Source organism: Acomys russatus, chromosome 8 (genome assembly GCF_903995435.1).
Source record: "Acomys russatus chromosome 8, mAcoRus1.1, whole genome shotgun sequence".
Lineage (NCBI taxonomy): Eukaryota > Metazoa > Chordata > Mammalia > Rodentia > Muridae > Acomys > Acomys russatus.
Window position 1 is genome coordinate 46,203,963 of NC_067144.1, and position 72,089 is coordinate 46,276,051.

At 39.0% G+C, this 72,089-nt stretch overlaps 2 protein-coding genes across 3 annotated transcripts in view; one reads left to right on the plus strand and one right to left on the minus strand.

Moving 5' to 3' along the window:
• Positions 1–2,931, plus strand: part of Pou1f1 (POU class 1 homeobox 1) — a 12,983-nt gene extending 10,052 nt beyond the window's left edge. For both annotated transcript variants that reach the window (XM_051150469.1, XM_051150468.1), the window contains exons 4-6: positions 857–1,021; positions 1,809–1,869; positions 2,721–2,931. In XM_051150469.1, coding sequence (XP_051006426.1) covers positions 857–1,021; positions 1,809–1,869; positions 2,721–2,931 — 437 coding nt within the window. The remainder of the gene's footprint in view (positions 1–856; positions 1,022–1,808; positions 1,870–2,720) is intronic.
• Positions 2,932–7,311: 4,380 nt separating this feature from the next.
• Positions 7,312–38,406, minus strand: Chmp2b (charged multivesicular body protein 2B). The gene is made up of 6 exons (XM_051150124.1): positions 38,100–38,406; positions 24,727–24,818; positions 17,546–17,740; positions 16,144–16,246; positions 8,944–9,050; positions 7,312–8,785 (listed from the first exon to the last, which is right to left on the minus strand). Exons 1-6 carry the CDS (start codon positions 38,380–38,382, stop codon positions 8,675–8,677), a joined length of 891 nt encoding a protein of 296 aa, XP_051006081.1. The 5' UTR covers positions 38,383–38,406; the 3' UTR covers positions 7,312–8,674.
• Positions 38,407–72,089: the final 33,683 nt, after the last annotated feature.

Below are 72,089 nucleotides of genomic sequence, written 5' to 3' on the forward strand. Positions count from 1 at the left end.
CATGAAAAAATGCATTTTAATGGGTTGAAATGATAGACCTCTGAACTTCTGAATCAGCCACATAGGTAATTTATACCGACATTTATTGATGTACATTCTATGCTATTATATTATACACATAGGTATATAGCCGTAGGCCCTGAAATAATATGTACTGACTACATGCAATAAACAGCAGGAGACATCATTATCATACTTATTTTCAGTTCTGTTTCTATTGCTATGCATGTTTAAAATTATATGTTGATAGCTTATTTTACCTTAGATTCCAGAAATGTTTGTGCCAATTCATTCGGAAGTTTTTGTTGTTGTTGTTGTTGGGAAATAGATGTTACCAAGTAATATAGTAACTGTGTGTGGAGGTATGCTTAAAATGTGGGACCAACGCTAGCCCTCTTGAATGAAATGTTTTTCGGTAAAGTAAGCCTCAATCTTAGTTTTATTTGGTAGTAACAATATATTGTTGACGTTTTTTAGTCACATAAGAATATGCTTCATCAATCACTGGGCATTTTGGATACTATATCTGATGGATCAAATGTTTTGAGGATGTATCATATTCGATAATCATAAGAAGACCAAGAATTTCTAAGTTCATTATCTAGTGTTATGATATGTTCATGGTATCTCTGTTCAATGCTAGTATTATGTTTACATGTGAGCCCAAGTGATTTATTCACTTGAAGGCACATTTTTATGTACTTTACAACTCTATCCTAAACCTACATAATACTAAATTGTCAAATGATGGCAGAATTTTTAATGAGTAAGTCATGGAGAGCCAGTGTGTGTGCTGATGGCCCCACACTGATCTTCCTGGTGAAGTTGGAGGTAAAACCGTCTCACCTTTTCACAGGATACACCCAGACAAATGTGGGCGAAGCTCTGGCCGCGGTGCACGGCTCAGAATTCAGTCAAACAACCATCTGTCGCTTTGAAAACTTGCAGCTCAGTTTCAAAAATGCATGTAAACTGAAAGCCATTTTATCCAAGTGGCTGGAGGAAGCTGAGCAGGTTGGAGGTACCGAAGCAAATCTCTGCAGCAATGACTAGGATTGGCAGAATGCATGCTGAGGCGGGAGGTTGGGGGGGCCCTTTACTCTCTTTAAAATGAAAAGTAAATGTCTTGGTGGATAAGGGGGGCACCTGATGCAATGCAATTGCAGAAATATATCTGCTGAGGAAAGCACAGCTGTATGGGGATGCTTTCTAGATAACAAAGCATTGTCATGAAATGCTGAATATTCTCTACACACACACACACACACACAATACACTCACTTGCACACAGAGAGGGGGGAGAAGGGAAAGAGAACAAGAGCGAGAGTGAGGGAGAGAGAGACATATCAGGTATCCAGAGCACACATTACTCTAGCAGAGGACTAGAATCTAGTTCCCAGCACCCACATCCTGCCTCTCATACCAACCAGGAGGAATCTGATGCCATCTGTCCTCCATGGGTACCTGCAGTCATATGCCCATACCTATACACAACACACACACACACACACACACACACACACACACACACACACACACTTAAAAATATAGAAGCACAAAATTTGGAAGCATTTTCAATGAGTGGTCTAAGAGGAGATGAAGATAGGTTTTGGAGAAAAGTCATCTTTATGAGATTTATTCATTTTTATTTAATGCTTATGCAATATAAAATGACCTAGTTTGCAAACGTTTAAGACAGAAAGTCATAGTAATTATAGTTTGCATTATTTTATATGGAAAAGTTGAAACCAAGAAATATTAGCTTAAATTTACTATCTATTTATTATTATCTCCTTTCCATATTACAGCTTTGTACAATGAAAAAGTGGGAGCAAATGAAAGGAAAAGGAAGCGGAGAACAACTATCAGGTATTCTTTTGAGATAATAAATTTACTAGAGAAAAAAAAATAGTGTTCACACGGAATCAACAGTTAAGTATCGTATCAGAGCAACATAGCATACGAGGTGAATATAAATAATTGAAGGAAAATGTTTTAAAAACAAATTCATGAGAAATGGGGATGGCATTTTTAAACATTTGGTGGACAAACCTGTATTGCCTGATTCACTATTTAGACAGACATTTTGGTTACCAGTGGAATAGTTCGCTGCTGTCGTTGCCCTACTCAGGCAGTGCGTTAACTAAGAAAACAATGGTGTCATCAGGATGTCATTGTCAAGGTCTAATACGACCCCGATCTTTTCAACCAGGAAGCATAATTTAGTGATATTTTGGTTCTGTGCAGTACCAATATGAAATAGTAAAAGGTTTTTATCTCGGGTAGTTGTCAATTACACATTTTCTGCATTATACAATTACACATTTTCTGCATTATAAATAATGGGGATGCCTTGGGTCCTTGATGAGCAGGAGGGAAGCGTTGTACTTAGGCCCACAATTCCTATTCTTTGGCAAGAACTTGGTGCCCCCTTGTGGCATAAAGTGAAATATACAGAAAGGACCTGGGTTCCCTAATTTTTGCTTAAGATTTTGGTAAGGTTATCTAGAATAAGATATGACTCTGTGTAAAAAAAAAAAAAAAGAAGAAGAAGAAGAAGAAGTCGGAGATCCGTCTTTCACGAGTGCTTTTAGAATCTGTAAGTTACTTCTTCGTGGTAATACTTAGAATGTTAGACTTCATTTTATTCTTCCAAGAACTTCACTGAAACATGATCTTATCCCAACCCTCCCCCGTACACCCTATCCCGCTTCCCCCAGTATCGCAGCTAAGGATGCTTTGGAGAGACGCTTTGGAGAGCAGAGCAAGCCTTCCTCTCAGGAGATCATGGGGATGGCTGAAGAACTGAATCTGGAGAAAGAAGTAGTAAGAGTGTGGTTTTGCAACCGAAGGCAGCGAGAAAAACGGGTGAAAACGAGTCTCAATCAAAGTCTATTCTCGATTTCGAAGGAGCATCTTGAGTGCAGATAAGATCGTGCGTGGTAGGCATTTGTGCGGCAGTTTTCCATCCTTTTCTGTTTTCGAGCTAAATCAGAAGTTACTTACTTGGTTAGCTTCAAAAACTAGATTAAATCAATAACTTCTGCAGTTATTTCTGTTTCACATTTTTAAAAACGAGCCAACGGTTTAAAGTGAAACACTGTATTTAATTGTTCTCAGAATTCAGCATTCACTTTAATTCTAAAACACTAACAACCAATCAGGAAGACCTCCAGGTTCCTGCCGGTAACACACACAAAGACAGGGGGAGTGGGGAGAAGCCAGGGCACAAGTGGAGAATTTAGTTTAAGAGTTTCTCTTCTAAGTCAACTTATTGTTTTAAATTTTTTTAACCAATAAGAAAAAAATCTTTATAGAATATTAACCAGGGAAGGTCCAGGTTGAGATTGTATTAACTTGGCTGAGAGATGGCTCAGTGGTTAGGGGCATTCATTGCTCCTCCAAGAACTTGGGTTCCAGACCCAGCACCTGCACGGCTCGCAATTGTCTGTCACACCATTTCCAGGGGAAACCAATGACTCTTCTAGCCTCCATGGGCATCAGGCATGCATGGGGCACACAGGCATACATGTAGGCAAAACAGCCATACACATAAAATATAAATTAATAAATCTAAAAACAAAAGTATATTGCTTTATGTTGAGTATGCCACGAGTCCCAATGTTTTTTTGTTTGTTTGTTTGTTTGTTTTTGAGTAATGTTTGAAGTGCCACAAGTGACTGTCTTCAGTTAGAATCTATTGGCGTCTTTGAAGTTAACACTTAAGGCTTGCTTCTAAGGAAGTGTTTCTAGAAAGCTCTGTAGGAATATTCAGGCATGACATCTGTATTGTTTCACAGACATTAGCTCTCTGCTGCTCTGTTACAGAAAACAATGTAAGCTGTGCACTAAACTCAGCGACAGAGTAGGCCCTAGTTTGTTTTAGGTACTGGGTTTAATCCTGAGCACAGCTGAAATCTAAAAACAAAAAATATGCTTTAGGGATTCCCGAGGCTTCTGTCATTGCTCTGTAAGCTGCAACAAGGCCCAGGCTGTGTGGTTTCTTTGCTGTTATTTTTCCAGTGACTAGAAAAGTGCGTGCACATAGTATGTATAAAATGTGCTAAAGGAATGAGATGCATAGTGGACACCTGCCAACTAGTAAAAGCTAAGGTATTTTTGAAATTTCATTGTAGAAACTCACCTGAGGTCCCTTGACAATGTTTCAATTTTGGTATGATTAGTTACAATATGATTCATTATTAATAAAATTGGAAATACTGAACTTTTCATTTCTGGGAATATAGCAAGGAAGATACTTGTTGAATCTCAGAAAATAAACTCTTTTGAAACTATACATAGAAGTGCCCTATACTGTGATGCAAATGTAGCGTAGCAGCTTAGGTATTTTGAATGAACGGCCAGCAATATTCATCTAACCTATTCTCCATAAGACAAGTTGAAATTAGATGAGACCTTGTTAGTTAAGAATACTTACAACAACAAAAACCCAATTCTTTGGGTTGGAGAGATGGCTCAGTGATTAAGAGCACAATCTGCTCTTCCAGAGGTTTTGAGTTCAATTCCCAGCAACCACATGATGGCTCATAACCATCTATACTGGAATCTGATGCCCTCTTCTGGCATGTAGGTGTACATGTAGATAGAGCACTCATGCATTAAATAAGTAGATTAATCTTTAAAAAAAAAAAGAATACTTACTAAATAAATTATACCATCCAGTTTTTTTTTTTTTTTTTTTTAATATTACTAAACAGAACTAAAGTTGGGCCTGCTGGCAACAAGCTTGTAATCCCAGATGCTCTCAAGATATCTTGGATCACAAACTCCAAGTTGGCCTGGCTACAAAGTGAACTCAACCCAATGAGATTGTATCTCAAAATAAAAAGAGAAAAAGGCCAAGGGCATACCTCAGTTTAGTACCATAGATACTATCCAAACTGACGCACAGACATAACATGTAATATATATTGGACAATTTAAGAATTCCAAATGACAATCTCTCATATGTAAATATCTCTAAATAATAGGTATTTAAAAGCTGATTAAAACACATACTAATTTGTAAATGGCAGTATCATTGCATACATATGCAAAAACTCACACTGGATTTTGAAACCTGTAAATAGAAGCAGTGTTCAATGCAATATAAACCTAGACCAGTTGCTTTCTTTGTATTTTAAATATGGATATGATGGTATGATTTATATGTCAAATGTATATGATTGGAACATAATTTTGTGACTATAATGCTACCTTTTCAAGTGTAGACACCATCAGCAGACTTATTTGCATTAATGCACCTTGAGACTATTTTCTAGCTATATTTAACATTTTATTAGATTTCAACCTTTAAAACAGAGAGGCTCTATGTCATATACAGTCCTAAACTGCAATTAAGGAAATAAATGCAATTTACTGTTACTATTCTGACTCTGGGGAATAAATACCAAAGACTACTCAGACTTTATATTTTATGTCCTTGTGGGCTACACAATGTACGCTTCCAGGAATCCAGTGGGGGAGATCATTAAAATGGAAAGAACTGATCATCGCTTAAACCGACATTACCGAACAGAAGTGACTGAAAAACACATTTGTACAATGTATCTTGTATCTCCAATGGTAGAAAGGAGGGTTTTTTTTTTTTTTTTTTGAAGTACTTTCAGATTTTAGGGGGTGGGGAATTTGTCTTTCAAGGTCCTGAAAGAGGACAGAGAATATGTGTCCATACTTCATAATCTTTAGGCTTCCCAACCCTTAGGCTTCCTTTACCTTTTTTAAAAGGAATTAAGGTTAAAAGAACCATTTTAAGTCACCTTGTGGACTCGGCTTCAACAAAGACAACATTGAAAAATTAAGCCTTTTATGCTGCTGAAAAACCTTTTTGTAATAAGGAAAAAATAAAAGGTCTCTTTTCAGACCCCGACAAGCCTTGCTAAACAAAGGATGTAGTAAATCAGAGCAGAGTTTTAAATTAGGCACACAAAATCAGGCCAGAAATGTGGACACTGTGCTTGTGGGGAACATGCCTCCGAGAAGGAAGGCTGCTCCTATGAGCATTCAAAGGGGAATAATAAAATATAAATTACTGTGAAAGTCAAATAACATAAAGCCTAGACCTGCCAGACTCTTTCTTCCCTTTGGTTCATATAATTCAGTCTTGGGCTGCTTTAAGCCAGCCCATGCCCACCAGGCACTCCCTTCGAGCATGAAGAACACTGTGTAACACAGCCTGCCACACGGTCATTTTATGCAGCCTAATACCAAGTGTCATCATCGTGTGTATTGGCAGGTCTATGCAACATGACATTCTGTTATCCTGGAATTTCCATGACCTGAAATGGACCCCTTCTCACAGTAGAGACACTGCTGTAGTGGTGCTCCCTGTCCGCTGGCAAGCCCATGCAGTTCTGCTATAAACGTTAAAGAAATCCTATTACCAAAGAGATAGTTTCTAAAAAATCATTTGTTATGCTCAACTAATTTGAAAAATCACTTTATTCTACACTTCAAGGGTCTACAGTGAACTCGTATTTTTAATAAAAAGAATGAAGTTACTGTGATTGGAATGTGCCTCCCAAAACATATACAGTCAAGCCAGAATAATTTTACCATCAATTTTGGGTCAAAAGTTTTGTGTACCTTTGCTTGACTAAAATGGAAGCAATTATTTGATGCTTGTGCATTTGAAAATATGACTCTGAACTGTTCTTGAATACTGCAGGAAAAGACTAATCAGGTCCATTTCACTGGAAACTACTACTTATTGGGTTTGCCCCACTGGCAAAAGCAGATCCAGTAACAATTATCAGTTCTTAAAACAGATTTTTTTCTGCTGTGGTTAAATATTTTAAGTAGCATAGCTATCTAAACTTCCTTACAGAAAAATAACAATTACTGTTTAAACTATTAGATCTATGCAAAGTTTCTATTTTTTTTTCATAACAGGGTTTCTCTGTGTAGCCCTAGCTGTCCTGGACTCACTTTGTAGACCCTGCTGGCTTCAAACTCAGAGATCCACCTACCTCTGCCTTCTGAGTTCTGGGATTAAAAATGTCCTCCACCATACCTGGCAAGTTTTCTAATCTTAACAACAGTCAAAAATAATGTAAAAGAGTTAAAAAAAAATAGATAAGAGCAATAAATTTTTATTGAGGTTTTTTTTTAAAGACAAAATAATCTTAAAACTCAAACTTCCCACATGTAAACACGAAGTAAATTAGGTTAGACAGCATCACTATATACATCCAAAACATGTTTGGGTGAATACCCCACGATACAGTACAATGCTTGGACTCATCCCCGTCCAGGGATGATATGAACTGCGCACTTAGAATGCGGTATGGAAGTCTACTCTCTGAATGCAAAACGGTCATGGATTCGAAAGCAGATGGTGCAGCTTCTGCTCGCTGCACCTACCTGATCCACTCAGGAAGTCGGGAGTATGTGTCCGTCTCTGCTAACCGCAGTCCAAAGGTCTATCCCTCGGGATTAGCCAGGTTACACTCATCGTAATTTCTACACTTTCGTGTTGGGATGTGTTACAATCCATATTTTACAACGCCATTCTTCAAAATTAACCTAACTCTAAAGTCTACTTCTAACTCTGTGGCATCTGTTCCTTTCTCTTGCTCTATGACATAGCTATCTTACATTTAAAAGTACTGCTAAAACAATGGTGCACTTTTGGCAGTAATTTCTGATAAAGTTGCAGTTTATTTACCAAAAACATAACAACAACAACAACAAATGCTTTCACTTTAGAAATCTAGGTCAGGTATTGTCATAGTAGTGGTACTTCACTTAGAAGAATGGCTTTAATTTAGAGGGCCTAACTTGTCTATTAATACAATTCAAAACTCAACACAGACGTAGTTATAATTCATATGGAGAAAATCTCAGTTCTTGGAAGAAAGACCAAAGTGTAGCTTCATTACTATAAAATGTTATTAATTCAGTGTCTTCTTTCTTCATTTCGCTAATTATATCCAATTTGCTTTTTACAAGCTTTACAAGACAGCTTGGGTAACTGTTCTAAGTCTCTATTTTATTTTAAAATGTAATTCTTTTTTGCCAGCTAAAATAATTTAAAGATGTGCACAATATGCTTGTGCTATTTAAGGCAGGTGCCAAGCACATTTTGAAAGGTAATAAACTTACCAACTAGAATGTTCTCCCAAAGGGGGAAAAATGGAAGAAAAGTAAAAGCTCATGACAGTTTTTAAGACAGATGTTTAAATAGCACTCTTCCTCTAGATGGTTTAAAAACAATTTGGCAGCTGCACTGCCTGTGGTCCTAACATAACTGTCTACAAAGGACAAGCGACAGATAGAGAATTAACGATATACCTTTAATATTTTTACAAGTCTCTTTAAGTTGGTGCCTAATAGCATTTAGCAAGAATTTTGATTTCTGTGTAAAAAAGATTCAGAACACAACCCGATACTAAATAATGACACCATTTCTCTATGCCATGCAGAAAAGAACTCAGCTTGCACACATCATCAGACCTTGGTGGTTCTTGTTAAAACCCAAACTGTTCCCATTTTTGCATCACTGGCATTCTTTGGCAAAAGATACAAAATAGCCATGGGTCAGGAAGCAACTGTTCACTCATGGTCTTCATTTTTGCAAAATGAATGTGTTTTGTAAAAGGAATCTACACTGGGCCCACTTTAGAACAAAGTGAGAATAATATGGCTTTTTGATCTAATCCACCCCTAAAGCTTTGAGTTGCCGTTCAATCTCTTCATCGGAGATTGTAGCCTTTGAAGTGGAGGCAGACGGTAAGCTTCGGGCAGCTGATGGAGCTTTGGCCATCTATATTACAGACAAAGATGGGAGGAAAGAGTTAGTCAGCATTTGGATGAGGACAGAGGATGCACATTCTTCTGACACACACAGAAAACCGTGCAGGTAGCATAACGAGCCGAGCAGTGGCTGGGGCCATTTTCATTATGAAGAGCAGCTGTTCTCACCTTTCCAGAGATTTCAATTCCAATTTCGTCAAGAACTTGATTCACAATGTCCTGGCTTTCTTCTTCATCATCAGAGCCATCAAAGATGTCATCAAGGGTGTCATTGACTTTCAGGAAAAAGAAAGTGAACAAAGTGATTACTTTCAAATATGTTACAAGTTAGATTTATATTTTCAGAATATAATCAAACTATACAGACATATTTTTAATGTTTAAGGAACAAGTTTAGGGGAACTACCAAATACAAAACTTAAGTTTCAACCATCAACGATTTATATTGATGAACACACTTCTGAGATAATACCATTTTAAACACATAATCCTGTAATAAAACAAATCTCAGTAACACTGTGATTACGATGCAAAGGGCCCTGAGTTTAAGTTCCAGCACCAGAATAAAAAATTATTTATAAAAGTAGGATCTTGAACAAATCTATGTGACAGTTACAGATATAGGCTTATAGTTTTTAAATATGATTCCACAAATGCTATCCACTAAGCTATTAATCCTATTCATGAACAAGTTTGTAACAATTGAAGTGTCTGTTACCTTCGAGGAGATAACTACCCTTCAGTTTATTTATCATATTTCCAAGATACAGGTAAAATGCATGACTATTTTACTAATTTTGACCAAGCTGCACAAGTTTATTAATGCTATCACCCTCCTTCTTTCTTTCCAACCCCAAATACATATCGAAAGAGTTCTGACTAGAGAACATAAGTTATAGAGGGCAGGTATTCTTGGTTTTGGGAAAAGCTAGGATTACATATTTACATTTGAATCTGTACACACACATGCCTGTGTTTGCCATGGAAGAACAGATGATGAATGACGACTTCTGGTTTATTCCCAAATAGAAAACAAAACAACATATTGTTGTATATGGAATGAACATTCAATGACTTTGAGCAGAAAGAGAGCACATCCCACTGGAAATGAGTAAGACCTGGAGGAAAGAACTAAGACTTGACCTGACAGAGATACACACAGAAGCAACAGGGACAAATTCAAGGTGAAGAACTTATTCTGATTGGTTGTTAACTAAAGGGGTAATGATGGAAAAAGCCAGAAAGGGGTGGTGGGGGGAGAGATATTAGCCTATGATAGGAATTACCCAAAATATTCAGAGGAAATGGAAGGGTACACAAATTACTTTGATCTCCTTATAACCAAAATGCCAGGTGGGAGCCTAGTTATAGACTGAGTATCTGACATAGTATCTACAGGGAGTTCTTAGCATGTCCTCATTCACACTGCAACAGCTAACAGCCTACATTTCACGGGCTTATGAGCTATGACATGGAACAGTGGACCATCTGGGGCATGACCATAGCACAAACACTTTAGAACCTTAATGTTCCTTTCATCATAAGATGGTACGCAACATCACAAGACATCTTATCTAATATCCGAAATCACCGATCTTATATCTGACACAGGAAAAAAAGTTAGACTGATCTGTGACACCAGCAGGCCTCCCTGCTTCGCTGTGCACACTAGCTTTTTGTAGCCTGGTCATTTATAATGAAACTGGATATTGGTTATATTTTTAAAATTTTGCTGGTTAAATAGTAAAAAGTAAATCTAAAAAGGGCTAAAAAGCTTATGATACACATGAAATGTCATAGAATATTATTTCTAAGAAATAAAAGCTCAAATTAAGACAAAAATTAGAACCAAATTAGGATCTCAGTTCTTGTATTTAATACTGAGAAGCTTTAAGAGCAAGTCATTTTGACTTTCTGTGGCTCAGAATTCATACTGGCCTATCAAATCTTCCCTTAAAACCAAAACAAAACAAAACCACACACAAAACGAAAAACCCTGCTTTATTTTTTATTTTTTGTATGTGCTTGTGTTGTTGTTGCCGTTGTTATTGTTGTGACTCTGTGATCAGCAAGAACGCACTGCAAGGATCCCACTGGGATGCTCCAGAAGCAAGCTTCTGCAGTACGATGATGTCAGCAGGGTGTAACCTGAATGGCAATGATAGCAAAGCAGGTGAAAGGCCAGGCCAGGTTTGTGACGGTCTCTGTGAAGAAGTGTTGCAGAACAGGTGAGGGAGGGACAGAAGGTGAGCACCGCAGAAGCACAGTCAGGAAACAGAGGATATGTGACAATGACATAAACATATCCACAGGCCTTGTTCCAAAGCCTGAATGTGGGTATGTTTGGGGAGTGGAGCACAAAAACCTTGTAGAGGTAACCGACCCATATGGGATTTGACTTAAGGCTATTCCACAAGATGGAACCCATACTAGATGTTGCTTGGGTGACCAAGAAAAGACTGCACAGGGACCTAGAATAAAACCAAAGACTAGTGTTCTACTAAGAGAACTTAGCAATCCCATGACTCCTAGTGATATTCTGCTACACTCATAAGAGCTTTGCTCAGCCAACGTCAGAGAAGCTTCCTCCTGCAGCAGGTGGGAATAAATAGAGACCCACAGGGAGAGTGAGAGGATTTGTAGCACTAAGGCTGAAATGATGTCTCCATCAAATCCTTCCCTTTGGAGCTCAGGGAACCCTGTTTAGAATACATGGTGGAAAGAGTGTAAGAGCCAGAGGACACTAAGGAAACAAGCCACTCTAAACAAGATCAACACACAAGTGAGGTCATAGAGACTGAGGCAGCATGCAAAGGTGGGCTCCCAGAGCTCAGAGGAGAAGTGGACATTTACCCCATCACTAACCCAGAAATAGTCTCCAATTGATAACCACTTGCAAATGAAAACTTAATTTCATCCATGGTAGTCTCAATGGGGAAACAAAGTGCATGCCCAGCAGTAGATGCCAACAGAAAACAAATTCAAAGGCATCTTTGGAAGTTCCTTATCTCCTAATGTCATGTCAGGGCTTTTGTCATTTTTTTCAAATTATCTTGTTTAACACACACACACACACACACACACACACACACACACACACACACACACACACAAACACACACACACATAAAAAAAAAACCCTACAGGTCCTTTGTATATATATTATGGCTTCCAGTTTTGTGTTTTTATGGGATTCCTAAATGTGCAAACAAGTGGGTCTTTTTTTTTCCTCCTCTAGGGCTTTTTTCCTTTCCTATTATGATGTGTTAGCTTTGCTTCATGGTATTTTATATTTATTATGTACTCTATTATATTAATTATTATCCATTGGAAGCCCTTTGGTTTTCTAATGAGAGACAAAAAAGGGATGGATCCCGATAGGAAAGGAGGTGGGGAGGGTCTGGGAGGAGTAGAAGAGGAGGAAACTATAATCAGGATATAATATAGGATACAAAAAAGTGCTTTCAATGAAAGAAAAAAAGGATGCTTATTTACACTTTGACTTTATCTGCAATGACAATTTTGTTAATGTACACATTATAAGAGTTTTTTTTAACTAGTGTTATTTTAGATTTAAAAAGTACAGAAAATATAAGTGGCAACAGCTATGACAGACATAATGGCTTCCTGAATAAATGACATCTTACTGAAGTCCTAGCCAGGACAATCTTTCTTTAAAACTGAGTATTTTACTTTGTTGGTTCTTATATCCCCTGACAGTATAAACTACGATTTATTTATGATACCTCAAATTTCTTCCCAACAAACTGATCCCAATATGTATTTTACCAATAATGGCATAGTGACCTGTCAGCACTCTCTGGTCAGGACTGAAACATTTATATGTCAATATTTTGCATCATAGTATCATTTTCTGGCTGTCTGGAGACAAGGCTCTGCCAGCTTAGCTCAGCTCACCGGCCAGCATTTCAGTTTATCATCTAGTACAGCAAACTGGATCACCATAGTGGCTTACAGCCTCCTGTTCCCCATGAGACTGTGGCCTTCCCTTCATGATGATAACATTATGAGTGCCATCAGTGATAATTCAAACCATTGTTTGTTTTCTATTTCATGCCTTACAAAAACAGAGAAAGGCTCTTTCAAACATTATCAGGAAATTTTTCTAACGACAAGAGAATTATCATCTATATAATGATCATTATCTAATATGCTTTGATGGTTTCCAGCTATACAACAGTTGAGATCCACTTTGAAGAATTCAAGTTAAATCTATAAGTTAATCTATAATCAATAAGATGTCATTTATTCAGGAAGCCATTGTGTCTATCATAACTGTTGCCATTTATACTCTTTATATTGTTCTCTTTGTTTCTAATTTATTTATTTCTGCCATGAGTTTGATTATTTCCTGCTTTCCACTCCTCTTGGGTTTGTTTGCTTCCTTTTTTTCTAGAGCTTTCAGGTGAGCTGTTAAGTTACTAGTATGAGTTCTCCCCAATTTCTTTAGAAGGCTATGAACTTTCCTCTTAGCACTGCTTTCACCGGTGTCCCTGAGTTTGGGTATGTTATGCATTCATTTCCATTGGATTTTAGGAAGTCTTTAATTTCCTTATTACATCCTTGACCCAGTAGGCAGTTGTTCACATTCCATGAGTATGCAGGGTTTTTGTTATTTTTATTGTTGTTAAAGACAGATTGTCAAATACACTGGAAATCTGAAGCTAAACCTACTAATGAAAATAAAGAGTTTAATAATGCTCTGTTGATAATCAGTGCTATACTAAAACTAAAACTATGTTTTTCTTTTGGTGTTGGGAAGCAAATAGGGCCTAAGGCACGCTAGGCAAACACAAACTCAGCCCGATAAGAGAGTGCATGCCTATGTTATCCTAGCATGGTAAAGAATGCATTCACAGCTGCATGTGCTCTCAGTTTTATAAATACAGGAATGCACAGAGCAGAAATGTGCAGCAGCATTAGTATCAATAGCTGGGTGGAGGCCACTTTCTTTTTTTTTAAATATATTTTATTAATTTATTCATATTACATCTCAAGTGTTAACCCATCCCTTGTATCCTCCCATTCTTCCCTCCCTCCCATTTTTCCTTTACTCCCTCTCCTATGACTGTGACTAAAGGGGACCTCCTCCTCCTGTATATGCTCATAGGGTATAAAGTCTCTTCTTGGTAGCCTGCTATCTTTCCTCTGAGTGCCACCAGGCCTCCCCATTCAGGGGACTTGGTCAAATATGGAGCACCAGAGTTTGTGTGCAAGTCACTCCCCACTCTCCACTCAACTGTGGAGAATGTCCTGTCCATTGGCTAGATCTGGGTAGGGGTTGGAAGTTTACTGCACATATTGCCTTGGCTGGTGCCATAGTTTGAGCAGGACCCCTGGGTCCTGATCTGCCCATCATAATCTTCTTGTAGGTTTCTAGGACCCTCTGGATCCTTCTATTTCCCCATTCTCCCTTGCTTCTCTCAACTAGAGTCCCAATAGGAAGTCTTTCCCTCTGTCCCACTTTGCTGGTAAGGGAAGACTTTCATGGGACATGCCCCTTGGGCTAGTGTCCAGATATAAGTGAGTATATACCATTTGCCTCTTTCTGCTTCTGGCTGAACTCACTCATTATGATCATTTCTAGTTCAATCCATTTGTCCACAAATTTTGGAAATTCCTTGTTTTTAATAGCTGAGTAGTATTCCATAGTGTAAATGTACCACAGTTTCTTTATCTATTCTTCTACTGAAGGACACTTAGGCTATTTCCAGGTTCTGGCTATTATGAATAAGGCCGCTATGAACATGGTTGAGCACATGTTCTTGTGTGCTGGTGCATCTTCTGGGTATATTCCAAGGAGTGGAATAGCTGAGTCTTGAGGAAGCCTTATTCCCAGTTGTGTGAGATAGAACCAGATATATTTCCAAAGTGGCTGTACTAGTTTGCATTCCCACCAGCAATGAAGGAGTGTTCCTTTCTCTCCACATCCTCACCAGCATGTGGTGTCACTTGAGTTTTTGATCTTAGCCATTCTGATGGCTATAAGATGGAATCTCAGAGTTGTTTTGATTTGCATTTCCCTGATGATTAAGGAAGTTGAGCATTTCTTTAAGTGTTTCTCAGCCATTTGATATTCCTCTGTTGAGAATTCTCATTTTAGTTCTAGCCCCATTTCTCAATTGGGTTATTTGATTTGGTGGTATTTAATTTCTTGAGTTCTTTATATATTTTGGATATTAGACCTTTGTCAGATGTGGGTTTGGTGAAGATCTTTTCCCAGTCTGTAGGCTGTTGCTTTGTTCTGTTGACAGTGTCTCCTGCCTTACAGAAGCTTCTCAGCCTCATGAGGTCCCCTTTGTTAATTGTTGACCCTACAGCCTAGGCTGTTGGTGTTCTGTTCAGGAAGTTGTCTCGTGTGCCAATGTGTTCCAGGCTCTTCCCCACTTTTTCTTCTAACCAGTTTAGTGTCTCTGGTTTTATGTCTTTGATCCACTTGGACTTGAGCTTTGTACATGGTGACGAATATGGGTCTAATTGCATTTTTTTACACGTAGACATCCAGTTAGACCAGCACCATTTGTTGAAGATGCTATCCTTTTTCCACTGAAAAGATTTGAGGCCACTTTCTTTTATTCACTATTTTCTACCATGATTTGCTTAGAAACTAAAACCTATGGTATTTTCTGACATAAAAGCATAAGCAAGAGCTCACTGCCTCTCCTCTAACAGGAATCGGGCTCCACTGTGATACCACATTGAGACTTTAGAAACCACTGCTCTATACTATTCTGGAAAATTAAAAACTGCTAAGTAATGACTATGGTACAACCTTTTTCTTAACTGTTCGGAGTTTCCCCTCCCTCATCCGTCCCAAATCCACCACACATCCCCAGTTTCGTCCAACTCTACTCCATTTTTCTCTCTTTTTAGAAAACAAACAGGCCAGTAAAAAAAGAAAATAGAACACAACAAACTAATAAACAAAGGTGAGAAATAGCTTAAGAATCATACAAACACATACACATATATACATACACATACAAACAAAAAACAAATAAAAACACCAATTGGAATCTATTATATATAAGCAAAAGATTGATTAGTAAGGTGAAAATAATAATAACAAATGCCTAGACAAAGCATTATGACACAAAACCCCTCCAATATTAGCTTTGAATTGGCCCTGTGCACGTTGTCATCGTCTCTGTGTGCTACTGGCAGAGCATATTTTACACGTCCCCTTCAGTTAAAATACTGAAAGAATGTTTAGTCATGGCATGAATGTCTCTCACACTGGTGTAACTTCTGTCTTAATCATCTATGCACTTGACCAGAACATGGGACTGCTATGACATAAACTTGGGTAATTCAAAGAAGAGAACATCACATGTTTCTTAAACTTACTCATTTCTTCAGTCATTTCCATTTTCATGTTTTCCTTCTGGAAATTCTGCATTGTTTGTAGTGTTTTCTGTGGATCCATTTTTTTGTTGACTGCTTGCATTGTCTTTAAGAAATAAAAAGAGCAATTTTAGCTACCTAATTATGAAAGCCGTACTATGGAGTAGGTCTAAAGGCAGCACATCAAACACAGTCTTTCCACTGACCTAGTATTATGTCTAATTAAAGAACTTGTCAATGGGACCAAACAATTAAAATATGCTTTAATAAGACAAACTCATTCTCCACTATAGCTCTGTCCTCATAGTGAACTTATCTTCTTAAATGTCTGCACTGTCCCTGGCACACGACTGTTACATACACTAGTCCCTTGACTGCTCCTTTCTGTTCTAAGCAATTTACATATAGTAAAATTAAAGTTAAATGACAATTAAAACATAAGAACTTCCTGTGCCGATTCCTTCCTTTTCATCCTATACAAATAAAGAGCAAAGTCACAGATGGATCAAAAACTTGCACAAGGTCAGACTATTCTGAGTGTGAGTAAAATTTTAGAGTCCTGTACACACTCCATTGCCTGTGAGCTGCCTCTTAAGGAGACTCTTAAAGCTCCATGCAGGCTACGTCCTAGATTAGCCATTTCATCTGAGCTACTTAAGTACCTGACAAATATTTGCTGACCAAATAATACGTTCTTAAGACACTTAATTAAGAATTCCAATTCAGATACTTATACACAAAACTCATACCCCAAAACACATTAGATATCAGTTCTGAGCTTATCATTTACAGAAAACTATAAGCTCAACACTGATGCAAAGTTACCAGTCTAGCTATATGATTGTCATATGAGCTTGTCCTTAAATTAGTAACTCTTTTAATTCTGTCCACCCATAAGACTATCAGTGTCCTTGAAACTGACAATCAAAGCATTGGTTACACACACACACACACACACACACACATATACACATACATATAATTATATATAAATGTAAGTTTCTAAGCTCCTGAAATGCAAGTTTCCATTTATAATATTCATATTATTTATAGGTGAATCAAGAGGAAATTATTACTCAAAAGTAATCAGAATAATAATAAAGAAACCCCCAAATTTTCTGACAATTTACTGAAAAAAAATAACAAAAGCAAAAACAAAACACTATTCTAAGTCAATTCCATATAAACTTTGAAGCAACATGTGATGTGTGGGAAATAAGAATATCCATCCTTTTTGACACACCTGTAACTAAGCTAGAAGCAATTACTCGGATTTAGTATTATAACTGCTTTTATTAATAACTAAAATCTTCATACCACAAATGTACCAGCAAGTGTTTTACAATCTGACTGGAATATCAGTATTACATGTCCTTGATAAAAAGCTGCAGAAGCTCCCAGATACCTTTGCAGTGGTAGACATGGCACCAGCCATCTTCATCTGGGAGTTCATCACTTTTGTTTGGGTGGACATAGATGTTACTTTGGAGCTCACAGCAAAAGTTCTTGTCTTCTGTTTCCGTAGATGGACAAGCTGCTTAGCTAACACCCTGCAGGCTTCTTTATTACCAATCTTGGCCATCTTCTTAATTTCTAGTTCCTAAGAAAAGGAGCATAAAGTCAGATTATAAGTGGAGCTTGAGAGTCTCTGCCACATGTTCACATAGTGCTACCCTCATCCTTAATAATAAAGCAAGTCTACAAAACAGTGTGTCCCAAGAGTCCAGGAGAAAATATAAAATGAAAATCCAAAATAGGTAAGAAAAGTTAATAATACAGATAGCTGCGTTGAAATAAATAGTTCACCTTATTCCTCAATTAAAAGGAAACTGTTGGAATGAATAAAAGCAAATCTAACTATATGCTATTGCAAAACCAAACTTAAACACAAGAGCAAAGGTGTCTTTAAAAGATGGAAAGCCATTATAAAAATTGCCAAAGTCTGAAAGTGTAGAGTGGTTATATTAATTTCAGAGCAAGTAACCTTAAGAATAAGCAAAAGTGCTGGAAGTCAAAAGGAGCATCTCATAATAACAGAAGTTACAACATAAAACCACCAGCACCTTCCTGAGTGTGTTCATATATGGTTAACCGTGTTTCACAGTATGTTAATCACCACTCCCAAGACGAAAAGGAGAAACAGTCAAATATATAATGCGTCCAAGAGAAACACATCAGCCCCTCTCTTAAACATACTGCTAGGATTGTTTCAAGCATAGTTGTTTTCTCTTATCCATTGTGGTGTGTCAAGATCCCAATGATGCCTGAAACTGCAAAGTCAAACCATCCCTGTACTGTATTTATTTTTTCTATACACATATACCTAAGATAAACTTCTGCCTTCCCTTTAAGGAAAGGAATGCACAGCTTTCCTCTGCAATATCACAGTTCTCAGAGTTCTCTAAGAGTTTGTTGTTAACATATCAAAAGGTTTGCTTGGCCTCAAGCACTGCAGCAACTCATCTGAGAATCAGCGGTCAGTGGGGGGTGGAGCAGTGTCTATAGATTAGAACACTGGAGGAAGAAAGGGAAGATGCACTTCTTGGCTGGGGTGGAGGTGGGTGATAGGACAGTTCAACAGTGTGCAACTTGTAGGTTATTGCGGGGGGGGGGGGGGGGGAAGAGACATGAAGCTGAGACAAAGGCAATCTGAGAGGAGTTAGAGGCATGAGTGTGGCGTGAATACAATCAAACCACATTGTATGAAATTCTCAAACAATTCCTAAAAATATATCATAAAAAGGATCCAAGACAGGAAATGCAGAAATAAAGCCGTCCTTTTTATGAGGATATAATCCATTGATGTAAGATTCTCATGGCTACAGGAATAAATGAGCTGAGGAAGCTGATACGCATAAAAAAATTGGCTCATCTCTATGTATACCAGTCAAGAATAACCAGAAATTCATTTTTTCTTAAAACAATAGCATCCAAAGAAATCCAAGGCCTATATGCTTACAAGTGAGAAAAAATGAAACATTTCAAAGATCTAATAACATCATATATAAAACACTTATGGGCAGTAAGATTTATTGTTAAGATGTTAAGTCTTCCAAATAATTCACAGATTTAGTGTGACTCCAATCAAAATCTAGTCATTTCTGTAGAGGTGACAGGTTTGTTTTAAAGTTACCAGCAGTTATCAATCTGGGAAGTGACTCCTTTGACAATCCTCTATCTCCAAAAATATTTATATTGCAATGCATAACAATAACAAAATTAAGTTATGGAGTAGACCAAGTAGGCTTCATTCCAGGCATGTAGGGATGCTTGAATATATCAATGTAAACCATGATATAAACAAACTGAAAGAAAAAAACCACATGATCATTGCCTTAGATGCTGAAAATTATTTGACAAAATCCAACACTCATTCATGTTATAAGTCTTGTGGAGATCAGGGATACAAGGCACATACCTAAATATAGTAAAGGAAATAATACAGCAAGGCCACCATCAAACTAAATGGAGAGAAACTAAATCAATTCTACTGAAATCAGGAACATGACAAAGTTGTCCACTCTTTTTCTTCAATATAATACTTGAAGTCCTGGTTAGAGCAATAAGACAACTAAAGGAGTTCAAAGGGATACACATTGGAAAAGAAAAAGTTAAATTATCATATTTGCACATGGTTCACACTATTCACACATGAAGTGACCCCATGGAACTCCTACAGTTGATAAGCACCTTCAGTAAGGTGGGTGGACACAAAATCAACTCAAAAAAGATCAGTAGCCCTTTTTTTTATACAAAAGACAAACAGGATGATAAAGAAATTAGGGAAACTACACCCTTCACAGTAGCCACAAAACCCATAAAGTATCTTGGTGTAACTTTAACCAAGCAAGTGAAAGTCTTGTAAGAAAAAAACTTCAAGTCTTTGAAAAAAGAAATGGAAAGATCTCCCAAGCTCATGGATCAGTAGGATTAACTTAGTAAAACTGGCCATCTTAACAAAAGAAATCTACAGATTCAATGCAATTCTGATCAAAATGCCAACACAATTCTTTACACACCTTGAAAGAACAATTCTCAACTTTATATGAAAAAACAAAACAAAACAAAAAAACCAAAAAAACCCTGAATAGACAATCCTATACAATAAAATCTCTTCAGCGGGTGATGGTGGTGCACACCTTTAATCCCAGCACTCGGGAGGGAGAGGCAGGTGGATCTCTATGAGTTTGACACCAGCCTGGTCTACAAAGCGAGTCCAGGATAGCCAAGGCTACACAGAGAAACCCTGTCTTGAAAAACCAAAGAAAAAAAAATCTTCTAGAGGTAGCTCCATCTCTGATGTCAAGCTGTACTATAGAGCAACAGTAAAAAACAAAAACAAAAAACTGCATGATACTGGCATAGACACAAACAGATGGGTCAATGGAATCAAATTGAAGACCCAGAAATAAACCCACACATGTATGGACACTTGACTTTTGACAAAGAAGCCAAAATCATACAATGGAAAATGCAAATAGCCTCTTATCGATTACCCTATACAAAACTAAGTCCAAGTGGATTAAAGACCTCAACATAAAACCAGATACACTAAATCTGTTAGAAGAAAAAATATGAAAGAGCCTTGAGCTCATTGGAACAGGAAAAAACTTCTTGAACAGAATACCAACAACTCATGCTCCAAGGTCAACAATTAATAAATGGGACCTCTTGAAACTGAAAAGCTTCTGTAAGGCAAAGGACACTATCAACAGAACAAAACAACAACCTATAGATTGGGAAAAGATTTCACCAACCTTATATCCAGCAAATAGCTAATATCCAAAATATATAAAGAACTAAAGAAGTTAAACATCATCAAACCAAATAATCCAATTTAAAAGAATGGTGTAAAGAACTAAACAGGGAATTCTCAACCAAGGATTATTGAATGGCCAAGAAATGCTCACATCTGGTCATCAGGGAAATGCAAATCAAAATGACTCTGAGATTCCATCTTCCATCTGTCAGAATGGCTAAGATCAAAAACTCAAGTGACAGCCCATACTGGAATAGATGTGGAGAAAGGGGAATACTTCTCCATTGTTGTTGGGAGTGCAAACTTCTAAAACCACTTTGGAAATCAGTCTTGTGCTTTCTCAGAAAATTGGGAATGGTTCTACCTCAAGATCCAGCCATCCCACTCAAGGGCATATACACAAAAGATGCTCCACCATATAACAAGGGTATTTGCTCAACTATGTTCACAGCAGCTTTATTCATAATAGCCAGAGTTGGGAAACAGCCTATATGCCCCTCAACCAAAGAATGGATAAAGAAACTATGGCACATTTACACAATGGAATACTACTACTCAGGTATTAAAAACAAGGAAATCTTGAAATTTGCAGGCAAATGGGTGGAACTAGAAATGATCTTCCTGAATGAGGTATCCCACACCCAGAAGGACATGCATGGGATATATTCACTTATAAATGGATGTTAGCCAAATAATACATGATAACCACACTACAATACAAAGACCTAATTCTCATTCAGAAGGACAAAGAGAATAGACACTGGAAGCAGCTGAAGTGAAGAAACAGGAAATGAGCCTATCATAGAGGTCCTCTGAAATACTCCATCCAGTGAGGGGCTGGGATTCACAGGCAAATTTTGGGGTAGAGTGCAGGGAATCTTATGGAAGAGTTGGATAGAAGGACCTGGAGGGGACAGGAGCTCCACAAGGAGACCAATGGAGCCAACAAATGTGGACCAGGCTGCAGGGAGGTGGCAGGGGAGAGGCTTTGCTGCAGAGACTGATGCACCAACCAAGGACCATGCATGGTGAGGGCCTGGACCCTCTGCTCAGATGTAGTCGATAGCAGCGCAGTCTCCTTGTGGGTCCCATAATATGGGGAGTAGGGGCTGCCTCTGACATGGACTCTAGTGCACACTTGTTGATCACCTCCCCCCGGCAGGGCGGCCTTGCCAGGCCACAAAGCAAGAAAGAGGATGCAGGCAGTCCAGGAGACAGGATAGGCTGAGGTCAGATGATAGGAGAGGAGGGCCCCCCTTTCTAAGGACTAGAGGAGGGGCGGAGGGGAGATGAGGGAGGGAGAGTGGGACCAGGAAGAGATGAGGGAGGGGGCTAAATCAGGCTGTAAAGTGAACAAATAAAAAAAAACAGTAATTTTATGCTTGGGATCACCACAACATGAGGAACTATATTAAAGGGTCACAGCATTAGGAAGGTTGACAAACACTGCGCTATAAAGGATTCTGAGGGAAAAAAAGCACCAAGGTGAATGATGAAGTTTCTCTAACTTGAAGTCTAACTATAATACAACAGTAATGACAACAGCACTGGCCTGGCTTGAGGACAGTCCTATCAATGCAGCACAGAGTCCAGGGAGAGGCCCATGATTGAGGTCTGACTTGCTACAGATAAGGTAAGGAAAAATGCTATACAGGTTACAGATCTCTCTATCTAGCACCACAGAAAACCCAGGCTCTCACAGCACCAAAAGGCAAAAACCACTCAGCTCTTATTTTTTAAATGTTCTAGCAGAAAACAGAAGAAAAGCTACTATTGAATTTTGTGAGACTAAGATTTCTTAATATGTTAGAAGCATTAGCCACAGAAGAAAACTAATTGTTTCCATCATAATAAATCACTTTTCTTTATCAAAAGACATCCAGGAAAATGAAAGACAGGTAAAATCCTGCAGAGCACACCTGCAAAGCATGTTCTTCATGAGGCTTGTAGCCAAGCACAAACAATTGTGGTGATCAAAAATAAGGGACTAGAGACGGCTCAGAGGCGATAAGCACTGCTGGAGCTTGGTTCCCAGCACCCTCTTGGATCCCAGAACCCATGTATAACTCTCCCTACAAAGTAATCCCCACCCTTTTCCGGTCTTGCAGGTGGTGGGCTGTACCTGTAGGCACACATGCAAATAAAAATAAAAAATCGGTCATTAAAAACGAATTTCATTACACGTAGCTGTCCAGAGGTCCTGCTCAAATTATGGCACCAGCCAAGGACAATACGTGCAGTAAATTTTGAACCCCTACCCAGATCTAGCCAATGGACAGGGCATCCTCCACAGTTGAGTGGAGAGTGGGGACTGACTTTCACACGAACTGTGGTGTGCCATATTTGACCATGTGCCCTGGATGGGGAGGCCTGGTGGCACTCAGAGGAAGGATAGCAGGTTACCAAGAAGAGACTTGATACCCTATGAGCATATACAGGGGTAGGAGGTCCCCCTCAGTCACAGACAGAGGGGAGAGGAATAAGGGAAAAATGGGAGGGAAGGAAGAACGGGAGGATACAAAGGATGAGCTAACAATTTAGATGTAATATGAATAAATTAATAAAATATATTAAGAAATGAGTAAAACAAAAACAAACAAACAAAAAACCAACGAATTTAATGAAGGGGTATGAGTAAAGTCAGGCATCTCAGCAAAGAATATCTGTAAATGGAAATGAAGCTCATTCAAACAGAAGCTCAGCCTCACATGATTGGGGACATACAATTCAAGACCACAATCTACTAACCCGCCACAGAATGGTTCAAATTAAGGTCTGCACTCCAGCTATGTGCAACAGCTGCAATTCTCAGCCGTTGCAAAGAGAAATAGCATAGACACTGAAAACTGTTTTGGACTTTCTTATATAAGGCTAAACATGTATCTTGCTTCCAGTAATTAACCAGAAGGAATTAAAATGTACAAAAATGCAGTTGAATATGTATAGTAGCTTCACTTAACAGGAAATCTGGAAACACCCATTAGTCTACTTAGGGAGCAAACAGGTGAATTAGGAAACACACGTACCCATCATATATGCAGCAGAAATGATTACCCTCTAAGTAACTGTGCTGAAATCAACCAGAGAGGAGTCCATTTGTGATTACACCTTTATACAATTTTAGAAACACAGACAAATCTAGGGCACACCAGTATTGTTCTCACTGAGTAAGAGAGACAGTGAGGATGGCTTGGAGGGATTTCATTTGGGAACGATGGCTGTGTTTATTACTTTTTCTAGAGGAACAATTTCAGGAAATACACTTATATCAAAGTATCAATGGTATACTCTAAATATGCATGTCTATTACCACTCAGTAAAACTGCTCTAAGAGCCAGAGTAACATGGGTTTTAAAATACAGGGTAAAGAGAATTCTAAGATGAGCCATATCCATCTAATTAAAAACAAACTGTCATAGGGCAATCATCTTTAAAGAGCATGTAAGACACCTATGAGCTATGATGTTATTTATCACTCTCTTTTGTTTTCAATGACTATTTTTATTTTTACTGTCAATCAAGAAGGTAGATCTGTTTTAATAAATATTTATTCCTAGACTATTCATAATTTTCCCTAAATGGAATAATTTGTTCTGTATGAACAGAAAACTGAATTCTGAGAAAGCCAACAAATGACACAATAAAAAGTAGAAAATTCAGCAAAGGTAAAGTGTTGTGTCTTACTCAAGTAAACCACTTACCTATTGTTAACTGCTTTTCTGAGTTAGGTAATTATTCACATAGAGTTACTGAATTTTTCATTTTATTGAGTTAAGTAATTTCCAGATTTATTCTCAAGTCCTCTTGAAATCCAACATTCTACTCACCAGCTGCTTTTCTTGCTTCTCCAAGGCTGCTCGGTCCCGGATTATAGCCCTCTGTGTGCCCCGCAACTCTCGGTTCTGTTCCTTTATTACGTCTAGGAGAAGCACAAAAGAAACTTGAATTTATGACTACAAAAGTTTCCTCAGTACCACTTAAAATACTGGACTAAGGGAATGTATGATTTACGAATGTATGTCAGGAATGTCTGACTAAGGAAACTATGATTTACTACATGTTAGTTTTTCTTTCAATTTAATATACTATAAACTAATCAAATATTAAAACATCTATTATAACCATAGATTATATAAAGAATAGAAAGCTCTGTACAAATATGTAGTGTTTTTGAAGTTTTACTCACTATAAATTACATATGAATAAAATTTATCTTAGAGAATTATTAAGCAATTGCAAACAGCAAATGTAACAACCTCCTCAAACCCCAAAACACACAGGTACCATTTCACCTCTCTACTCCAGCACTATCTAAATGTCAGAAAGGAATACACATGTGATGTTTTATTGAATCTTTTTTCATAGTTAAATCATCAGATTTTCCAAAGATGCAGATGAATATTTTAACTCCAGCTTACAGAATAGAAAACACATAAAGACTTAAAGAGAGCACTCTTGAGCTATAAATATGGCAGAGGATTGATATCCAGAATACATAAGGAACTCTTAAAACCTCAATAGCAAATAAACAAATAAATAAAAACTGAACAACAGACAGAAGTAGATATTTCTTGAAACAATGTATACAAGTGACCAATAAGTAAATGAAAACAAATCTCAGCACACTAGTTATCAGGAAGACACAAATATAAGACAAAGGTAAACTTTCACTGAGGGGAGCTATTGAGAAAAGGGTTAGGGCCAGTGAGGATGTGGAGATGGGTGTTGACACACTGCTGGAGGAAAGGTACACCAGTACAGACATGGAAAACAGAGCTGAAATTCCAACAAACTTAAAAATTTAGCTACCGAATGACTTAACAATTCATTTCTGGTTATGTATCCAAAGTAAATGACATCAGTATAAGAGACACATCAGCACTCACATTTTTAAATACAATACTATTCACAGTAGTCAGTAGAAGTAACCTAAGTATCCATTACCTGATCATGTAGAAAAAAAATGGGTATGTACTCCTAATGGAATATTATTTACATGAATAAAACTCTGTCATTTGTGAAGACATGGATGGAGCTGGGGTCCTTTGGACCTGAAGATCATGAAGTAAAATAAGATGAGTATAGAAAGAAAGCTTCTGCCTAAGCGCACTGGCCTGTAGAATCTAAGATGTTTCCACAGAGGCTGACTAGATGGTGGTTTCCAAAGGCTGGGGAGTGAGGAAGGCTGCAAGAGGTGGAGAGTATGTTTTATTATTGTTGAGTGGAAAAGTCCCCTGAAGGAGAGTTGTCACCAGCTAATGGCACTACTTTAGGAGGCTGTGGAATCTTGATGAGGTGGGGTCTGGCTAGTGCAGTGGTTCTCAGCCTACAGATCGATACCCCTTTAGGGGATGCACATCAGATATCCTGCATATCAGATATTTACATTATGATTAGTAGCAGTAACAAAATTACAGTTATGAAGCAGCAACAAACTAATTTTATGGTTGGGGAGTCACCACAACACGAGGAACTGTATTAAAGGGTCACAACATTAGCAAGGTTGAGAATCACTTGGCTAGAAAAAGAATGCTTGGGGGGTGTTTCAGGTTATATAGTTCAGCATGGTTCTGCATGAGCTCAGTACTTGCTAACTACTAAAGAGATGTGACCAGCCACTTGACACTCTGCTACTGCTGTGCCAAGGCTCCCCTTCACCACCCCTTTCGTGCCACAGAGTGAGCTGAATAAATCCATTTTAAGCTGCTTCTTTCACGTATTTGATGCTTTAATGATACAAGTTCTAAGTTAAATTAGACGAGAAGAAGAAGGTCTGGTGTGCCACTGTACTGCTGATAACAGTCCATGTACTGCATTTTCAAAAGGCTAAAAGAATGAAATATGAAGGGTGTGACCATCTGAGTAGTTAAATAACTAACTAGACTTAAACATTATATAAGGTATGTATGTATTGAAATGACACTGCAGAGGAATCTCTTGTGTTTGCATGGAAGCATCACCTGTTAATATAAAACTGAGGGCCTGTTACCTGAGGCAGGAAGTTAGAAGGCAGGAATTCTGAAGAGAGAAATGCTGGGACTTCAGTCAGAGGTGGGATTCACCCCAGTATTCTGAAGAAGGTGGACTGAGCAGAGGTAAGCAGCCACGTGGCAGAACTTCAAATACACTAAATGGGATGTTAGTTATGAGCAAGCCAGGGAGCATGCCTAGCTATACTGGCCTAGGCTTCTGTAAATATATTTGAGCCTGGTTGGTGCTGGGGTTAGGGAGGAAAACATGCATTTGTATGACACCCCATTTAAGATGTACACTTTTTATTTATATACCAGTTAAGAATTTTAATAGGAAATCAACAATGTTCTGCTGTTGACAGCCAAAGGGTGGGGTGTGGACACCAATCCCCTCCTCAACCTTTGACTTAATTCCTACCTCATTCCTAGAACTTGGGCGTGGCAGGGCCTATCAAGTGAAGCATAAAAGCTCATCAAGGAAGAAAGTCCACACTTCCCAACTGGTGAACAGACTGTTGTGCTCCCAGGATGGTAGAGTACCCAGAGCAGCCACAGAAATCCTGTGGTCCTGAGAGTCTCTTCCCTGTGATATTCTTCAGGATAGAATAATCACAGTGGACAAGGAGGGCACTCTTCTGAGCTCTGAGAACTGTCCTAGTGAACAAGCAGCACTGAGGACAGGCTATAGAGTGTCAGTCAGAAACAGGTGAGCCCACCGAGAGTGGAGCAGTCTCTGGCTTGTGTGTGCTCTCAGGCTAGATAACTAGGACCCACACTAACATGCTGAGTCTGATGCTCACCCGCTTTCTAGGAATCAGACTTCAGGCTAGATAAGGTCATGTGAGATAAGAAGAAAAGTATTATAATGAAACCAAACAGTTTAATGAAAGATAATTCAATTTTATTTTAATTTTATGTAACTGTGCGTATATTAGCTGACACTGTATATCATAAAAGGGAAAAAAATAAAGAAAATTAACTACTGCATATTCCACAGCCTCAGAGTTGTTAATAGACCTATTAATATTTAAACAGTTCTAGGCTATAAACTCAGAGCATCTAATGTTACATACTAAAACATAATCATAACACTTTAAAACATATTATGGTAAGTAGGAAAAGACAGTAAAATGTCTTTTCATATGAGGCAACAGGAGCAGTCTATAAAACAAACAAATTACCCAGCCATTTTCCTTATGCAATTCGTATGTGAAATTCACATTTAATGGTTTGGCCTTCCAGATAGTTCAGAATAAATAACATGAAAAGGTTGAGATACTTTTAATGTTTTAAAGGTCAACTTTATTTTTCACTTGATTTACTTCCTATTGCTTGGATTTCATCCTTAGATTTAAGCTCTTTAAGAACAGAGAAAACATATGATAACATAAAAATCCTGAGAAGTCCCAGGCTAAATTTTAGGGGTCAACAGTGAGAGAGGAAGGTGAGAGAGGAAAAGAGGGGATAGGCGAAGCATCAACAGTAAGGAAACGTGCTTCCCTTCCAGGAAAGTGTTAGAATTGGTAAAATTCTCTCTCTCTCTCTCTCTCTCTCTCTCTCTCTCTCTCTCTGTGTGTGTGTGTGTGTGTGTGTGTGCGCGCGCGCACGTGCGTTCACATGTGTAACCAAAGTCAACCTTGGTGGTTCTTTCTCAGGAGCCATCTACCCTGTCTTTAGAGAAGGGATTCTCTCTACCCTGCCCTAGGGATCTCTGAAAGAGCTGAGCATCCATGAAGGCTGGCCAGTGAGCCCCAGGAAACTATTTGACTGACAACTTCCTCTCCAATTCTGTCGTTACAAGTGCTGCCAGCATGGCCGACTTTTAGGTGAGTTCTGGAGGTTAAACTTTGGTCTTCATGCTTGTAAGAGACACCCAGCCCTGTGTGTGTTAAAGCATGAAATGTTAGTGTTAACCTCTTGGCAGCATGTGCTCTGCTTGTGGCCCCAACTGCTTCACAGGCAACAATTACTTCTTACACAATGCACTATCCTGGAACTTTCCCCAACTCAACACTGTCCAGTCCAGGACCTGTGTAAATAGCCATGGTTTCCTTACTTTGATTTTTCAGCTTAGAATACATTAGCTCTAGGCCTGTGAACAGTTTCCAGCTGCTATCCAGCTTTGCAACAGGAAGTTACAGAATCCTGTCTCAGGATGTGGTCCTTTTTAAAAAGGTGAATACCTATAAAACTCAACAGCAATTTTATTTCATATTCCTCAGGCTCAAAAAGTTTTTGTTTATTTGGTTGGTTGCATGGTTGTTTTCAGCATATATTGTATACTCATTTTTCTGTATTGTCACAATACCATCTTAATATATGATACCTAGAAGTGACCTTATGACATACAAATATCATGATATATAAAGGGATATGGCTATCAAGCATATTTAACTTAAAATAAAATCTATTTGTTATTAGTAAAGTCTAAACTATGACAGATATCTTTGTGCAGCGGAAACATGGATCACGGAAATAATGATCCATCCCCTTAATGTTGGGCTTGTGATAGTAGCTGCTCCTTGTGAGCAATCTCTGCACGGTTAAATACCCTACCCTTCCCTTGACTGGGTTACTCCTCTTCCCTCTGCCTCTTGCAAAGACTGCACCCTAGTCTTTTTCTGGCATTCTCATTTCTAAAGAAAAACCACGTACACAGTGATAAGATCTGCAATTATCACTCTTCAGAGTTCTGCAGAACCCAGCACCTTCAGGTAATATAGGATATGACCCCTCTTTATGCTATGCTCTGATCCTGTGTATCAGCTAAGTTTTAACCACAAAAAAACAGTGTGTCTATTCAAACAAAATACCAAAAGTCAATATTGCTTGTACTATTCCTGCTACGGATTCAAAAGCAAATTCTGGATGAAGAAGAACCCACTCAGCATGTTGCCTCCCTGCTAATTGTCTTTTACCTATAAGCCCCCATTCTCCAAGACAGAATTTTGATAACTACTAGCTGCCCCCCACCCCCATCTATCTTCTCAGGCCTTGCTGACTCTTCCCTGGGTAGTCTTCTGAATGCAAGCATCAGATGCATGTAGAATGCTATTTTCAACCTTCACCACGACAATGGTAGAAACAAGTGCAGGTCCCTGCTGACAGGAAGAAACACAATATTTCCTTCTCATATACCCCTTGCTTCTTTCTTTAGGCAACAGGGTATATATACTCTGGAGTGTGTGTGTGTGTGTGTGTGTGTGTGTGTGTGTGTGTGTGTGTGTGTACCTATTCAGACACCTTAGAAGGCTGTTGTGATGTACTTCATGATGAGTGGCATTTGCAAACTGTGAAAATGTCCAAAATGTTTGTAAGTGGTCAGGACGCCACCTAACCCTCTCTCCCAGGCAATGTCCAGCATGATACTATCACCCAGGTCAGCTCCATGTTGGTATTAAATGCCAATATCAAGCTTGTCAGGATCTGGTCCTAATAAAATACCAGTACCTCAACCGGGTGGCAAGATCACAGCCTTAAGTTTTGAGACTTTGAAAGATATAAATTGAAAACATCTTTTTTACTTCTTAGGATACAAACCACTTGAGTCTATATGTTTACAAAAATAAGGCTAAAAATGTAAATTTAAAATAAGTTTCTTACTATACTTTTCTACTGAGATTTGAAGCCAAGTCCTAACTTGACTTAGCTCATTTCCAGTATTCTGATCATTTGCATATAATTTGCACATTTGAGTACAAAACCAGAGAGTGATAATAAACTATAAATAGAATCACATGAATTCATTACTAGTAGCGTTTGATGTACATTGGGGAAGGAGAGCTGTGTTTCAGGCCTAAGAGCAGCTCAGGACCTACTGTCAAGAGAGCCTATCCCATCACTCCCAGAGTCTACGTGGTTCCTAGCAGCTATGCTGCTCTGTCACACAGCATGCTGTGAGGTACTCAAACATTATGAGGACTTCAATCTGAAAACAGAATTTTATACTTTTACATGCATTTCTTTGGGAGAAATAATTTTATTTTAGCTATTTTACTGCTTATCTGTTCTCCTAACTAAATACCACATGACTGACACCAAAACTTCAACTCTCTGAGCTGGAAGCTGGGTGGGTGGTTAAGAGCCTTTGCTGCTCTTGTGGAGGATGTGGGTTCCATTACTAAGACCACATCTGTCTGAAACTCTAGTCCCAGGAAATCCAATGCTCTCTTCTGACTTCTGTGGGGACAAAGCATGCACATGGTGCACATACATGCAGGTAACATACACATAAAATAATAAAATAAATCTTTAAAAAACATGAAATATCCCTCCACTCTAATTTATTGGAAGACACTATTTTAGATTTTCCCTGTAAACTGCAGGAACTATCATCAGTGACAAGGGTGGGCAAAACGGCAGTGGTACTAGTACTGTCCAAACCCCAGTAATCTCTGTGACTAGAAGAAAAGCTCTGAATATTGAGTTCAGCTAAACATAGATGGGAGAAGTCACCAAGCAATACAGTGAATATGAGTCATGGACATGCAGAAATACAATCTTCTAGAGTCAATGACAGAAAGATACCTTGAGATGTGGTATAAATTCAAAAACAAAGAAAAAGAAGCACTAAAGTCAGGTCATAGAAAGGTCTAAAAGCCAGACTACCTCAAGCAGAACAGAGTACAAGTGAGGAAGAACCAGAATTTCATGTGCTAGCAAATAAGACTGATTTCGTAGGCTTCAGAAACAGTGCAAAACAACAGCTTAGGGGCCAGTGTCCACTTAATTACATTCGAAGACATAGTACAGCAAAGCAAAGGCAAAAATGACTACAAGATCAGGGCAGGAGAGACAATGCCAATAGCATTTCTCTGGCCAAGGGAGATACTGTTAAGAAAAGTAAGAAACATCAAAAGCTCGTACCTGACAATGCTGACCTAAAACCAGTTAAGAAAACTATATGACTAGATTAGTGTATCCTTGAATCCCATATTCAATTAGTTGTTTTTCTTTGTTTTGTTAAGAATATGAGGTAAGTAGAGTACAAAAATGTGCAATTCAAATATTCAGGATAATAATCATTAAGAAGACACTCAGCATTCTATGAAAGACCTAAAAACTGTAAATGCCACAATACTGTTGTCTTCTATCCTAGAAAAAAAAAAGATATTTTGTTGAAAGAGATTCAGTTGTTATGGCTGATATTTTCCCTCTTAATAGTTCATAAATGTGAGACTACAACAGACTTCTTGACAGATTTATTCCAACTTAGTCAAAACCCACCATCTGTGGACAACCAGCATGTATGGATGACAACCAGCATGTATGAAAGTCAACCAGCATGTATGGAAGTCAACCAGCATGTATGGAAGTCAACCAGCATGTATAGATGTCAACCAGCATGTATGAAAGTCAACCAGCATGTATGGAAGTCAACTAGCATGTATGGATGTCAACCAGCATGTATGAAAGTCAACCAGCATGTATGGAAGTCAACCAGCATGTATGGATGTCAACCAGCATGTATGGAAGTCAACTAGCATGTATGGATGTCAACCAGCATGTATGAAAGTCAACCAGCATGTATGGAAGTCAACTAGCATGTATGGATGTCAACCAGCATGTATGGAAGTCAACCAGCATGTATGGATGTCAACCAGCATGTATGGAAGTCAACCAGCATGTATGGGTGTCAATCAGCATGTATGGAAGTCAACCAGCATGTATGGATGTCAACCAGCATGTATGGATGTCAACCAGCATGTATGAAAGTCAACCAGCATGTATGGATGTCAATCAGCATGTATGGAAGTCAACCAGCATGTATGGAAGTCAACCAGTATATATGGAAGTCAACCAACATGTATGGATGTCTACCAACATGTACGGATGATCCAAGAAGGCAACAGCCAAGAAGCCCTGCTCCTTCCCTATAGAACATTTTAGAATGCACTGCAGGCTCTCAAGGAGTGGCACTGATATATGAAATACACATCATCAGGCTATGGGGCTAGGGCACACATCATCTCACTGGTAATAGCTACCATTTTAAGGTTGCAGTAATAAGGCTGAAGAATCTGAAACCAAAATGAAAGGCAGGAAAGACTTAGAACAAGCCCTTTAGTACAAAAGAATTTTAGTTCCACTGAAGGGTGGTAGGGATGCAGATGACAGCTGTAGGAACCAAAGTCATGCGGTACTTCTGCAGCTTGAGGGAGTATCCGGGAGTGCAAACTAAAGGATAAATCTGGAGAAAAAGAAAAGAATTCTAGGTCATGGGGGTCCTAAGTAAAACTATTTTGGGGTGAGAAAGGCTGATTTTCAGTATACCGATGAACAGCAGAACATAAGTGAACGATCCTAAAACTAAGGTGTGGCAAAAATAACAGCATGTCACAACAAGGGAAGGCAGTACTACAGCAAGATCCTATGGTTGGGTAACAGCGATTCCTCGAAGTGCGCTCTGAGGGGCAGCAGAGTAGGACTTGAGCTGCCACAGGACAATCACAGCATCAGTTTTGCAGATAAAGGATGTAAAGGTCTGAGAAGCTGCAAGAAATTAAAGCAGAATATTAATTGCTGAAGCGCAAGACAAGCAGGATCAGAATTAAAACAGGGAGCTGCAGGCAAACAGAAGAAAGTGTCAAACATTTAATGGGCAAAGGGGAAGAGCTGGTAATTAGGGACTCCATAATTAGGTGAAGGCAGGGAGTAAAATAAGGAAGAATCACACTGAAAGAGGCAGCCCAGGAAGGAGTGGATTTTAAGAGAGTTAAGTTCCCTTCAGAATCTCAGATTTTGGCTGTTTTTTAAAAAACTATATGCAGATAGTCACCAAATTATTGGATATTCTGGTTTAAAGAAAAATAGAAAAACAAATTTTAGGTTATAATTACATGTAAATTATAACTAAAATAAAAAGCAGATGATGTAGAGAGATTGTACAATGGTACCCAAGACAGACCAAAGAAAAATCCTAACATATGAGAGATAGTTTTTAAAAAGACAACAAGCAAACCAAACACAAAACCCAGTCCAGACTGCTGGAGCTGGAAAGATGGCTCTACAGTAAAAGACCCAAGTTCACTTCCCAGTACCCATGCTGCAAGGTGCCTACAATTCCAGCTCCAAACTATCCAGTGCCCTCTTCTGGTTTCAGCAGGTACCTGCAAACTAGTAGCATTTACACACACTAAATAAAAGTTTTTGTTGGTTTATTTCTCCTCTCTCTCTCTCTCTCTCTCTCTCTCTCTCTCTCTCTCTCTCTCTCTCTCTCTGCCTCTCTCTCTCTCCCTCCTTCCCTCCCTCCCTCTTCTTTCTTCTGTCCTTCCTTTCTTTATTTTTTCTTTCTTTCATTCTTTTTTAAGTATCAGGCCCTAAAAGCCAAATGAAGGCATTTTGAGGAAGAAATTATAATGACATTAAGCATGGACCTTAGAGATAATCATTAATGAATGGCTCTTAGATGTGGTGACTTACAATGGCCTTAGCAAGAATTATGCCATGTCATGAGAGACAACACAAGCTACTGGGAATGCAGTGGGGACGCATGCCTGAGAAGTAAACTGAGGTGATGCATCACTTCTTCAAGGGGCGTACATGACTGCCAGGAGATTCTGCAGAAACACTAAGTACAGGGACCTTTAACAGGTGGCATACGCCTTTAATCCCAGCACTTGGGAGGCAGAGGCAGACGGATTGCTGTGAGTTTGAGGCCAGCCTGATCTACTGTCCAGGACAGTCAAGGCTACACAGAGAAACCCTGTCTCAAAACAACAACAACAACAAAAGAAGAGTGACATTATTTCAAATATGGAAGTTAAACTTTCAGCATTAATTCAAAGAGAACAATCAAGTTTATAGGAAAAGTGAAAAACAGATGGACAATTTCACGAAAGCATTAAGATTATCCAATTAAACTGTGTGTGCATGTGATTAACCTCTTTTAAAAAACCAAAACAAAACAACAACAATAACAACAAAACAAAACAAAAACCCATAGCAATGATTATACTTACAAGGATGAGACCCTGAATGGCAAACCTACTTCTGTTACTCAGTCCATTCCCTTTGCACACAGCTGCTCCATCAATACAAAGGTGATAATAACAGTGCTACTGTCACAGATTTCATGAGACTTAAGTAAGCACAACAGACACAATTCCTAGCTCAGTACTGGTTTATAGAAAGACCCCAAATTGACAGGTGATGATGGCCCACGCCATTACTCCCAGCACTAGGGAGGTAGAAGCAGGTGAATCTCTGAGTTCGAGGCTAGCTTGGTCTACAGAGTGAGTTCCAGGACAAACAAAACTACACAGAGAAACCCTGTGTTGAAAAACAAAGCAAAACAGAACAAAACCAAATTACTTAAAAGTTAAAGGTGTCTTTACTGATGGCCACAGGTAAAAATTACAGTGTTTAAACAACACAAACAGTGAATGTTTTAGCTGCGCATGGTGACAAATGCCTGTCATTCTCCTCCCTACTAGGGAAGCTGAGGTAGTGCAGTCACGAGGAAAAGCATTGTCCAGACCCTCTCTCAAGCAAACAAAACATAAAACAGAATGCTACTTTTTTTTTTCCCACTTCTGGGGTCAAATCCACTGTCTTATTTACCCATTAACTCTGTTCCTAGCTCCACCCCTGTCCTCAGCGCTTTACTTGTTCAAAGGCCAGATCAGTTACCCAGTTATGACAAGTCCTAATGGAATGCTATGCTGGCTGAACAGGTTCATAATTCTCTTCAAAAAATAGGACACTATTTGTCTACACAGAAGAAAAAAAAAAAAGCACTAAAGACAAACAGATGATAAAAAGTATATGTACATATAATACAACTCAGAAAGGGAAATCACATGCTCAATTGTAATTTCAAATCGGAAGGAATCCTTCTCTTTAGTGGCTTTGAAATACACCTCTCATTAAATTCTGTAACAAAGTGTACACTGTAGAGACTTGTTCATCTTTGTGTCAAAATGAATTAAACATAACTCTGAGTAGTAAGATGTTGTAATGTTGTCTCTGTTTTAATTTACATGTGCAGTAGTCTTTAATGATATAGTATATAATTCTTCCAGCCAATCCAGAGACAAAAAGATTTCAATTATTCCCCACATCCATAAGCAGTTACCTACTTCCCTTATATATCAGAATTTCATTACTGTTAGGACAGATAAAATGTCAGTCTACAGTAAAAGATCTTATGACCGATAGCATGCCCAAGGAACTAAGAGAAATGCATAAAAATACATTAATTTCATTATACACTGTCTCATTACTGAGAGGAGTGTTTACCTATTGTACAAAACAAGAGCCCTTTTCTTTAACTTAACAAGGGAGAAAAACATCAGTAAAGCTCTACAGTAGAATAATGAAAATGCAGATCCACAATTAAGGCATGAGTGAATGATTTGAATTAATATGATAATTTAAGAAAATGTCAAGTCTGCAAATTGGTAGATGGACTAAATGCACACGGGGCCCAAGTTGACACTCAGAAATGTCACATGTAAGAGTTTTAACTTAGTGGAATAGCACCTAGCAAAAACAATTCTGTTCAGAAAAGAAAATAGTAACTCCCGTTACTTAGGACTAAGCTAACTGCAAAAGGATGTGAAGTCATACACCTTCCCTGAACATCTCCATTGTCTCTTCTTCCCACAATGTAAGTCACTATGTAGTTAAAAATACCAGAAAGCACAAAGATGAGGTTTGTCTTTGAAAATATTTAGCAGAAATTAAGCAATTAAAACTGGAGTATTTGAATTTTACTGTTAAAAATTGTTCAAATTTGTGGCAACAAGGTGAGAAAGGAACTCACTTTTTCTGTGCTTAGTAAATTCTTATTGTCGCTATATAGGATTAGAGTGAAGATATATATATTAAAGATTGTTACAATACAAAACTTAAGCAACAAGGAGAGGACCCCAAGACGGAGTAGAATAGAGCATCACAATAGTGGTACTGAAGCCCCTTCCCCCCAAATCCAAAGTGTCATGTTAATGATTAAAAAATAATCTCAGGAAATCACCAAAACAAAACAAAACAAAAAACCATTTCATGTAATTGTGTTAGAGCACACAGCAAGTTAGTACCTATTCTAGATGCTGAAATTGGTTTTTCTCAATCAGTAAAAAGCCAATATAGTGAAGAAGGAAAAAAAAAATAAAAATCAGTCACTCAACAGAAGACAAAACTACATCGTGCTGTTTTATAAATTAGAGATAAAATGACATGTTGTGTTGATATGAAAGGTCTTGTAGCAGGGTAGAGATGGTGTCTTTGTTATCCTCCCCCCAAATCTGGCACTGGAACAGTGAACACAAAGAAATGAAGGAGTTACCCCAACTCAGGGCTGAGCTCTGGGTTTGTACCAATCACAGTCTAGCTACCACTGCTCCTTTTGTGGTTGGGTTAGATCCTTACAAAGGCGTGATTATTTGGTTGAATCAATAACAACCTGGACTTGACAGCAATGAAAAGCACATTTTAACTAACTTGGTATGAATTTAATACCTGGGGCAGCCACATATAACATACACACTCCATCACTGCCTGTGAACTTGCACATTCCAGCACATTCACTTTTTCCCTCCTCACAAGATGGCACTGAGAGCCACCTGAAACAATATAAGTGTTTTTAAAAAATGAGAACTTCTATGCAAATTACACATCTCTCATTTTAGTTGGAAAATAAAAAGATAAGCACAAAGGAAAAATCTGCACTATGAAAACTATGCCCGGACCCTTCCCTTGGACTTATGGGACTCCGCTGGCGTTTCTCATCTGCAGTGCTGAGGTGTTTGTAAAGATACAGCCAGTCTGGCTCCAAGTTCACTTCCTAAGTGGACCCCGCTGCTACCTCCTGCCCTGTCCTCCACTAAAGAGGACACGTACCTTTCTGATGTCAGGAAGTGGTTTGTCTCCACTGAGGGAGCAACTAACAAGCAGGAAAAACCAACAAGAAATTTGTCAAGACGCCAAGTCTAACGACACCCGAGGGCCAGCAGTGCTCTGCCTCCTAAGAATGCTCAGAATCTCTCTGAAGAGGCAAAGAAAAAAAGAAGAAAAAAAAAGAAAAAAAAAAAAAAAAAAAAAAAAGGTGGGTGCGGTGAGTACAGTCAGGAGGGCAAACCGGCCAGGTGAGGCTATGGAGTCTGAGTGATACAGCCATGGTCACCTGTGGGGCAGCCGATCCGGGGCCCACCTCCGGGGACAGCACCCGAGCCTTGGCCGGAGCACCCCCAAGACCCCGGGGTGGATGAGCCCGGCCCTGAACTCACCGTCCACTGTCTTCTTCTTGAAGAGGGACGCCATGGTCAGCGGCCGCGCCCGGGCGGCCCAGCTCGGCCCGGTTCGGTCCGGCCCGGCTCCGCGGAAAGGACGGGGAGAAAGACGGAGCCCCGGGGAGGTTCGCAAGTGGCTGAAGGAGGAGGACAGGGTCTCCCGGAACGACCTGCAACGGGAGAGGCTCCGAGAGGTTCGGTAGAACGCGTCCTGGGCGCTCAGGTGACCGGGAACTAAGACACTTTTTGGAGAAGTCACTTCGAGGCGGCGCCTGCGCATTCTGCGAGCACGCCTGCGCAGTGCGCGTCTGAAGCCGCAGCGCTGCCCTCACTTCAAAGGCTGCCCTCTCTTCACGACTCAGGCTCCCGATCAGCGGAGACACAGGCAGGCTGGCGGGGCAGGCGGTACCGGACTACGCAGGGTGCTCGGTTGGTTTCTGTGCTGACCTCGGACACATGTGAAACCTGCCCCGCTCTTTCCTCCTTGTTTCAGGCAGCTGGAATTTGGGATCCTGGGGAGGTGTGGAGGACTGCGAACCTGTGATTCATTGACTGATGACCTACTGACTACTGTCAGTAGGACTTCCCACGACTGGGAAGATGCTCCAGAGTGCCCTGCTGGCATGGTCCCCGGAGCTCTTCCCGGAGAGCCCTGATGTCATCTCCCTCCTGCTCTGCCTCCTGCCGGACCCTCTTCATTTGCCGCCAGGTTCCAGGTGCCTCCACCAGCCAGCCTCTGTCTCTGGGGATATGGGGTCTGGAGATTGTTTGATCAAGAAAGGAGTGACAAGGAAGTTTCTTAATGCCACACTATTGTTTAATGCTCCTGGCCAGAAACAAGAGTGAAAAGCTACTTATATTCTTGCTTAAATGTCGCTGACTCTTTCTAGATGCCTTATAAATGCTCAGGAAAAAACATGCACACACACACACTTTGGCTGTACAGTGAATCTAGTACATTGTAATGGAGCACTAGGTTGATAGTTGATACCAAAAGTCTCCATACCATGTAAAAAGAAGAGCATATTTATTTATTTATTTATTTATTTATTTATTTATTTATTTATTTATTTCGAAACAGGGTTTCTCTGTATAGCCCTGGTTATCCTGGACTCGCTTTTGTAAACCAGGCTGGTCTTGAACTTCTGCCTCTGCTGGGATTAAAGAAGTGAGCCACCACACTCAGTTTATTTAAAATCTTAAGTGTACAAAATAAATAAGGAAAACATAATCTTGTGTGGGAATACGTGTACATTTCTCCGATTAATTATTTTCTCTATTTACAGTCATAATTTTGTTTTGAACATATTTCCCAGGACCACAGCCTTCTATGAGATTAAAAACCAGTAAAGTGCCAGGTGATGGTGCATTTAATCCCAGCACTCTGAAGGCAGAGGCAGGAGGATATTCGTTAGCTCCAGGACAGCCTCGTCTACGTACAGAGTTCCAGAATATTTCCACGGAAAAGCACAGTTTTGAAACAACAACAAAAGCAAGCAAACAAGCAAAACACAAAACAAAAAACCCAAAATACCTGAACCTGGAGATGTTGACCTCAATTATTAGTACCTCATCGTAGTAGTGGTAATAACATATTTTCTTAGATGTGCCTTTCTATGTAAAGGACACCCTAAAACGTTAAGATTATTCATTTCGGGACCTACGAAATGTATCTCAAGAATGTTTAAGCTTTGGAAACCATTAGATTTACTTTCTGCTTTTCTCTTTTTGCCTCATAAGACATCAAAACCCTCTTAAAAACTGATAAGCCTGCTGCTGCTGCTGCTACTGTTAGTAAAATTTAGCCAAGAGTTTGTTAAGAAAACTTTCGAGGGCCACCGGATTATCTTCCTCGAGTCATTTTTACATTGTGAAGTAAACAACACTGGAAATGTAATGGGCGAGAGATACTGTATCCAGGTCTTGGCCTTTTCTCATGGAAAACACGACAGGGGGAAAAAAAGCTTGGTCTAGCTGCCCATAGTAATGAATGCCACAGAGCTGTGCTTGAATGCATGAGAGGCAATACGATGCAGCCAGGATAGGAATCACACTCCTCCCTGCTGCAGTCACCCTAGTTTTATTACTCCTAAGCTTTCCCCCCCACTGACCCAATTGTAACAGTTGGGAAAATGCCAAGTACTTAGCAGCAACCATATGGAAGACCCTCCAAAAGTGCACAGCGGGAGCTAAAGATAGGGTTTCCTCATTACAATAAAGATAAAATAGAAATATGTACCACCGAAGCTAAGCACTCTAAAAGCGTGCTGCTTCTATACTTTGAAACAGGCTGTGATCCCGTTGATACGTTTCGGTCTGGTTGGCATCCATCCAATTTAGTTGATGGCCAAACTCAACCCATACATAGTGTGCATATGACGACTCCTTATATAAAAAGCAAGGTATATTTAAATACAGCTGAGGTTTGGGACACTAGCAAGCTTTAAACTGAAACAGGATTTATTTATTTTAATCACCATTGTCATCTACAAATCTGTTAAATCAACAGACACATATATAAACGTACTATATAGCTATATTTCAATACTGTTCTTTAAGAAGCAGTGAATTAATATCCTATTATGATATCTTTATGCTTTAGCATTGTTCCCGCAAGGTGCTCAGACAGTGAAAAGTTCCTGCTTTGCCATATGGATTTCCAAGGAAAAAGAACAAATATGTGCCATGTACACTTTAATTTGTGTCCCTGCAAGTTTTTATCTGCTCTCACTCACTGGGGAAGGTCAGCTTTGACTCAGCATAAGAAAGGAAGTCATAAAACCACACCCATTGGGAAGTGAAATGAACGCTGTGTCCTACACTGACTTCCTTGCTGTTTCCCTGTATAAGAAATAGATGACCGTAGACTGGCTTCCTTTAAATAATCAAATCCCTCATCATGATATTGCTAAAGTGCCATTAAAATACGAAGTAGTAAGTTTTAGCCCAGGTAAAAATCTTTCACATGCTACAAATAATACTACTAGAGCTCAAGAACGGCCTCACACTGATCACTCTAACGCCAGACTCAGATTGATGGAAGCTCATTAAACACTGAACAAAGACTGAACAGTTAAAGAGACAATCTAGATTCAGGAGTAAAACTGTGACCATGACCTGTTTTTAAGGCAGGCCTTCCAGGTAGGAAGCAACGGGGGGGGGGGGGGGGCACTAGTGTGTCATTTTGACTAGCTAAACACAAGCAGAATTGATTTTGTTCCAAGTACATTGTATCTAGGTAGCTAGACAAAGCTGATTGGCTAGGACATAGGCTTTGGGCACTTTTCTGGTTCCCCACTGTTCCAGGAGAAAGGACCATAGCAGGGTATTGTGATTTTGTTTAAGTTGAACATAATATCATTAATTCAAGCAGAACATTCAACAAGTATTGAATTATAAGAAAAAGGCTCCTCAAGTTCTCAGGCAGGTAAGAGCCTTAGGACCTGAACTTAATTTCACCTTATAGTCCAAATGGCAATTTAAAAACAAAATGGCTTCTGTTATGCTAAAGGAGAAAGCAGGCATTAACAGAGGAGCTAGAGTTTCAAGCAGGTGGCAACAATACCACAGCACCTTCTTTGATTTGCTTTGTAAAACAGTAAAGCTAATAAAACACAGCATTTTACCATTTTGAATGATTTTGTTTAGGTAGCTTTCATTGTTTTTTTTGTTTTTGTTTTTGTTTTTTTTTTCCTGCTTGCTTCATTTTGCTCTGTTCATTTTGAGAAAGAATCTTGTGGAAGCCTGAAGGAAAGGATTTCTAAGAGAAATATAGACAATGGGTCCCTGACTCATGAGATTTCAGAGAGGAACAAAGAATATCAGAATCTGCTAAGGTTATTCACATAATTTTTTGGAAAAAAATCTCTAACTGTATTCTGCGTGTCCTGGGAATGTAAATATGGTTGAATTTAAAGGTGATCATAGAGGAATTTGTTTGGTGGAGGACATTTCAAAACAAGAGAGCATTTGGGCTATGGTGCATTACGACTTACTGCACTTAAGTCAGGTGTATGGTGAAAAGGAGCAAAAACCTCCATAGAAGGTATTTTAAAAGTACATGGAAGAGAGTATAAGAAAATGTAAAAGGATGGCCAGCCTCAGAGCCATAATCGATCCTTTCTGTCTCTTCAGCATTCCTGGTAGACATGGGCTTCTGCAACATGTCTGCCAGGCAAGGTGGGCCTAGCGATGCCATAGTGGCATCGCCAATATCAAGGTAACGAGCTGCTCTCTGGCTGGATTTGGGGCCCACTACACAGCGGGACTTTCAACTATTATACTGTGGATGTGGTATAAAGCCTGTGACCAAAGAAGCCACAGATCCCAGAGGAGAAGCTACTACTGTTGCTTTGCTAAATTAATGACCTGTCTTCTAAATATTTATATTTATATCCTTGGGTGTGCTATTTGTTAGCTTTGATTTAAGAAAATTCTTTATTTTTTTTATTTTTTTTTTCAGTCACTACAGAGATTCATAACTGGTCAAAGTTCTGAGATCAAGGGACCACTGCCTCTAGGTACATCTCGGTAGCAGTCTCCTTTGGGAGCCCAGGTAAAAAGATGTCCAAAAGAAGAGCAAGACTGCATCTGCCTAACTGCCTTTGCTGCCTGCTTGTGCTGGTATCTACTCTGCTGCCATCATTCACTGACACTAGAACCCAGATCTGGCAATCCAACGTGGACGGAAAAAGCTCAGCTTCTTTCAAATTGTCAATCCCAATTTGGAATTCCTAAGGCATCTAGCCTAGCTACTAGGTTCCTAGTAACTCCAGCTGCAGACACCCACTGTTGGACTGATCTGTCCCATATAATATCAGCCCATATAATAAATCACTCTGGTCATATATTTATATACTAATTCTGTTGTTTCTGTTCCTCTAGAGACCTGTTTCTAACATAAACATAGTAAGATGTGCATTTGTAAAAAATATACACACTGTGCTCCAAATTATTAAAATTCTGTTTTTTTTTTAATTAAAAGTCTCAGATTTCACGAGCCAAGCTGTCCTCATGATTATTACCCTTCATGATGTATGTGATTTCAGTCTGATGAAATCTGTTATGCTTTTGTTCTATGCATCACATTTCTTTCTTTTTTTCTTCTTTTCTTTCTTTCTTTCTCTTCTTCCTCCTCCTCCTCCTCTTCTTCTTCCTTCTCCTCTGCTTCCTCCTCCTCCTCCTTCTTCACATTGTATTTCTTATTGCACACTCTGCTATTACATTAGCAGTAGGGATCATATTGGTTTTTGTTTTTTACATTATGTCAAATTTTTATTCAGTAAAATCTTTACCACTATTTTTATTTTTATTTTGTTTTGCACACCATCTAGAGACACACATTAATTTTTGTTTATTAATTTATACACATTTGTGAGACATTTTAGATATCTATATATTCACTCATGCTAAATGTGATTTTAATTTAACTTTCACTTTTAAGTGTACTTATCTGTCATTATCTTTAATGAGACAAACAGTTCCACTGCCATAAGGTACATTATGTTTATGAAATATTCAGATTCGATCAGTTCTAGAAGCCACAAATAGTGAGTTGAGTGTATCCCCCTAACTTTCTCATGTTTCCTCAAGAGTAGTCTGTTTTCTTTGAAATCCACTGCTCTGTAACCAAAAGTTGAAGGTTTGTGACATGCTACTGTGATAAAACATCATGGCCAAGGACACTTATGGAGAAAATAGTTTGATTCGACTTGTGACTCCAGAGGGATAAGAGTCTATGATGGCAGAGCAGGAAACTGAGAGGTCACATTTTCAAACCTCAAGCATGAAGCAAAGAGGGCAAACTGGACATGATGAGTCTTCAAGCTGTAAGAGCCTGCCTCCAGTGACTCACTTCCTCCCACAAGGCTGAAGCTCCCCACACAGTGCCACCCACTGGGGAACAAGTGCTCAGATATGTGAGCCAATAGGTATGAGCAGAAAGGGGCTCATTCAATCACCAGCTTCTCTCTGTCAGCTACTCCCTCCCTGAATTTTCTTCATAAATAATAAAAAAATCTACTTCTATTGTTCTCTGATTTGGCATCATTTTAGTCCTTGATTTTAGTTTTCTTGGGTTCAAATGAAAAGTCTTATCAGACCCAGTAATTTCTACAATGTCTTTTTTTTTCAAAATTGTTATTTATTTATTCACTTTACATCCCAACCATAGGCCCCTCCCTCCTCTCCTCCCAGCTCCACCCTCCCTCTCTCTTCCCCTCTTTTCCCTCCCCTACTCCTCAGAAAAGGGGAGCCCTCCATCAACCCACCCCAGCACATCAAGTTCCATCAGGACTGAGCACACCCTCTTCCTCCTTTGCAAATCTTAAAGATATACATTAAAAGGCAACATGGAAAGAAAAAGATCAGTTTTGAAAAACCTGATTTTGGCATAACTTAAATTTTCATCACAACATCAAATATGATTTCTAATTAGAATACGTAGACACACACACATACACACACACACACACACACACACACACACAGAGAGAGAGAGAGAGAGAGAGAGAGAGAGAGAGAGAGAGAGAGAGAGAGAGAGAAAAGAATGGCATTTACATATTACATAATGTTCCACTACTTTAATTTCAAAATGACATGTTAGCATATTTCTACATTATGTATTTAACTTCAAATCTTTTTCTATTGAAATGCAATTAATAATATCTATCTATATAAGCAGCCCAAGGCTAGAGATCTTGGTTCAGTTAATAATTAATTATTGCTTAACTGTAGTTAAGAATTTAGTGTGGACATTCCACCTTTTTTAATTTCAGTTCCATTTAGATTTATATTTAGACATAATAAAATATGTTTTTTGTAAATGTTACTGATTGCCTCATATAATATTTTGTTTTAATTTAATTTTAATGCCATAATACAGAATAATTTGTGCATAAGCAAAACTAACAATTACATAGCCACGTATATATCATTTAAATTTATTTTTAGAAATAAAATCCTTGGGCAGAAATAGTCATGATTGATTGATTATTTGTTTATTTATTTATTCATTTATTTATTTATTTATAGCTGTGTGTATTCATATGTGTCCCTGCCATAGAGAGCATCTGGAAGTCAGAGGATAACTTTGAGATTCACTTCTCTCCTTCCACCCTGTGAGTCCTGGGGATCAAACTCAGGTCCTCAGACTGGACCACAAGCACCTTTTATCTAATAAGACATGTAGCAGATCCTAGTCATTTTTAATGTTAAAAACATGATGGTTTATTGTATTACCCGAAACACCCAGTCATAGAGGATTGCAATGCTTGGTCTCAGGAAGAGTTGAATAAAAAAGAAAGGAGGGGGGACTGAGGGAGGGAAGGAGAAAGGCAGGGGAGAGGGGAAAGAAGGAATTAAAAAAAAAAAAAAACCAAAACCAAACAAACAACGAAACAAAACTACGGTGTGTATTACCTTCCTTCTCCCACTGCACCTCACTATACCACCCACACTGGGCTGGCTTCATCTCCACTTCTCCAAATACAGAAGAAGAAGGTAGCACTTATTCTGTCTAAAGAACGACACATGCAGAGGACCATCCTAAGCCTAACTATCATTTTCGTATACTTCAAATGAAACAATGTGTGCTATATTTTTCTACTTCTTAGTATTTTAAAATTTAGATGATTTTCACCCCATAAGTTCTGCATCCGTGTTTCCAATCGTTCCAGAAATTGACCTCACTCTCTCTTTGTTGCAGCCTTGCTCTAAAAAAAATTGTATACCATAAAAAATGAGTCAGGCTATTGAGACGCTTAGTCAATGAAAAGCTAAACGAGTGCCCTAAATGTGTGTGGCTGCACATCGTTGGTTTTATAGTCTAAAAGAATTCATGTGTCACTTGGCATATGTAACAACATGATCCTTCCTGAAACATACACTAAACTTTGCCCTGAATTTCCTGGTGTTAATAGGAGTTGCACATGAGTAAATCAAAACAGTATTTGTGCCCCCTGGCACAACAGCGTATGTATATATTTGCTCTTCAGTTCAGGAAGGGCTCTAGAATACAGAATCACAATCACATGAAATAGAAACACGCACTTAAACATGGGGGTAATGGGGCTAGATCTTCAATAAGCTAAAAGTGTAATTGCTATCTCACTAATTTCAATGAGTAGAAATTAAGAGACACTCTCCATGTTAGAGCTTGCTAAATTAGTAAATATAAATAATTTGCTAAACAAAAGGCACTGCATTTAGAGCACAAATAACATGATGATTTTTAAATTTTACCTAAACTACCTGTACATTATTTCTCTCTTCAGTGTTTCATTGAGTCCTTTATGGAGGACTTTTTGAAAGCCTTTATGAAAGATCTACTATATGAACTGTCTTGTACTAGTTATCTACTCAAAGGAACCTGAAAATGAAGGTAGACAAGAATTCTGTTCAAATGGTGTTACACTAAAGGTCAACTAAGCCATTAAGAAGTGAATCCAGTATTTTTTTTTTCAATGAGAGCCTACTCATTTGTAAGCTAATTTTTCTTTTTTAATATATTCTATCAATTTATTCATATTACATCTCAAATGCTCTCCCATCCCTTGTATCCTCCCATTCCTCCCTCCCTCCCATTTTCCCCTTACTCCCCTCCCCTATGATTGTGTATGAGGGGGACCTCTTCCCCCTGTATATGCTTGAATCCAGGACTTAATTATAAAGTATGAAATATAATCATACAAATTAAGATTACTAACAAATTTTCTATTTAATTAAATTCATGAATATACATTTTATTTGGACATCTTTCCAAAATTAGAAATATGAACAATTTAGTATATATAAATATATTTTAATATCTAAAATGTCTTCTCTTAAATTTGTTTCTGTTATATACAAATAATGTTTCAAGAGCTCAAATGTGCTTAATGTAAATATTTCAAAGAATTTTCATTTCATACCTTAAAAATGAAAATCTGGGCATTATTTCTATATTCAAATTTTAGGTGGATCATTTAATAAAGACTTGATCATTCAATTTGTTAGACATTTATTGGTAATGTATTATTGATTGCTTTCTATTTGAAGCCACCTTTTTTAATGGTCCTCCTGGACCCCCAGACCTTACCAGTGGGGCCAGGGCAGGCAGAGCACCCTGAGGTCATCCCGTCTTGGGGCCAGTCCTTGAAACTTCTGCATGGGTGGGAAGACCATGGCCAAGATAATCCCTGGCCAGTGCCACATGGGTGGAACACAGCACGCCTGGAGGCTCCAGGTGCAACTAAGATAAGTAAATAAGTAGTGGAGAGATGGAAAAGTGAGAGAAGCAGGAAGATGTATGCATAATAAAGAGAGGCGCGACTGAAGACTCCAAGATGTGAGTAGCCCTTCATGCTACCTAAGGTCATGAGATCCTGGCCAGTGCTGCCACCAGAGGCATGTCTGGGTCCATGGTAGTGGGCTTCCTTTACCACCACCATAACCTTAGTCTGGGTTGCAGCCTGGGGTGGTGTTGATGATTTAGGGCTGTGCAGAGCAGGCTCAGCCTCTCAATTGCTGCAACACTCTGGAGAGCAGGCCCTTCACCTTGCCTGGGCAACACAATAAACCTGGCCCTGGCGGCATGAACACAGGTGAGCTGGCCATGAGGGTGTGACCACAAGAGAGCAGGCTCTAGCCCTTGGCAACTGCTGCATTGGGTTAGCTAGCTGGGCTAGTGCTGGAGAGCTCAGCCTAGTGGTTTGGATGCAGGAAAGCCGGTGGGCTGACCAACTCAACTACCACTCGGGTGCAGGTCCAGGGCCTTGATTTGGCCCACCCCAACATCTGCCCCATCGATGAACTGCTAGAGTGTGTGAGGGCCGAGTCCTACAGACTCAAAGCTGAAGGATCTCCACGACACAGAGCAACAACAGGATATCCAAGAGGAATCCCAGTGAGGATCCAGGATTGATGGTGTAGCAGAAGCCAGAGGCCTCGAAATAGACCAAGGACTCATTGCCATGAACATTTGCAAGTAAGAAGTGTGGACAAAAGGATATACTGTCACGTCACACATTACAGCTTCCACAACAAGAATGTGTGTGTGTGTGTGTGTGTGTGTGTGTGTGTGTGTGTGTGTGTGTGTGTGTGTGTGTATGGTGGTATGGGAGAGGTTGCAAGAGTGAAGGGTGAGTCTGAAGGGACAGAATGGAATTGGGGTGCATGATGTGAAATTCATAGAGGATCAGTAAAAACTTAGAAAGAAAAAGGTCCTCCGAACAAAATGATAATCAAATTAGTGCATTTGTAGATGTGAAAGGTTTCAACAATATCTCTGAGCTTAATTGAAATGAGAAATGGATATATAAAAGACAGTGTCCCTCTCAAGTGTTTCTGCATTTAAGGATTGGCCAGTAGCTGATGGATGACCAGTGGTTGACAGGTGAGTGTATTAAGAAGCTTCTCACACAATCAATCAATTAGTTAACTCCCTTGAGGCTTCCTAATTTAGCGGCCAATTGAGAGGTGATGGAACCTCTCAATGGTATGTAGGACCTAATCCGAAGGACTAGGTCACAGGGACATAGGCTCAGAGTTTACATCATGTCCTGAGCCCTTCTTTGTCTCAGCACTCTGCTTCCGGGCCCTGTGAGATACATGGCTGTTCTCCACCATGCTAGCCTAGTCTGGTGTTCTTCTGAACCATAAGCCCAGAACCATTTGGCCAGCCAAGCTTTGCACTGCCTCCAAAACTAGGCATTCCTATCAGTTCCTCCTCCATTTAAAGCAGGTTTCAATTGGCAGAGGGATATAACAGAAGCATTTCAGATTTCATATCAAGGACACGATAGCTCTCTTTTTCTGTTCTCAGAAAATTTCACAAATGCTGTGGCCCTAATGAACCCAGATCCTATTATTTTGCAGGTGCAGAATTCAGAAGTATGGAATGGGCCATATTTTGGGCTAAAGTCAAAGTCTCATGACGGCTTGCCCCTTATAGAATTTCTGGTGTAAATCAGTATTTAACTTTTCAAACATTGAGAAGAAGTTGTCAAACTTGGTCCCCCCAACCTGTGCCCACACTCAAGCCTGGCTATCCTTTCTCAATCAGACAATTAAAAGAGACATGCTACAAGGGATAGGGTAAACATTGAGATGTAACAAGAATAAATTAATAAAAAAATTTTAAAAAATAAAATAAAATAAAAGAGACATGCTAAAAATGGAAAGCAGAAAAAGGAGATTAATCAGAAAGAGGCACTAAAAGGGAAGCCAAGCTTGTCTTTGGGGGTCCTAAAGTTTAAATAGAGGGCCTAGGATATGCAAATCTATGGAGTGACCATCAAGGTGTGGTCCCTTTCGCCACTGACTCATCATTATCTGGGATTCAGCCTGCTTCTATAAGAGAGTCTGGTAAGTTGCTAGAACTCTGTGAAATAGCTCTCTGTAGAGCATTGGTTCTCAACCGTCCTAACACCTAGACCCTTTAATAGAGTCTCTCATGATGATGTGGTGACCCCCCAACCATAAAATTATTTCATTGCTACTTCATATCAGTAATTTTGCTACTGCTATGCATGGTAATGTAAATATCTGATATGCAAGTAGCTGATATGTGGAGCTCATGACCCACGGGTTGAGGACTTCTACTTTTGAGACAGGTTTCCCCCTCTAGCTGGACTGTTTTCCTCCCTCCATGTGACCCATTCCTTTGTGGTTCATTGTTTCAGAAGTCTGACAGATTAAGAGACACGAGTGTTTCTGTAAACATCTTAATTTCTGCCAGGCCAGTAACAGAGCCACCTGCATTCTTTGGCTTTTTGTATCTTTATCTTCAAAGACAGCAGGAAGCATCTTCCAGTGTCTCTCTGACTTTGCCACATCTGCACTTCTATGTTTAAGGACTTTACAGATTGCACCAGGAAGACTCAGATGGTCGGGTTATTTTGTTTTAATTGAAAATAGATTTTTTTTCCATCCAGCATATTCTGATTATGGCTTCCCCTCCCCCACCTCCTCCCAGATCCTCCCCCACTTCCTACGCACCCAAATCCACACCCCTTCTTTCTCTCTATCATTAGAATACAAATAAGCACTTAAATATACTAACTAAATAATATAAAATAAAAACAAACAAAGCAGAATAGAATGAAGCAGACCAATTCCCAGAAGTAAAGATCAAAAGAAAAACCACAAGAAACACATAGAAGTAGAGATATACACATTCACACACATAGAACTTCTATAAAAACACAACATCAGAAAACATCATATATACAAAAGACTTGCAACAAGAAGAAAGAAAGAAAGGCAGAAGGACAGAAAACAAGGGGGTGGGGGAGATAGCTAGTGTCCAGGAAAAGCATTATGGGACAAAGGATTTTCCAAATGTCATTGAATTCGTTTTGTCCTTGCCATCTACTGCTAGGTATGGGACATGTCCTTAAGGTTTAACCTTATTTCAAAGTATACTTATCAACAAACTTAGTTCTGTCTACAACCTTATTCTCTCTATATATATAGCGTATATTCTCAGAGCTCTTAATTCTCACGGTTCCGTAAAACTCCTTGTGAGATAATCTCACTCACGTAGTATGGAAGGGATTAGGAGAAAGTTCTATTTCCATTAGATGCATTCCCTCATTGAAGAAGAAAAAATAAATAAAAGTAAATTAAGTTTATTAATGAAAAGTTTGGGAAGGTTCTGTGTGATCTAATATATGGTTTCAAAGTAAAAAAAAAAATACAAGTTTTATTTCAGAAGAATGCTTAATAACTGGGAATATTTTCTCTAAGAACCTAAACTGTTCACATAAAAATAAGCTGTTAATTGGAACACATATGCATGCAGTTAACTTTAGTCATGTAGCCATAGCTGACTTTAAGAAGGACGGTATTTCTTTTTGTGTGTCTTGTGCATGATCCACAGAAAGGCAGACTAAGCCCAGGGGTATGCTATCAAGGGATGTTGGGAATTCTCTCATCAGAGGTCATAAATACAGTGTTCCATCTGTGTAAACCTGCTTAGGTGAGACATGCCTGACGTCAGGGGGCAGCATCATATGATCTCTGGGGGGAACCTGCCAGCCTCCTGAATCTTTGAGACAAATTTCTAATCAGTATGTTAATGAGCACCTTAAACCTGTATTCTGCTTTTCCTTGTAGATAATTATAGGAAACATGAAGTGGAGAATGGAATCCCTGCATGAGTGTCTAATTGAAGAAAAAGAAGAAAGAAAGATGTAGGGATTCTGCCTGAAGAAAAAAAGTAACCAATTAAAAAAAAAAAAAAAGGTGCAATATTGGAGCGAAGGCAATTGCCCAGAAGGTGAAAGGCTAGGGTTCCTGGCGACAGCTGGGCAGTCCAGGGCTTCTGTGCCTATAGCCTGTTTCTGTGATGTTTCACTGTGTAACTCAGGGCAAGCCACTTGACCCTAGTTTCCTCATCTGAAAACAGAGGAGTTCCCCCCCCCCCCCCAGTTTTGCTTGATCACCTAGCTAATATGAAACTACAGGAAGTGAATGAAGGATAGAATTTCATTTTGGGCTTCATCACCGCTGTGGCGATGACAGATGGGAATCATACGAATTCCGTTAGCCACTCTGCTTCATTAACCAACAGGAGAAAACAGTGCCAGAGTGATGCGGATGTTGGAGTAAAGTTTGAAAACTCTTTAGGGAAACCTTAATTTTGCATGTTGTATAGATTATGTACAGCAATAACGTACTGCGATTTCTGCATTGTGGAAAGTCATTTGTGATTGGTCCTTTGTGTTCAACTATCTAACTACTCCACGGTTGGCCCTGAAGAAGGAATAATGAGGAAATTGCATACCTGATTAAGTCGGAATGTTCCCCTCTGTACCTAGTTTTTAAAGACAACACCTTCTTATAAACCATGAACTATAAACTGTTCTAGGAGCCTCAAGAAGAATGTACCGATCCAAATATGTTTCCTGCTTCTGTTATACCATCTGTAAGTTTAATATGAATTATATCATCTTTCTTAGCACAAAATGTCATTTACTCTGGTTGACTAAACTGGGAAGTTTCCAAACACAGCACACAGGACGAGGTACTTCTGTCCATCTATTTCCAGTGGCATTTTTTCCCCTTCTACAGATTACTGTTTGTTTTAATAAGCATGATCTAAATAAAAATCAAACAAAAAAGAATGAAATGTATGCAAACATTCTAAAATAAACCAAATTTTGTATTTCTGACACACTCTTCTGAAAGGACAATAACATTTTCCTTTAAACACAGGTGCTATAAAATGAGTTGACAATTTATCTGCAGCCAATCTGGCAAACCCGAAACATTCTTCCAAGGTAGGACCTCTGAGTACTATTGATAGCAATTATTTAATTTTTAAAACTCACCATATATTTCCACCCTACGTGAAAGACTTAGAAATACCCTTGAAAAAAAAAGCTGGGCCATGATTGAGATTATATTCAGGCACTTTCACTTATAACCATTAAGGAGAGGGCAGAGACACCAGAAAATGCTGCTTTGTGCGAGGTTTGGGGACTCGTAAATCCTGTTTCCAGCTTTGCTATTAGCTTTCTGATGCGTTTACCTTACTCTCACCATCTGCACAGTACGAATTATCATATTTTGCTAATTCACAGGTGTGTTGTAAAGAATAGGTAATAAAAAGTAACTCGGAAGGGATAAGTGTTTTCAGAACCAAGACGACAGGGAAAACAACTGGTTAAGAGACGCAGCAGAAATGGGCACAAATTCTAATGAATGAGAAGGATCTATTTATACCTGCAAACAGAAATATTTTCTAACAATATGTGCATTCTTACCTGTTCAGGTGACGTAATGTATCCATATTCCTAAATCCGTGAGGGACAACAAAGGTGAAAATCGTGCTCTCATGCTAGGATGTGTTTAGTTAACTTCTGGAGCGCTCAGCTAAGGCAAACCTCTACATTTATGTGGCATTTAATGGTGTCTGATTCTGATCCCGGTGCACTCTCTTCTCTCCTCTCAGTCCCATCCTTCCCCCTCTACTCCCATTCTTTCCTCTCCTTCCTCCCAGAGAAGAGGAGGCCCCCAATTAGTAGCAAACCACACTAGTGTCTCATGTCACTGCAGGAATAAGCACATCCTCTCCCAGTGGGGAGTGACAAGGCAGTTCAGCTAGGAGAAAGTGACCTGGCAGTAGGCAGTAGGTAACAGATTCAGAGACAGCCCATACTCCTATTGTTAGGGGACCCACATGATGACCAAGCTGTACATTTGCTACATATGTATAGGGGATCTAGGTTCTGACCATGCAAGTCTTTGCTTTGTGGGCTCCATGAGCCCCAGTGGGGCCCAGTTAGACTCTGTAGGTCTTCTTCTTTTTTAAATTTTATTTTATTAATTTATTCATATTACATCTCAATGGTTATCCCATCCCTTGTATCCTCCCATTCCTCCCTCCCTCCCATTTTCCTCTTACTCCCTTCCCCTATAACTGTGACTTAGGTCTTTTCATAGTGTCCTTGGTCCCTCTGTCTCCCTCTATTTTCCCTCCCACTCTTCTGCTGCATTACCCGAGCTCATCCCATTGCTTGGTCTTTGGTCTCTGCATCTATCTCTATCAGCTGCTGGAAGAAGCCTCTCAGAAGACAATTATGCTAGATGCCTGTTTGCAAGTATAGCAGAGTATTAATAATATTGACAATGCTCTGCACTTTCCTGTGGGGTGGGCCTCAAGCTGGGCCAGTCACTGGCTTCCTGTTCTCTCAATTATGTTCCATCTTTGCCTCTACGCTTCTTTTAGCCATAGAGTACAGGATAACCATACTACAATCCACAGACCCAAAGAAGTCAAGCAGAGCCCAAGGGAAGATGCTTGAATCTCACTCAGAACAGGAAATACAATAGACATCCAAAGTAGATGGATGGAGGGAACTGGGTCAGAGATGGGGTGGCAAGAATAATGAGAGTGGGGGTCAGGTGGGTGGAGGGAAGAGGAGGGTACATGATGAGAAGAGCCAAAGAACATGGACAGAGAACATAAATCTGGGAAGAGGGCATCTCTGGGGCAGGGAGGCTCATCAGAGTCTATGGGGGTATCCCTAGGTAAGACTCTAAGCAAGGGGTGTTAAGGAACATAAACTGGGCACCTCCCATAGCCAAGTGGGAGTCCCAGTGAGGGAAGGGGGGCACCAACCCACACATAAAACCTTTGACCCCAAATGTGTTGCGACTGACAACTTCAACTGAAGAACTGAACCACCTACTTTAACTGAAGAGTAGGGAGAACAACAACTGTAAGAGATCAAGGAATTGCTTTTTATCTTTTGGTATTGACATTTGTTAACTAGCACAGAAAGCCTTTGTGTCCTTATAAATTCAATTTCCAAGGAAAGCAAATTCATTTGCCCAATGTAGGTCAAGGTGTACTCATGGTTGTCATTTATTTGGAATAAGGAACGCAGAGTACTATGGCCTGTAAGTAGTTTTGTTTATGAAAAAATCATAGTGAGCTAAGAAATCAACCAAGTTGGTGACTCTTATATGATAGTAGGATGCTAGTAACCACCAGACTTAAAAAAAAAAAAAAAAAAAAAGCAAAGAAAGGTATAAATTAACTTTCTTCTCTTTGTGCTTGAAAGAATATTTCTTATTAGCTTGTACACATCTTTTTGTCTTCAGCCTTTTCATTTCCTGAAAAAAGAATGGAATTTGAAAAGGTAGAGCTGAAAGTTATTTTTCATCCCCCTTCCCAAAGGTTTTGGTCTTAAAATGACCATTTAAAAATACAGCAATACTCATTGGCTTCTTCCTTTCATAAAGTTTGAGCTCCTTACAGGAAAAATAAAGCAAACAACACAAGCCATTGGTTTAAACGCATGGGTTTATTGGTAAGAAAGTGAGGAGGAAAGAGAATTTCAAGGATGGGTAGTCAAAACTGTTAAAACTGTGCACAGTGGGTGAAAAGTATGAAGCAGAGAAAAGCCATTCTATTCTGTGATTATCATTTGTGACATTCAGAAATGCGGTTTCATTCATGTGGGGGCAGAAGGTCAGAAGACATTGAGTTCCAGAGCAAGTCTGGGAAGGATGGGCAGGCAGCAGGGGCAGAATACACCTCAAAACAGACAAAGAGATGAAAGGAGGTGGATTATGAAACACTAGAAATATGACCTTTCTATCATGTCTCATAACTTCAGGATGGGTATTTCCTGAAATACTCTTTTAATTAGAGGATCTAAACATGCATAGTTTACAGAGAAAATGAGAAGCTTGGCAGGCTTTATTTAGGATTCAACATAGTCAAATTCCTGCTAGCTTTGAATGGGCACTCAGAAGTGTGTCTCTTTTGTAATCATTCATATGTCTTGTTTCTATTATTAGTTATCTCTCTTCTGTTTCCTTCCTTCCTTCCTTCCTTTCTTCCACTCTTATCTTTCTTCCTTGATTTATTCATCTTTCTCATTTTCACACCACAAGGGATTAAGGCCAACCATATACATTGCACTCATGGGATTTAACACTGTTGATTTGAGGTTTCAACCTGCCCTATCTGTTTGGTGTAAAATCTAAAAGGTAAACATCTGTTGATATTGATCACTTCAAAGGAAGTGAGCCAAAGGAACAGGAACTGTATATATTACAATAGATTTATTTAGAGCAACATGAGGCCTCTCTGTGGATGTGTAGAGGTGAGAGGTAGTAGCAACATTATTTATCAAACTGATCTGAAGCTTCCCTATACCACAGTTACCTGGGTGCTTTCTCTCTCTCTCTCTCTTTTTTTATTAATTTATTCTTGTTACATCTCAATGGTTATCCCATCCCTTGTATCCTCCCATTCTTCCCTCCCTCCCATTTTCCCCTTACTCCCCTCCCCTATGACTGTTCCTGAGGGGGATTACCTCCCCCTATATATGCTCATAGGGTATCAAGTCTCTTCTTGGTAACCTGCTATCCTTCCTCTGAGTGTCACCAGGTCTCCCCCTCCAGGGGACATGGTCAAATATGAGGCACCAGAGTTCATGTGAAAGTCAGACCCCACTCTCCATTCAACTGTGGAGAATGTTCTGTCCATTGGCTAGATCTGGGTAGGGGTTTAAAGTTTACCGCCTGTATTGTCCTTGGCTGGTGCCTTAGTTTGAGTGGGAACCCTGGGCCCAAATCTGCCTTTCATAATGTTCTACTTGTAGGTTTCTAGGACCCTCTGGATCCTTCTACTTTGCTATTCTCCCATGCTTCTCACATCTAGAGTCCCAATAGGATGTCCTCCCCTCTGTCCCAGTTTTCTGGTAAGTGAAGGCTTTCGTGGGACATGCCCCTTGGGCTAGTATGCAGATATAAGTGAGTATATACCGTTTGAGTCTTTCCGCTTCTTGGTTAACTCACTCATTATGATCATTTCTAGCTCAATGGGTGCTTTTTTTATACATATAAATTTGTCAATCAACACATAACAAAATCTTTTTAAAGGACGAGGATTATCTTTGCCTTGGAGATGCAAATAAAAGACAATCATTCATAAATGATCATCTAGTTTTATAAAAACAAGATAGGCTTGCAATTGTGTTGCTAAGCCATACATCTTTAATTCTGTTAGTGTCCTATAGAATAAATTCACCTACTGGGGAAAAAAAAAGAAAACAGGTGAAATTTCAACTCAGCATTAAAACAGAGAAGTTACAGAATGGTCATGATGTTGAATTTCAGAAGACGCAACAATGTTTTGCGCTTATGAGCTGTGGTTCTTTCTAATATTTCATTAGCTGATGGCGAGGCACAATTACCACTGCCTAAATCTTGATGTAATTTCTATTGCTGTCATGTGTTCATATTGTCACTTGAGCTATATGCATTGCTGAAAAATGTCATCAAAAAGATTACTTTGGGATTCAGCTCTGAAACAGTAAGTTATTTTTTTTACTCAGAAGGCTATGGAGACAGCAGTGGGGCATGAATGTGATATCAATAAACAGAGGAAGAATAAAGCACGAGTCCATAATTTATGCAAACAAGAAACAAAGCTCCAGTGATAACAATATACACATAAGCCTTCATGTGTTTACTTCTGAGCTGTAGGTTAAAAAGCAGGTATCATATACTAAGAGATGCTGTAGGAAAGGAATATTACTGTGTAGTTCAGGAGATTGGTGACATTTAAGAACAATGACAAGCTGCTATGACTAGATGAATTATAACAGAAGGTTATCATTAAAGCAACTGGAAGCCATATAACTATGTTTCCAATAGCATTTTATCTTTGTTTTTAATGTATCCTTGGCTATCCTGGACTAACTTGGTAGACCAGGTTGGCCTCCAATTCACAGGGATCTGCCTGCCTCTGCCTCCCTGAGCACGGGGATTACAGGTGTGTGCTACTGCACCAGCTGTTTCTCATAGCATTTTTACACTTGGCAACATACTGTTCAATTAAGGGGAACAAGACATATCTGTCAAACAAGTAGATTATGCTTATAAATAATTGAATTGTTTGGCTCCTTGCCAGTTATTCTGTCTAAACTGTACACAATATAAAGATAAAGATAATGAACATGGATGGGGATGGCAATTGTGAGCTTGTCCACGACTACAGTAGTCAAACATAGCTGTTAGATGGAACCTTTTAACATGAAATATTTTCCTAAAATATTACTCTCTACTTACTTGTGTGGTGTGAGTGCATGTACACACACATGCTAATGCATGTACATACACACACAGAAGAGAGAGAGAGAGAGAGAGAGAGAGAGAGAGAGAGAGAGAGAGAGAGAGAGAGAGAGAGAAAAGAAAGTAGCAAGTAGGGGAGAGAGCAGAGCTGACATCCCAGCTGTGTGTTTCCTCAATTAGACCTTGAGGTTGTTTTCTTTAGTATGATGCTCTACTCTTTGAAATTTTATTTCAGTTAGTGACTATACATTGGCTATTTATTAAAAGTTTTCAAAAATCTATGTAGTTGTTGCTGCCAATACAAGGGGATAAAATCAACCTCAGAACTTTTGACCAAGTCACATTTAGGTACTGTGCAAGGAGGGCAAGCATGGCATGAGACAGTGTTTAAAAAAAAAAAAAAAAGCCCATGTCTTAACATAACACTTGATTGGACAGCGATCTAATCAGACTGATGGAGTGTTAGGTATTAAAACATACAGAATGTGGGTCAGGGCTTAGAACTAAAATCAAATAAGGGTGGCAGGGAAGTATTTATAATAATTTTGAAACTTTTCCCAAAGTCTAAAATTGTTCCAAAATGAAATTTGGGCTATTTAAAGAATGTGGAGAGAATAATGAATGCACAAGAAATAAAATAAGTTGACATCAACAGCACCAAGACATAGTAGCAGAAAGGAAAGTGGTGGATAGGGATGCAGTCACTCTGAGCATATATTAGTTCCTTTTCTTTTGTTTGTGATTGAATACACCACAAAAAAAACATGTAAGGAGTAAAGAGTTTATTTTGGCTCACAGTTCAAGGTGTCATTCCCCAGCATGTAGGGACCGCATGGCAGCATGCACATGAGCAGCTGGTCACATCTACTTCCCAGAACGTGAAATAAATGAATGCTGATGCTTAGCTGCCTCCTTGTTCTTTATTCAGTCCTGAACACCAGCCCCTTGTAATGTGTCACCCATTTATAGACTTATCTGGCCATGTCTACTAATATAACTGTGAAGCCACCTCACTGACAAGTCAACAGACTCTTCCCCAAGTGATGTTAGGTAGTCAAATTGATGATCGATATCATGCTTCCTATTGAGTGATTCAAATAGGTTCAAGACACTAGGAGTGTGAAGGAGAATGTATTGTACAAATTTCATAATTGTTAAGATTGCGAGAGGTTCTGGATTGGATTATGGATGTGAATGCATTAGATGAAGACAAGAACGAGGTTTGGCCGCAGAGAGAATGAATGCTCACAATGTGGTAATGGAGTGGCCTGGCACATGCAGCAAGTTGTGAACTCCAGAGTGCCCGAAGACCACGTAGCAGAGGGAACTGGAGTGACCGAGTGGAGCCAGATCCCAAGGATTTGTTTAAAATGAAAAGGAAGTAATAATAGCTGCGGATTTTCCCCAAGAATTTTGAGGCATATATTTAATTATGGAAAAATATACATACTATCTATCTTTGGCAAAGTACAACTCAAGCAACATAAGGTGCACTCATGTTATGGTGCCATCATTTGATTTTATTTTTAAGCATTACTTTAGAAAATGAACTATTAACAAATAAAAGATGAAATGGGTATTTGAGTTATGGTAGGTTAAATTAGATTTACAGACTATCATAGATAGAGATGATTAGGGTAAGATTTGTAGGAAGAAGATTATTCAGAAAGAATACAAATGAGTCCCACCGTAGACATTTTTATTTATGATATGTATATGAGACACCTGTGAATCTGCCTAGTATGCAAAAGAAAACTTAGTTTGGGGCTCTGGGAAGACATGGAGTGTGGGGTCTTAGCTTTGTTGAAGTAAAGTGTCTTAATAAACACGCCAGAAGAGCAAAACCTGGAACCAAGGAGGAGTCTTGACGAGACTCGGCAAGAAGTCAACAAAGGACACAGATCACAAAGAAGCAGACAAGATCTAAGGGAGACTGAAGCATAAATAAGAGAAGTTTTACAAGTGGTAAAAAAAAAAAATCTTGCACCATCAAATGCTAATATTAAAATATGCCTTCTATGTAGCTTACTGGATTTGACAGTTAGGGCACTGGCAGTCCCACAAGTGATGAGACAGGACTGTGGGGAAGAGGCTCTGAGCAGAGGAGGGTTATAGTGGTTTGAAGAGCAGTGATACAAATAAAGAGGCATCTTATACACTGGGATAAGAATCATGGTGGGCATTCTTTTGGGGCATTTAGTTGTGAGGCATTGTCCAGCATTTTGTAACTTTGCACCATTTATTTCATGACACCCACGTCTTAGAGACTAAGAAATCCTGAAAAGCTCAAAAGACACAACCTTCTATATTATGTAGCGTATAAATGTGCATACCAGATTTCTAGGACTTAGTATACCAACAAAAAGGAGGAAGTAAAATTTCAGATTAATAGATGTAAGTATTCTTTCAAGAAGTTGGGTCATGAGTAAAGTAAGAAAAGGAAGAGACAAAATTAGAGCAAAAAGGAATAAGATTATCCATAATTAACATGTAACTTAAAAAATAAGTGGTATGTATTAAAGAGTTGTTTCAAATTAAATTACTTTATGAATTAATATCAGTAAATGTTTAATTTCTGTACCTATTTTATATAGTTGTATGCTTGAGCATAGTAAAACTTTCTCTGGTAGGATGAGATTGGGAAAATATAGTCTGGGGCTCAGGGAAGACATGAAGCATTTCCATTCCATGGAATGAAAAAAATTTAAGAGTATCTTATTCTATCTTAAAGTCATATGGAAGCCTACTTTACCTCTTCTGTAGTCTTCTTGTTCTTTATTTTTAGCTATCATATGGGTTAAGGAAAAAACCACCACAACAACAAGGCACCAAGTGTTGGTGTCTAGACACATATCTACGTGCTCTGTGATAATATAAACAAAGGTTCAGGGTAATATGGCAAAGAGTTCCTTATTTAGCGACATCATAGGTCACACGTTTTTGTCTCAACAAAGAAACATAGAACTATTTTTTTTTTTTTTAAATAACTGTGTAAATTGTGTGTCCCTTCCGGACCGGGTCTAGCTTCATGGCATTGATGTATAGGAAGACAGGTCTTTCCCATGCTTCTTAACATAGTTCGTATGCTCCTTGTCATGAAGTCATCCCTGATCTCAGACACAGTTAATTACTTCCTTCTCTGTGTTCATGAAGGACTCTGCATGTGCTTATTGTCTATCACTTAACAACACTGCATTTTGCAATCTGTTTACTGCGCATCATTTTCTTTAGACTTTGACTCGTTTGAGGGGCGAGGCTGTCTTATGTACCTTTATTACAAGAGTATGTATGTGCTTACAAATTTTATGTGATTCAGAGCAAGTTTCCACACATTTCTGTAACAGTATGAGATACAAAAAGAAAGGTGCACATCCAGGCTGGAGACATGGCTCAGTGGTTAAGTGCACTGGCTGCTTCCTCAGAGGATCTAGGTTCCATTTCCAGAATGCATGTGGCAGCTCACAATCAATTATATCGCATGTTCCAGGGGATTCACTACCATCTTCTGGGCTCTGCAGGCAGCACTGCATGCACAGACATGCATGCAGGCAGAACACCCATATACATAAAATTAACAACAATAATAATATTTTTGAAATACTCAAATCCTAGTGTACCACTTGATGAATCACCAAGTGTATTTTCCTTGGTTCATAAAATGAGTCCTCAGCACAATCAACATTGACAGGGACAGAAAGGCACAGCCCCTCTCTCTCACCCATGCTGTTACTTTGTCTTCATCAACTTTAGGTGTTCTGGCTCTAGCTGCAGCAGGCAGTGCCTTTTCTGGGATAGACAGGGTGGTCAGGGCACAGCCCTCATTATGGAATCAATACTGTTAGAGGAGACAGTAGGAAACCCACTCTCTCTACTAACACGAGGGGAAAACAGGAACAGATAATGAGCCCTCATCATGTCCGACCATGCAGACATCCCATCTTCAACTTTGGTCCCCAGATATTTTGTGATTCCACCCAGCCTGGTATTTTGACATGGCAGAGAAAGCAAACAGTGACAACAGGACTTAGAAATTTGCATTATAACTGGACTATAGGTTTTTATGTATTCGTCATAGCATTTTAGTTTCCCGGAATATATAGGAAAATTTAGAAGCCTAAGAGCCTTATCACAACTAATATCAGCACTATTTTCTTGGAATGAATCAAAATTTACTACTGAGAGTTCAGCGAGATTTTTTAAATGTTAAAAATGCAGTTATAATTTCATTAAATGTAGATTAGTGGTTTTACTGAGTGAAGGTGAGTTTTGTCTATCTTCATGCCAATTTTGGTTGTCATCCTCTCTCTCTCTCTCTCTCTCTCTCTCTCTCTCTGTGTGTCATGTAGAATCTGTAGACTAATGAAGTCTAGTAAGGAGAAGTCAAGAATGGTGCCGAACATCTTCCAATGCATAAATCCGTGCCTTCTCAAGAAAGAACTACAGAACTCTAAAATGTAACAGATGATGTTGAAAGATCCTAATTTAAAGGCATTGTCTCAAAAAAGCTTTAGTATACTGTTTCATAACTTATTATTATTTTTTGATTTTGTGATTCCACATTTGAAAGCAGCATTGAGTAACATGGATCTGTTGCATTTTGCATTACTTTGCATTTTTAATCTCGGGGGGAGATAAATATCAATTTGAGGAAAAATAAATAAATTTGAAAGCCCAAGGAAGCTTAAGAACAAAACACCCTCAAACTTCACTTCAAACAAAGTCTGACTTTCAAGTTTTAAGGTTTAATGTGCCTTAGCACCCAAACAGCACAGGTTTTTGATGCTGCTCTTAGTTGTTCACCATTCCTGGGTAGGTAAGGTGCAGTGGCTGAGGACACCACTCACTTTGGAAAAAAGAACATAGAGAAATCAATCTCCAACTGAGCAGGGAACTTTCTTCTTGCTGAATCCCTTACATGCTTCCTGAAAGTGTTATGGAGACTGCTAGGGGACAAAAAGCATCAATGCTATTACCTAGCACTGGACCCAATACTAACTTGCTGACAAGATGTGCCCATTGGTACAATAGCATCATAAAAGCTATCCATGCAACCTGGTGCTTTCTGATAGGATATAAAGTCTGCTCCACAGAAGTGATTTCACACCTCATAGGGTAAACCCAGTCAAAAGGCTTTGAGTGAGAAAAATCACAGATTCAAGGAGGGGGTAATAATTGTTATTTTGCTAAGTGGTCCTGTTGTCAACTAGAATTATAAATGCTTATCCATAGTGTTGCATTGGTTTTAACTCTAGTGAGAGACACTTCTTTTTGCAGTAGGTGGTAGTTAATACTGAGACCATGGCCAGTTAAATGCTGAGCCTGAAAAACGCTGTGTGCTCAGCTGTGCAGAGGCCTTTGCTATGAATGCTTCACCAAGCAAAGTTCAGGGAGCTTGGAGGAACAGTGTAAAGAAAGACGCTGAGAGCTGGTGGGTGGGGAGCAGAGCTGGTAAATAGTGACTTCTAGACATGCCATGTCTGCTGCACACATCAATCACAGCCTTAGGGTTTGAGGCATAAGACTTGCACAAGATCATGCCAGCCAAAATTCCAGCATTGATGGAGGAGGACACTTTGTGACTCCACCCCTATGTGAGGACCTAATGGCAGTTGGTGGTTACTGAGAAAGGAAAAGTCTCTCTCCATTGAAGATGTGACCACGTGTAGGTTGCTCATGTCCTAGTAGGTGACTGCACGCCTATGTGCATGTGGACACTGCTAATTCGATTCAGGGATTAGTATTAACAAAGATTCAAAAAAAAAAAAAAAAAAAAAAAAAAAAAACAAACCAAAACAAAAAGAGGACTCAAGGATAGAAAGTAGCAGGTTAGGGGCCCCTGGGGGAATTAAAGGAAGATACTCTTGGCTAGATATGAACAGTATACAGTTTATAAATGTATAGAACTTCGGAAGAATAAAATGTTAAAACTACAGCAATGTGCCTTAGCTTATATTTGATACCACAAAGGTATTATTACTACTTGCAATGTTAACTGAATTTGTGAATCATGATAGACTTTTCACTTCTGCCTAACACTGCCTAACAATAACCTCACAGATGAGCCAAGGCCTAAGTTATATTTGCATTGCCTATCTGTGCAGATCAACAATATGAGAAAATACCTTTGTTAGTGTGCAGGATGTCAGCCAGCTTATTTCTTAGGGCGCAAATCATGGAACATTCTAGTGCTTGCATGTCATGTTTGGATTTCTTTAAAAAACGGTTCCAAATATACAATATTTTTTAAAATGACTTTGCCGAAGGTAAGACTCCAACCGATGATGTCACTTTAGTAGAAAAATACAGCTGTTTATGGCTAATGATTTACAATAAGTCATGGATATTAGTAAAGGAGGGAGGAGGGGAAGGGAGCAGCAGAGAAAGCAGCTAAGGAGACAGATTACACCAGGGCTGTATATATTATCACCCTGAAGTCAGGAGGGAAGGCCGCCTAAATGCTCTTACAACTGTAACAGCCTAGCTCATGTTAATTCTAGCCTGAAGCTTCCTGACACTTCTTGTTCAGAGATAATGGGGATAAAAACTACTCTTTTTTTTTTCTTTTTTTTTTTCTTTTTCTGGTTGAACAGCAGATTTTTTTTTTCTTTCCCAAGGATGTCAAATAAATTAAGCAGTCTTTGCAAACAGCGACACAAAAGCCTTTAGCTTTTGCAGGAATTCCAAGTAATAACATGCAAGAGTTATTACCCTTGATACTTAGTGGATTTTTTAATGGCTAGCAATAATCGTTTTGATTGAATATTGGCTTATAATAGGCTTGTAAAGGAATTTAAGCACCCTTAACTGCTTTCAACCTTAGCTTCCTGTGCCTAAGGACAATCCCTGAAACAATAGATCTTGGAGTCATTAACATGAGACTATTTTATAAAAATGCATCATAATGCCAATTGACCTCAAAAGTGAAGCATTTAAAAATGACTGGTTATATTAATATTCTATTCATTAGGTACAATATTGATCTTCACTGAAAAAGAACACTTTGATACTTGTCTTTTATTTTTGACATTTACCAGTCCTTTCTGAAGGACACTTTGCACTGTTCATAATTTTTATATACTAATCAACTTTAGTATTATATATTGAGTAGCTAATGAAATATTTTAGATTTTTTCAACTAGCTGAGAAAAAAAAACTAGAATGTTTATTTAAAAGAAGCCAATATTGTTTGAAATACTGAAAAACAAACTTGGTTTTGTATTATGTTATTTGATATTTATGTCTCCTCAGTGAGGATACTTACAGGACATTCGTTCTCTGTTCTACTAGGCTTTATGAGTAAAACAGAAATACTCCAGAGGCCAATACACCACAAAAATATGAGAAGTGATTCCATTCCAAGGCAACAGAGGCCACACAAAGTCAGCATTGTAGCCTGGCCAGGCTGCAAAGAAAACAAGTTTTGAAGCCTGATTGGACTCTAAAGAGTTATGAAAAATGATTTCTTACTTGCTATTTTATCATGTCCAAGCTATCAAAGCAGGAGAGTATCAGTGATTGAAAAATACACTAGCTGAGACCCTAGAGTTTTACTGGCCAAAGGATGTCACAGCACAAAGCTATGGGGAAGATGGTTATACATTGGAAGGTCAGCCTCTGCTTCTCCTTTTCTGGTTGGAAGCTAATGCTGATAAAAATGATGGACTATTTTATATATTCAAGGAATTTCCATCATTGTCACTTTTAAGTCACCATAAAATGACTACTCTTGTTACTCCCCATTCATATGGTAATAGTCATTTTCCTTGGCTGGTGATATTTATCCTGTTCTATGTATGGAATACTGCAATGCTTGCTCTGATTTACAACACGGAGTCAGGTGCCTTCTTGTACCTGCACATAGAATCTTGCATGTGTGTATACTTTATTAGGGTATAGAACTATATAATAGCCTTTTGCTTAAAAGGATTATACTAAGAAGGAGATATTCACGTAGGTAAGCCGGCCACTTGTGTGAAACAATTCTGGAAAAATAAATTGCTTACAAGCTAGTAGGTTATACTTTTAGGATATACTTTAACATACAAAGTGAACAAGAGTGACTAAAAACAAGGCCGAATGTGTGAGCCATGGCACACATATTCAACAGGACGGATACTACTTTCTTATTGACCACAGGCACACATTTGTAGGATGGGTGTTTGTGAACGATGGATGGCAGAGTCTCTCACTGGAAAACAGAACCAAAGGAGTAGGACAAATAGCTCATGGTATAAATCAAGCATATGGCTTTAACATAATTAGCATCATCACATAAGCAGGCATTTGCACATAAAAGTCAGTTCTAGGCTATCTCAGCATTTGTTGTAATGAATGATCATCTGCCTTGACGGTGTCTTTCTCACTAAGGCTGCTTGCTCTGCCCCCCTCAGTGCCATTTCTCTGACAGTCTTTAGCTATTTGGGGAAACACAAGCCTCCCTTCTCTGCACCATACAGCCCATACACTGATGTCTCAGGACAGACTCTGTGCTGACACCTGCATTAATGGCAGGGTAGATTATCTACTGTTCTTAATGATCTCTCCCACAGCTCACCTCCATTAGTGTGGATAATTGACTGTATGCATAGCATTCATAAGCAGAACAAAGTTGTATGGAGAAGATAGAGGAAAGGAAAAATTATTTAGCTTATATAAGATTATCTGTGTAGGGTATCAAGCACTGTAAAGCATCTGGAGTTTAGGGAGCACATCTGCTTTTCCTTCGCGGGGAAGTCATTAAGAATTTGGAACGATGTTTGTCAAAGGAGGAAGCTAGTGTTGCGTACATTTTTTGTTGAGAAGGCATTCAAGATGAGGAGTTTCAAGAAAGAAAGGCTATTTTCTCATGAGATGACTGGAAGTGGAAAATACTAATGAGAAATGATGAAAAACTAAAGCTTGGCCATGAATGATTGAGCAGCCTATGGATCTAGAGAAAAGTGGGCCTGGATTCAGAGAAGACTAAACATCAACAAAATAATTACAGAAGAAGTGCAATATCACTCCTATATTCTTTCACTCTATCCTACAGATGCCTTTGCTGTTTTCATCCTTCTAAAATAGTTATCTGCTGTGGTTAATTTATCAGCATGGCCTAATAATGTTTATTATCAGAACTATAATTATTACTATGGCAGTATTTTCTAACCCACTAGCAATCAATGAAACACAGACACCTGTTACATTTTAAAATAGCCTTAGTTAACCTGGGGCATGGCAGATACTAATCCCCTAAACTATATCCCCTCTTGGAGCAGGTATGAGATACCTGCCCTAATCCCATACTATCTGCTTCTAGTAATTTCTATCAAGCTACTTCTATCTGTAATCCCAAATACTTGCTAATGATCTTAATCTGGGCCAAATCTCCATCCACACTGGCCATGGCCATGTGCTTCTCCTCCACCTAACTCATGGCAAAGCCTTTTCCTCCTCTCTTCTTCTCTGGCCTCCCCTCACCACAAAGTTCTCCCTGTCTACCAAAGCCCGGGAACCTTAGTCAAGCCTATCCCCTTTGCCCTGTCCAGGTGTAATGACCTTTTATTGGTCAAACAGGTTAGGCTCTTAGGCAAGGTACAAGGTGGGGCACAGCAAGCAGTAATTAGTATCAAAATACATCAGACCAACCTCCAACAGTTATCCCATAGAAGGACTTGGGGAGCACAGGAACTCCACAAGGAGACCAATGGATCCAACTGCGGGGAGGGGATGGTGGTGCTGCAGAGACTGATGCACGAACCAAGGACCATGCATGCTGAGGACCTAGACCCTCTGCTCAGATGTTGTAGATAGGCAACACAGTCTCCTTGTGGGTCCCACAATAAGGGGAGCAGGGGCAACTTCTGACATGGATTCTGGTGCCTATTGGTTGATCACTTCCCTCTGGCAGCGCAGCCTTGCCAGGCCACAGAGGAAGAGGATGCAGGCAGTCCAGATGAGACTTGGTAGGCTGAAGTCAGATGTTAGGGGAGGAGGACTCCCTCTTTTTTGAGGATTGGTGGAGGAGGGAGACAAGAGAAGGAGGGTGGGACTGGGAGCCAATGAGGGAGGGAGATACAATTAGGATTTAGAGTAAACAAATTAAAAATAAAAGGAAAAATTAATTAAAAAGAAAATAAATAAAATAGTTTTCCTCACTATGTGTCTAGGAAGATAATTCTGAATAGACGTAGTGATTTCTGCTAGCTGACAAGTGACAAGACTTGAATTTGAAAGCACACACCATGGTGCTTGGGATGGACTCAAATGAATTTGCTATTTGTACCTTTTACATCATTTCATCAATTGGAATTCAATGTTAAACTGTTTTAACAACAATAAACAATGCATAACCAAGGATAATCTTCTCACTATGAATAAGTTACATTCTCAGAAGGAGAATTTCAATCGTTGTGATTTAGAGGTCAGAGCACTACTTTAAAGCTGAGACTCAGTTGGGCGTGGTGGCGCACGCCTTTAATCCCAGCACTTGGGAGGCAGAGGCAGGCAGATCTCTGTGAGTTTGAGGCCAGCCTGGTCTAGTCCAGGACAGCCAAGATTACACAGAGAAACCCTGTCTCAAAAACAAACAAACCAGAACCAAACAACAACACCCAAAAGCTGAGATTCATGAAGAATCCTCAGATGTATTTATACATTTAAAAAATATTATTGTTGTTGATGATATTGTTAATTTTATGTGAATAGATGTTTTGCTTGTATGCATGTCTGTGTATGCAATGGTGCCTGCAGAGGCCAGAAGTAGTGGATCCCGTGGAAATGAGTTAAAATTGATTGTGAGCTGCCATATGTGTGCTAAAAATGGAACCTAGATCCTCTGAAAGAGCAGCCAGTGCTCTTAACCACAAAGCCGTATCTGCAGTCTGGATGTGCACCTTTCTTTATGTACCTCATTGTGTTACAGAAATGTGTGGAAACGTGTTTTGAGTTACGTAAGATCTACAAACGCATACACTGCTCTTGTAATAAAGGCATATAAGACTGCCTCACCCCTCAAGCAAGTCAAAGTCTAAAATAGAGAACTGTTGTGGTGCTAAATAAAAATGCACCATTCCCTCTCTCTGTGTGGTAAATATAAACTTACCTACCTTCTTTATTTGCAAATTAATTTTCACAATAAATATAAAAACTATTTGATGCTTGCCATTTAATAACACATTAGATGTTCTACTAAGATTGACTGGTACATTATTTTTCATGTTCAAAGAAGAGAAAATGCAGACTTTTGCTCTCTGGTATCTTTGATGGGTTGACCTTTCAAAGAAGAAGATGAATTTTAAAGCGACTTATTAATTGTGACCATGTGAGACATTGTTGCTAAAAGCCTTTTTAAAGATTCAGGCTGATGTTTGCTTTTCCAGTTCTGCTGCTGCTGGAGGTGGGTAAGGCAGGAAGGTCCTCACTTGCATATCTGCTGACATGCACACTTCACACAATAGGCCTTGTTATTAAGGGCCTGATCATGTGGTCATTGCAATTTGCAGTGTTAGCTAATTTTTGAAACTAGTCGTGAATTTAAAATTAATTACAGACTATTTTGGGTTCATTAATGTCTGTGATGGATTTTATGTCTATTTGTTTTTAATTGAATAGCAGGGACAAAAAAAAGAGAAAATGCTCCTTTTTTTTTTTTTTTTAAATGCAAAGATAAAGTGGCAAAATCTCCAGCTGAAACATTTTTAACGGTAGGGAGTTGGCGACGGAACCACGATTAGACTCTGAGAGACCACATTCATTTCTCCAACTTGCTACCTCTGTGTCCCAAAGCAAGGAGTAAGAGAAGCCATGTGAATCAAATGGGCTAAACAAAACAAAACAAAACAAAAAGAAAAGAACGTTAATTGTGGGATTTCATGTATGTTTATTAAAATATGTCAATGTTCTAAGTGTTCTATATAATCAAATAATTTATTAGGTGTGTGAGGTTAACTGCTTACAACCGAGCAACTTGTAGCTTAATTGCTTCTCCTACCTATGACAGTGAAGTTAGAAATGTCTTTCGAGTCCCTATCCCCAAAGCAGGGAACCCAGCCTGAGGCGCTGAAAGTGCTGTACTGGAAACAGTAGGTAGCATAATTCAGCCATGTCAAATTAATGTTGCTATCCTGGGAAAACAGATAGCATAATGAAAGAAGAATAAGGACATTTAGGGGAGAGAGTCCTTCAGTAGGCCAGACACCCTGTCTAGCTTCTATTAATGTGTAGAAAAGAATTTGTTTCCCAGTATAAGCTATGTTCTAGAAATTAATGTCAAAAGATCCAATGTATATTTTATACCCATGTATACATTATTCTTTTTAAGTGTCTGGTTGCTTTCCTATTGTTGTTCCATATTTAAAATGTGTGTAGGGAGCATTATACATACTCTGAGCATGGAGATATTGCATTGAATGTATTGTTATGTACAGAGCTCAATGAATAAATCTCTTTGCTCTCTGCTCCTGTGGCTTGAAGTCATCCTCACTCTTGTGAGATGATGTATTGTCAGCAGAGCAACACAGCAGGTCTGTGCTCACAATGATAGATAATGGGGTGACTGAACGTGTGTTCCTGAACTTGGTTGAACAGCCAGCCTCATCTCTTGAGACATTTAAAAATATACTGGATAAAGAATAAGAAAATGCCCTTCAGGGAAAATCTTTGCCTCTCTGCATACATAATTTGTCTTTTCAAGATTTGAGACCTGTGAAAAGTAGAACTAAGGCAGCGCCAAAAGGAGTATGAAAAATTGTCTCTAAATACACCCAGAAAAGCAGTGGCATCCGTGGTACAAGGTGAAAGGGGAGCCGAGAGTCTGTCCTCTCACCCTGGCTGTACCCATTATGTACCCATTTGCATGCTTGATGATGTCTTTTAAAGCCATATGTCTATAATTCACTGAGCAGAAAGGTGCTGGGGTCATTCATATAAATTATTAAAAATGATCTATAATAGGAAATAGGATATTACATAAGAAGCTATGTTTTGGCATCTGGGTAACTGTTACAAATATACTTAAAAGAACAACTCTCAGACTCAGTTTCACATAATTATTGCAATTAAGAAATTTGTGTCTTTTTAAGTATTAACACACTAGCTCCAGTCCTGCCAAACAATCTTCAACTTAAGAAAAATGAAGATTAAAAAAGCCCAAAAGGATGGAAAGTCATCTTCCTATATTATTTTGTTTTAATCAGCAAAAGCAAATGAGATATGACCTGTTCCAGATATTTGGAGTTCTTAATGTATTATAGTAAATAGATTGTTGTTTGTATTATAATGGACTAGAGTCATTGCTGCGGGCGGGGACGGGGGGGGGGGGGGAACGCATTATAATTAAAATCCTGCCAGAAGGGTAGTACAGAATATTTTCCCAGGCTATCAAGTTCCTTAAGCCATAAAGTTCATCATATTTTTTACAAACCTGCATTATTTTCATTAAAGAGACTTTCTAGTTTCGATGGTTTCCTTCCTTTTCTGAGAATCACTCCAGTGTTTTATGCTATCTGCTCAATACACAGAGTAGTTTATGGCTAAGTGCTATTTCTATTTTAAAAGAAAGGAAAAACACTACGAATGCATGCTAGCTTTCTTAGTCTGTTTATTTTTTTAAAAAAATCTCATAATACAGAGTATAAACTACTCCCCATCCCCAGGACATGTTTTATTCCTTGGGGCATGTTTAACATAACACCCTTGTAGTCCTGTTATTCCCCAATCCGCAGACCTCCTTCTCGCTGTCTGTAATTCTAAGTACAGGTTGGGTTTTTGTTTGTTTTTTTTTTTTTTTTTTTTCAAGGATAAAGAGAATTCATCTAGGACGAAAGTTACCTCGCTGCTCCTCATTTATTACCATCATGTGCCTCCTGCACTGCTCCGGGTCCCTTCAGGGTTGATAACTGGAACAACAGTCATCTAAAAAGTAGAACCAAGCTAATTGCCAGGTACTCATGTAAGCCAGGGGCAGTGCTGTCTGAATGGAATTATTTTCCAATACACTTGCCGCTTAGTACTCCTCTGGTTTTCAAGAGAGTATGCCTTGGTGGCCTCTTCTGATTGCACTGTCTCTGAGGTGAGTGTGTATCAAGGAATCCGATCCATTTTGAATTTCTGTTCTGGGGCCTGGGAATCCAGACTTCTACTGCTCTTTTTTTTGGTCAATTAATCTTATGGGTAAAGTCCTATTTTAACATTTAAAAAGGGTTTAAAATTAAAACTAGTGCTGTATTTCCCAGGCCAAAAGGCAAATCCTACTTCCTCTGACTCTGGTGAAACTTTCCTCTGAATTAGCCTTTTAGCTGGTATCCAGTTCACTCCTCATGGACTTTTAAAATCATAATGCTAGGAATGAGATTCTGTACCTAACACATAGAAGGTGAAATTGGGTCCATTGAAGATACTGATTCTCAGCTTAGATCAAGAGAGAAGAGAAAC

Coding starts and splice junctions, on each gene's coding strand:
- Chmp2b (XM_051150124.1), bottom strand. CDS start 38,382: ATGCGCAGGCGCCGCCTCGAAGTGACTTCTCCAAAAAGTGTCTTAGTT. Junction 24,819..38,099: donor CAAGAAGAAGACAGTGGACG/GTGAGTTCAGGG, acceptor TGCTTCTCCTAG/ACGTAATAAAGGAACAGAAC. Junction 17,741..24,726: donor AGAAGCAAGAAAAGCAGCTG/GTGAGTAGAATG, acceptor TCCTTTTCTTAG/GAACTAGAAATTAAGAAGAT.